This window comes from Somniosus microcephalus, chromosome 11 (genome assembly GCF_052327205.1).
Source record: "Somniosus microcephalus isolate GS21.2 chromosome 11, FLI_Smic_1.0, whole genome shotgun sequence".
Lineage (NCBI taxonomy): Eukaryota > Metazoa > Chordata > Chondrichthyes > Squaliformes > Somniosidae > Somniosus > Somniosus microcephalus.
In genome coordinates this window covers 114,685,823-114,757,911 of record NC_140997.1, presented here as the reverse complement: position 1 = coordinate 114,757,911, position 72,089 = coordinate 114,685,823, and positions in this window count along the sequence as shown.

The window sequence follows — 72,089 nt, the reverse complement described above, 5'->3', positions numbered from 1 at the left end:
GGGACTGGGTAGGCTTCTGAAGCTAGTCTGAGCTGGCACGGACTTAATGCATTCTCAAAAGGGTGGCGGGCTGCGAGGTGCTTGTTGCTGATCCAGGAGGGGACTAAACCTTGTTTTAAATCCTCCAGGTTACTGCGGCCCTCGCCCAGTAACCACGCCCCATACAGCATGCAAGCTTCGTTCTGCGCAGCCTGATCGGATGCATTCCGATCCTCCCTGATGAGAGCATTTACCATTTTCGCGTGTTTCTCCAGCTCAGCTATAATTTCTTTTAAGTGTAGTGTCATGGCCTGGTCATCATGTAACTCAGAACCTGTAGTGTATGTACCTTTAAGAGCCCCTATGTACTGTAATACCGGTAGTGACAACTCGGGCTATATAAGCCTGTACAGTGTCTTGTATCTTTTAGTTCACCTCCAGAATTTGTCCAGTAAACACCTGTTAAACCAACTCCTGCATTCCGTGTCTCCATTAACACACGGATACAACAGTGGCGATGAATTGGAAACAGACTTACCTGCAATTCGGCAGCACCTCAAGGAGATCGATTCCTCAGACGAAGGTCGAAGAAAAAAAACCGATAAAAAAAAACTGTGGTTTCACCAGCTAGCCGGGCTGGTGGCAGGTACTGCACTAATCCTTCCTGGGCGGCGGGCTGGGGCTCGATCGGGTGGCTCTGCAGCGGGGTCGAGCAGCGAGTCGGAAGGCAGAGGCAAACAGAGATGGAGGGTGGAGCTCTCGGGAGACGGCCGGCGCTGCAAAGCAGGTCAGCGTTCGGACCAAGCAGAGGGAGGGAAAAGTCCCAGAGAGACCGGCGGGAACGAGTCTCCAACTATTAAAAATATCTGTGTAAATAAAAACCGCGGAGAACAGCGTTGTCAGCAGTGGCAGCGGCGGGAAAGCGCGGGAGGCGCCATTTTTTCTCGGCAGGGAAGAAAGGAAAGCGCGGAAGGCGCCATTTTTGATTTTCAGGATGCCTAAGACTGGCAATATTACTGCTTTCAACAGTGATATAGAGGATTGGACCACATATGTGGAAAGAGTGGAGGTATATTGCACAGTGAATGAAGTAGAGGATGATAAAAAGGCATCGGTACTTCTAAATCTGATGGGCGCAAGGACATACGGGCTGTTACGAAACTTAATCACTCCAGCCAAACCGATGGACAAGAATTTTAAGGAGATTGTTGATACCCTACAGGAGCACTTAAACCCAACACCGCTGCTGATAGTGGAATGATTCAAATTCTTCAGGAGGAATCAGCACAAGAATGAAAGTAACGCTGATTACCTCACCGAATTAAGAAAGCTGTCAAAGCACTGCCAATTCGGGGCAGGACTGGCAGATTCTCTACGAGACAAATTCGTCTGCGGTCTCCTAAGTGAAGGAACACAGAAAAGGTTACTTTCTGAGAAAGATTTGACACTAGACAAGGCTTTCAGTGTGGCTGTATCATACGAAGCAGCAGCAAGAGGAGCTGCAGAGATACAGCAAAAGCCACAGGACTTCGGCACCCATGAAATGACACAGGGTTTCGAGAGATGTTATCGCTGCGGCAGATCCACCCATGACCAGAGGGACTGCTGGTTCAAGGACAAAGCATGCAGTCAAGGTGGAAAGATGGGACATATTGCACGTGTATGCCGATCTGGAAACAAAAAATCCACTGACAGAAAAAAAATCAATAAGGAAAAGTACAGAAAGGTACAAATGATGACGGACAGTAGCTCCGAGGACCAGAAGAGTGATAGCGGCTCCGAATACAAGAGACTAAGCTGTCTCAAATTACATAATGTAATTGCCAAAGAAGATTACCAGACCATTTGGGTTACCCTCACGATAGCGGGGTCCCCAGTTAAAATGGAGCTAGATACAGGATCAGCTCTGACCGTCATAAGTCAACGGGATTACGCGCGGCTATTTCCGCATATACCTTTGAAAGACACATCCATTGTCTTGAAGACATATACGGGGCAGAAAGTATACCCCAGAGGGAAAATAAGGGTGCCTGTTGTATACAACGGCAAGGAAATACAGAAGTTGTATTTATACGTTCTGCAAGATGGTGGTCCACCGTTGTTGGGACATGAATGGATCAGGAAGATACGTTTAGACTGGCACTCCATTCAGGCACTGACGGTGACCAGTAAGAAAAAAATAATGATGACGTCATACCTGAACGATTAAAAGACATCTTGGCTAACGCCAAGGAAGTGTTTCAACAGGAACTAGGAACCTTGAAAGGCGTCACCGCCTCAATAAAAGTGGAAGATGCGGCAGTTCCCAAGTTTTTTAAGGCAAGGCCGGTGCCATACGCAATTCGTCCAGCAGTCGAGGCAGAGCTGGAGAATTTGGAAAAAGCAGGCGTGTTATCCAAGGTAGATTGGAGCGAGTGGGCAACACCCATCGTCCCGGTCATGAAGAAAACGTTGAATAATGATAAATCTGAAGAACAGAGAAAAATTCGCATCTGTGGGGACTTCAAGGTGACTGTAAACCCGATCCTTCACACGATACAGTATCCTCTTCCAAGGATAGAAGATATTTTTGCCTCACTATCCGGAGGGAAACGTTTCACCAAAATTGAATTGGCACAGGCATATCTACAGATGGAGGTTGAGGAGGCCTCTAAAAAGTATCTCACGATAAAGACACACAAAGGCCTGTACCAGTACAATCGACTGGTATTCGGAGTAGCATCAGCTCCAGCTATCTGGCAAAGAGCTATGGAGCAAGTCCTGCAAGGGATTCCGGGGACTCAATGCTACCTAGACGACATCCTTGTAACAGGAGAAAACGACAATGAGCACCTTGCCAATTTGGAGCAGGTGCTCACTAGGCTGAGAGAACAGGGCCTATGAGAAAATCGCCCCAAATGCGAATTTTTCCTGAAACAAATATCATATTGTGGCCATATAATTAACGAAGAAGGGTTGCATAAGTCACCTGAAAAAATTGAAGCAGTCATAAAAGCCCCAGCACCTGAAAATGTCTCACAATTAAGGTCATTCCTGGGATTGATAAATTACTATCATACATTTTTACCGAACTTGTCAACTGTTCTGCCCCCTCTTAACGCACTGCTACAAACGGGAGTAATTTGGAAATGGAGCGAAGACTGTAAACGTGCCTTCCATAAATGCAAAGGCTTGATTATGTCCAAGGAAGTGTTGGCTCATTACAACCCATCACTGCCAATCAGACTGGCGTGCGATGCATCCCCTTACGGCATAGGAGCGGTTTTATCGCATAGATTCCCTGATGGCTCGGAGCGGCCGATAGCTTATGCGTCACGCTCATTGAACTCAGCTGAGCGTAACTATGCCCAGATCGATAGGGAAGCACTCAGCCTGGTGTGGGGAGTGAAGAAATTCAACCATTACCTACACGGACAAAAATTTACCTTGTTGACTGACCATCAACCCCTCGTCTCCATATTCAACCCTAAAAAGGGCGTTCCCATTATGACAGCGCAAAGGCTACAGAGGTGGTCCCTTTTCCTAGGGGCACACCAATATGACATAGAATACAAAGGATCAAAACAGCATGGGAATGCTGATGGTTTATCGCGCCTACCGTTGCCAACGGTAGAAGAGGCACCTACAGTGGACCCAGTGGAGATGTTCCACTCAACCATAGTGGAATGTCTACCAGTAACAAATTCTACCATTGGAAAGGAAACGCGAAATGACCCGACTCTCTCACGAGTCTACGATTTAACGGTGAAGGGATGGCCAGCACATGGCGAACCACTGTTGCCAGCATTCTTGCAAAGAAGAGAACAGCTGTCAGTGTGCCGAGGAACCTTGATGTGTGGATCCAGAGTGGTGATTCCACCCAAACTCCAGGATAAAGTGCTAAAGGAGCTTCACGAGGGGCATCTGGGTGGAGTGAAAATGAAGAACCTAGCCAGAGCGTTTGTGTGGTGGCCAGGTATCGATGGAGACATCGAAGAAATGACCAACAGCTGTCTAGGATGCCAGAAGGTCCAAAATGCTCCACCACAAGCCCCTCTACATCCATGGGAGTGGCCCTCATCTCCATGGCAAAGGGTACATATCGACTTTGCTGGTCCATTTATGGACTCAATGTTCTTAATCGCGGTTGATGCACACTCCAAGTGGCCGGAGGTAATAAAGATGTCCTCCACCACCACGGAAAAAACCATCACAGTATTAAGGACCATATTTGCCAGGAATGGGCTGCCTGAACAGATCTGTTCTGATAATGGACCACAATTTGTGTCCGAAGAATTCAGGAAGTTCTTAAAAAACAATGGGGTTAAGCACTACACGTCCGCCCCATACCATCCCACCACCAATGGATTAGCTGAAAGGTTTGTCCAGACCTTCAAGAAGGCCATAAAGGCCATGGGTAATGAAGACATAAATCTTCAGCATACGGTAGATAACTTCTTGTTTGCGTACAGGAATGCAACACGTGGTTACAAACCAAACTCCCGCCATGATGTTTTTCAATAGAAGACTAAGATGCCGGCTGGATTTGATCAAGCCAAACATCAGAAGGGACGTAGAGAACCGGCAATTTCAAGGCATGAATGAAAGGCCAACTAGAACCTTCCAGATAGGTCAAAAAGTTTTGGCCCGGGACTACCGTACCGAGAAATGGCAGCCTGGAACTATTTGCACACGACTAGGACCGCTGATGTATACCGTGGACATTGGTGAAAGCATAATAAGGCACCATGCTGACCAGATCATAGAGTCATCCAAAAAGGGACAACCTACACCACAACTCTATACGCCTAATGATGAAGCAGAGATACCCATAGTATCTACCTCCGATCCGGTGACACTGGAACCAGATGAACCCGACACTGGCATTCAAGCCGAATCGAACTTGCCAAAAGAACCTACTACACCACCGAAAACTATTACACCACCGAGGCGTTATCCGGACCGAGTCAGGAAGCCTCCAAAGAGACTGACTTATAATTGATTAACTGCAGCAAATGTGTAGATTATTGTTCTTGTAAACATGTTAATTAATGATTACTTAAAATGTTATGTACTAATTATCTAAAAGGGGAGGAATTGTAGTGTATGTACCTCTAAGAGCCCCGTGTACTGTAATACCGGTAGTGACCACTCGGGCTATATAAGCCTGTATAGTGTCTTGTATCTTTTAGTTCACCTCCAGACTTTGTTCAGTAAACACCTGTTAAACCAACTCCTGCATTCCGTGTCTCCATTAACACACGGATACAACAGAACTCACTACCTTATTCTCGTCAGTCAGTATCTTTCGTAACTGTGTTTTCAAACCATTAATCTGGGTCTGCAGCTCCACGTCATCCAGCGTGTTGATGACAGAAGTCCCTGTGTTAAAAGCTGTGAAATTATCATTTACTGCACCCCTTCTTTGTCTCCCTATCCTGTCCAAGACCTCATGTGGTGTGGTGTATAATTCGGCTCTGTCTACATCAGCAAAGTTGAATTCGTAAAACTGCCTGAACATGATTGTTAACAGGACCTGGTACAATTGCTCCGTTTCCTTGGGGCATCACTCTGGCAATCGCACCTCGGTGAGGTTTAAAATCACCGAGGCCACCATGTAGTGCACCCCTTGGTACAGCACCTGACCTGTGGGTACTAATACCAATCCATTCCCGGGTCCCTTGGTGGTGGTGGGGCACCCTTCCTTGTGGGCTTTGGCTACCGGAATCGTGGGCAGGGGCTTGCGGGGGCGGGTGATGAGCTCAGTGGTGTTTACTGGGATCTGAGAGTATGGGACTCCGCACGCGTGTGTGCTGACGTCCCACCTCATTCCTTTCCCAGCATCCTGCCACTGCCTTTGGAAGATGGAGATGCCTGTGGGGCAGGCGCGTTCTGAACCCCACATACAGATGTGAATCCCCTCATCTGGTTCCCACCATTTGTCCCAACAGACACTCAACCTCCTGTAGGATTCGCAAAATTGGATTTAATATTAGTAAGTGTTAAATGGCAGAAGAGGCCGTGATTTTAAAGACAGTTTTAAAAGAAGCCCAGAAAAAGGGGCATACAAAATGGCCGCCATAGCATGTGACCAGCTTATTGCGACACTTTAAAATGGTTCCTGCGCAACCTCAGTCAGATTTGTGGATTCAATCTACAGTAAGTTCTGGAAGCCGTCCTGAGAGTACGAAACCAGACCCACAGGTATGCATATGGATTAGATTCAGATCTAGTCAAGATCGGCCTGGAGACAGAGGCTATCAAGATGTTGCCACAGACAAAAGGGGACAATTTCATATTCATGAGAACAGCACCCAGGACTAGATAACGAGATCAGCAGGACATTCAAAACAATGGAGGTAATTTCAAACCAGAGATGGGCCTGTTACCAGCCGTTTAAGACATTTTAAAATATAATGGCTACCCCACTGTGCTCGCAGCCCGCCAAAAGTAAAACAAAGACTAACCTGATTTTGGGTGGGAAGTGAAGCCTCTGGAAGAAAGGTATATCTGGGAGACTTTTTCAGCAGAAAGCACTGGGAACAAGCTGGCAGCTGGAGGACACTCAGGTTGACACACAGACGCGCCGGGTTGGAGAGCTGGAAACACGCAGCTTGAATCCGGACACCCAGAAGAAGGAGCAGTCAATCGCAGGTGTTCCGCCCTGGGGAAACACATCGGGAGATCATCGACCATCCCCGGGCCGTTGCTGGAACGAGAGGCCATCGACCCAGCTTGGGAGAAGAGACAAAAAAAATAATAAAGTTCCCAAGCGAAGAAACCTTCCAGCCACCACGGCTCGGTAGAAGAGAGGAAAGGAACCTGAAGAAGCGATGGGAGCCAGCCATGAGTTGTTGTCCATCGATGTTCCGTGTGTTTCCTTATTTCATGATGATCTTTGTAGTGTATAAGATGCCTGTATTTGCTTTAGTTAGTACTGTGTCGTTATGATTTGTTTTGTGTTGTTTTTCCCTCCCATGTATTCCCTTATCTGCTTGCATTTGATTTGATAATTTTCCTTATGCAATAAAATTCCATTTTGTTTCATCAAACTTGGTCTACACGAGTTTTCTCTACATTGTAGTTCCTGCGCCTAATTCCAGAGTACAGAATCTAAGGGGCGAGTGAGTCGAACCACTCAAGGTTTACTGTGCAAGAGAGAGAGGCCTCTAGAGAGAGAAACCTCAGGGAAACCTCTGCGATCTAAAACCCCTTATAGAAAATGGCGACCGTGGCAGGACTCTGGCAGCAGGATTGCAATGTAGTAGATCCAAGTTTGAATGGTCAAAATGCAATGGATGAGAGGATAGCGGATTACGTCTTTGGCAAGGTAAATCTCACTAAACAGTGGATGTCCGATCTTGTAACGGGTTTCATTCCTCGAGAGGCTTCCCTGAGGTTTCTCTCTCCAGAGGCCTCTCTCTCTTGCACAGTAAACCTTGAGTGGTTCGACCCACTCGCCCCTTAGATTCTTTACTCTGGACTTAGGTGCAGGAACTACAATGTAGAGAAAACTCGTGTAGACCAAGTTTGATGAAACAAAATGAAATTTTATTGCATATGGAAATATATCAAATCAAATGCAAGCAGATAAGGGAGTACATGGAAGGGAAAAACACACAAACAAATCATAACGACACAGTACTAACTAAGGCAAAATACAGGCATCTTATACTCTACAAAGATCATTATGAAATAAGGAAACACACGGAACATCGAGGGATAACAACTCATGTTAATTGTATCCTTAAATCCACCACCTTATTAAACCTATCTAGATCTGATTGTGAAGGGCCAGAAACATGCTCACCAATCCCACTAGGAAGTGCAAGGTTTTGAAATCGAGTCTGTGTTAGGTACTTTCAGGCATTTCGTCTCCACGTGGACCGTGGAGTCTCTGCAAGCTGCGCCACACCTCTCTCCTGAGGCGGGGATCAGGGGCGGCTGGACACCGACGGGCCTGGTCGTCGGCGGGGTCGAGGATTGTCGGCTCGACCCTGGTTAGAGGAGCCTTGGGCTGGTATGGCCCCTTTGCTTTCGGCTGCAGCCCGGGGATGGTCGATGATCTCCCGATGTGCTTCCCCGGGGCGGAACGCCTGCGATTGACTGCTCCTTCTTCTGGGTGTCCGGATTCAAGCTGCGTGTTTCCAGCTCTCCAACCCGGCGTGTCTGTCCAAGCTTGCCAGCTTGTTCGTGGTGCTTGCTCCTGACTCTGTCCAAGCTTTCCTGTCGTGTCGAGAGAGAGTCCAACTGCTGAAAAAGTCTTCCAGATATACCTTTCTTCCAGACGCTTCACTTCCCGCCCAAAATCAGGTTAGTCTTTGTTTTAATTTTGGCGGGCTGTGAGCACAGTGGGGTAGCCATTATATTTAAAATGTCTTAAACGACTGGTAACGGGCCCATCTCTGGTTTGAAATTACCTCCATTGTTTTGAATGCCCTGTTGATCTCATTACCTAGTCCTGGGTGCTGATCTGTCTGAGGTTGCGCAGGAACCATTTTAAAGTGTCCCAATAAGCTGATCACATGGTATGGTGGCCATTTTGTATGCCCCTTTTTCTGGGCTTCTTTTTAAAACAGTCTTTAGAATCACGGCCTCTTCTGCCATTTAGCCCTTATTAATATTAAATCCAATTTTGCGAATCCTATACTCTCTTGCTGGATGGGCATCCTGTGGACGCAGCCATCAGGTGGGCAGAGAGCAAAGAGCATAGGAAGTCAGTGGAAAAGGCAGTGTGGCTGATGTGTTACAAGAAGCAGGTCCAGATCTTGAACCGAGTCGTTGCAGCACAGGCAGCCAAGATCACAGCCAAGGCAGCAGAGATAGAGGAAAAGGCCATGGGTGGGGAAAAACTCATCACAGCGCTTCACGCGCTGAATCAGGAACGCCAAGTGGTAGCCAGTCAACATCAAGCTAGGATAGAGTACCTGGAGTGCCAGGTTACTGAGGCAAAGATTAATGAAATGAGGATACGGGAGAAAAGCGCCCGCCTCGCACAACAGCTAAGAGCGCAGGAGGAGAGAGTAGTGGAGGTTAAGGCAGCTTACAAGCTGGCCCTCGAGCACGGGTTTGAGAGCACAGGCCACGGACCCTGCCAAAAGACCATAGAGGACCTAAGAACGGCCCTGGTTAAGGCAAGAGGCATGGTGTGTCTCGTCAGCCTGAAAGCCAGTCACATGGACTTTTTAAAGGAATCTAAACAGCCGATTCCAGCTGAGGTAATTGTGGTACCAGCCACCGAGCCCTCAGCCCCGCCGAGCTATAGTGAGACTTGGTCAGAAAAGGAGGGGGTAGCGAAAGAGGAGGTAGCCGAGGTGGAGTGTGTGGAAGAACCACTGGTGGAAAAGCTGGGACCGGCACCGATGTGTCCCGCTCGGCACCAGAGGTTCGGTCCCAATGCTGTCGATGGCAGTATCAGACCCCACCAGAACCAGCTCGTGGTGCCCTACGCTGGCCCGCAATTAAGGTCCATGGTGAGCCACCTCACACGCCTCACAGTAAAGGGAGATCCCTCGATTCACTTCAGGGAGATAGAGGAAACAGCAGCCATTAATGACTGCGATGAACAGGAACAGGTCAAACTGTTGCTTTTCTCCCTGGATCCCACGATCCTTCAGTGCCTCTCAGAGGATGGCAAGAGGGGACGGAAAGGGTATACGGGTCTCAGGGATGAAGTTTTAGAGGTAATGGGAGTGGACGATGGTAGTCCGTTCGACCGTGTAAAAGGGACCGTGCAGCTATCTGGAGAACCCCCACGGGTTTTCGCAGAAAGGCTCTGGCCAGTATATCGACGCAGCTGTCCGGGTATGCCTGAATGGGCTCTAATGAGCAACGAACAGCGGGTTCATTGGCTCCGTTGCTTGGTCACCAACAGTTTGCCAGAGATACGGGCCCTAGCCAGATCTTGGTTTGATCCCCAAGGTCCCGGTTTAACAGAAGAGACGGTACTCCGTCAGTTAAATGTAGCGTATAAGAATTGCAAAGGTCAGGAAACACCACCCCAGAAGGGAAAGGTGCATGAGGCAAAACCCGCAGCCCCAAGCCAGAAGGAGTGGTGTCAGGAGGGGAATCGCCCTGTCCAAGCCAAGCTCAATTGCTACGGGTGTGGGAAGGATGGATATTGGTGCAAGGACTGTAGAAATCCGTGGAAGGATAATAAAGGGAGATTTCCCACAGCCCAAGCCCAAGCCCAGACCACCATCCCAGCACCAGCCCAAACCCAAGCCGTAGCTCCTGCCCCAGCGCAAGGAGCTGGTGCAGTTATGAATCCCGCTGCGATTGAATCAATTTTAGAGACAATGCGGTCTCTGATGATTTCGCTGGGGAAAGTAGCCGTCACCACCGGTCTTGTCGCTCCCGACACCCCAACCGCTGTGCCCAAATGACTAGAGCCGGCGCAGCCCGTTTACTTGTGTGCGCTGCGATATGATATATGGAGGCGACCCCTCGTGGAGATGGCAGGAGGTAAAAGGGACCTATTTGTTAGATACGGGGGCATCGTGCACCGTGGTCCACATAGATAACCCCGCCACCTTGCCTCTGTCCACCGGGGTTCCATATATTCTGTCAGGTTTCACAGGCAAGGAACAGGCTGGCGCACATTCCATTCCCCTCTCCATTCATTTAGGACCACTCCGCACCAAGTGGAGGTGTACACTGATGAAGTGGGAGGTGGAGAATGGAAAAGGGATCCTCGGGTCCAATTTCTTGGTCGAAAACGGGATCCTCGTGGACCTAAGAAACCATTGTCTTTGGGGAGCGGGTAAGGGTGAGCTGGGCCAGGTAGTCGCCATCCCAGGGGAAGGAGAAAGAGGGACCCTGTGGACCGTGAAGCCAAAAGAGGGCTAATTCCTCGAGCTCATGGTCACGGGCGTCCCACAAGATTTGCAGGCATTCGTGTGTGCCCACCTGGCGATGTTTGCCATTCACAAGCACAATTGCTGGAGGGTCACCGGGTTTGAGGTTAGCGTAGCCGGGGACCCCATGGCCTGACCCCAAAAACAGTATAACTTCCCCCGGGAAGCGGAACCCGACCATGGAGATAGCAATATCTTCACTGGTGCAGCAGGGCGTGTTGAGACCGATAGCCACCCATGTGAACTCTCCGTTATGGCCGGTGAGGAAACCGGATGATTCCTGGAGAGCCACGGTGGACTACAGAGTCCTCAATAGCAACATCCCAGCCTGCGCGCCAACAGTAGCAGCAGTTGCCGACCTGATTGGAAGTATTCCAGCCTCCGCGACCATGTTCACGGTACTGGATATTTCTAATGGGTTTTGGTCCATCCCTTTACGGAGGGAGGATCAGTACAAGTTTGCCTTTACGTTTAAAGGGCAACAGTACACCTGGAACTGCTTGCCACAGGGTTTCCACAACAGCCCCAGCATTTTCCATCAATGCATGGCAGGGAGTTTAAAAGAGTTCAGCCAGCCCAATCAGCTAGTGCAGGATGTGGACGACCTGCTCCTGTTCACAGACTCGAGAGAGGAGCATGGCCCACTATTGGCCGAGTTATTAGAGCTGTCAGGAAGAAAGGGTTTCAAAGTAAACCCAAAAAAGGCACGGATCGGCCAGCAGGAAGTGAAATTCCTGGGTCTGACCATCCGTGCCGGTGAGAGAGCCGTAGATAAGGCCAGGCGGGAATCGGTACAAGATCTATCGATCCCCGCCACCGGAGCCCAGGAGTGGGAAGTTGGAGATAAGGTCATGGTAGGAGACTCTGCCCGAGTGGGGAGTTCAGTACCACTGTACAGGGTGTTATGTTCATTAATAAATAGACATTCTTATTAGGAACACAGCTAGCTTTTGCTAGACCTTTTATTGAGCACATGTGGACTAGGTACAGTATCTGTAGAGGCTTCCATCTTGACTGCTGCCTTGTGGGTAGCCTAGTGTCTCATGGGTAATGTAGTCTTAATATCTATACAGCTGGGTAGTGTAGTCTTATACATACAGCTCTACACAGCTCTACGGCTCCACCCAGTGTCCACTATAGAATGACATGTTATTGATCGTTACATCCCCCTTTCTTTGAGGCTTAACAAAATCAATATCAATCAACTTTCAAGAAAACAATAAAGATAATATCAGTAACACTTTTGTTAGTGCTCTATAAACATAAACATTTTCAAAACAGTCAACACATTTTCATAGCTTTACATTGTACTCAAAGATTAAGTCTTTCAGGCTTTTTTACTTCACGTGTGGATCTTCTCAACATGGGTAAGTCTGATGTGTCTTCATGAGATTGTTCTGGCGGTGAATGACATGATGCAGTTGCGGCATTGTCATCAATCTGCTCTTGTATAGATCGAGGTCTCCTTGCGATCTTTGCTTGGAGAGGGTTTCAGTGTTTCCTTCACTCTTTATGCCATAACTCTCAATGTAGTCAATGCACTCTCGAAAAACTGCTGGCAGCTGGATCCCATCATACAGCATGGTCCTCGCAGCAGCCTCGGCTAATGGAACACCAAAGATTGGCCTGAGGGAAGAAGGAGTATCCACCGGAACTGCTTCCTGCTCTGGTGCAGGCTTCTTCTTTTTCTTTTTCTCTTTCCACTGCTTAACAACATCTGCTGCAGTTATATCTTTGGACTTTTTCTCCTTGTGTTTTTCCTCTTTGTGCCTTTCTTCCTTTGGCTTCTCTTTGACCTTAAAGTCTTTTTCTTTCTTCTTGGAGAAACTAGGCTTTTTGAAGACATGGATACCCTTTGGCCTTTTCATCCTTGATGGGCTCTCTCCTTCATCACCTGAGTCATCTGGTCTGCTTATGGCACAGTTTATACGGTAGACTCTTTTGACCAGTTCTAAGTCCTCACAAGCTTTGTCACCTAGTATCGAATCAAGTCTTTCAGCCACAACAGAAAACATGAGATGATGCACTTTGTCTTTGACTGTCACTTTAAGTCTGCATACACCTAAGCTATCTATTTTCTGTCCATTATAGTCCTTCAGTAGTATTGACTTTTTCTGTATTTTGGGCTTTTGTTTCATATTTTTAATGTCACTCATACTGATTAAGTTTGCTTTTGCCCCAGTGTCCAGTTTCAATGTAACTAATGCTCCATTTACCTGCAGTGGGATCATCCATTTGTCCTCTTTTACTGCATTGATGTTATGTTCAGCATTGTCCATTTCTGAGGGCTGCACATTTTCTGTATCCTTTTTTATATCGTCACATGACACCATTCGTACAAAAAATGTCTCACTTAAATCAGTGTCCTCAATTACTTTAACTCGTTGACCTTTCTTAGTTTTTACTTTTGAAAAGCATTGTTTGGCAAAGTGATTCTTTCCATTACACTTTTTGCACATTTTTCCAAACGCTGGGCATTGTCTTAACTGGTGTTTGTAACCATAGCATTTACAATTAAAAATGTCATCCTCCGATTGCTTTTCATTTCTGTTCTGCCCACGTTTCTTCCCGTTACAGGACACAGCACCGACAGCAGCATTTTCACTCATTACAATTGCATCATTATTGATTTCACTGAAAGTCTTCGCGTGCTTTCGAGCTAGCTCGCTGGCTTGGCATATTTTCACCGCATTTTCCAAATTTAGTTCGGTTTCTCTCAACAGACGTTCCCTGACTTTTTTATCATGAATACCAAACACAATCTGGTCACGAATCATGGATGATTTCAGCTCAGAGAAATTACATGTCTGTGCTTTCAGTTTCAGATCAGTTATAAAGCTATCAAAAGTCTCATTTTGTTGCTGTGTCTGAGAACGGAAGATGTATCTTTCATACGTCTCATTCTTTTTGGGAGAGCAATGTGCATCAAATTTTTTTAGCACATCTTCTAATTTTTCTCTGTTCTCCACTGGATTAAATACAAATGTATTAAATACCTCTATCGCCTGTGGGCCTGCAACCGTAAGCAGCAACGCTATCTTCCTTGCATCTGGCTTCGTACCGAATCCGATGGCTGCAATGTAGAGTTCGAATTGCTGTTTAAAAGTCTGCCAATTGTAGTCGATTTTTTCTGTGAGATTCAAACGCTCTGGTGGCTTCAAATTCTCCATGTCACTTTTCACAATTTTCAGCAGATCTTCACCACCCTCGTACCATGCTATGTTCATTACTAAATAGACATTCTTATTATGAACACAGCTAGTTTTTGCTGGACCTTTTATTGAGCACATGTGGGCTAGGTACAGTATCTGTAGAGGCTTCCATCTTGACAGCTGCCTTGTGGGTAGCCTAGTGTCTCATGGGTAATGTAGTCTTAATATCTATACAGCTGGGTAGTGTAGTCTTATACATACAGCTCTACGGCTCCTCCCAGTGTCCACTATAGAATGACATGTTATTGATCGTTACACAGGGGACCCTACAAGATTGTAGGCAAAACCAGCCCCATGGTATATGCAGTGAAGTTGCCCCGGCGCACTAAATGGTTTCACATCAATCAGTGCCAACTGTTTAAACCGGGCGCAAAAACATCAGCAACCGAAGCCAGGTCTGAGGATAAAGATCCTCAGCCTGAGGCACGTGATGAGTCACAGACCACCCAAGCTGGTGTTGTGGCCTGCTTGGAAGGAGAAGAGGTCCCGCCCACCTGGGGGGAGCTTTCTCCGATGGCCTGGGACTCGGACGAGGAGGGGCCCGAACAACAAGGTCCCGCCCTCGGTACGATTCTGGAAGAGGTGGAGTCGGACGACGGAGGTCCCACCCTTGACTTGAGCGAGGGGGAGGTAGAAATTGGGGGCAGAGATTCTCCACCTGTAGGGACAGGTGAGGAGGAGCCTTCTGCCACAGGCCCAATTCCCGAAGGGGCGGCGCCTGAGGGGTGGGAGCCAAAGCCCACAGTCGTGGAAGAGCCACGGGCTGTGAGAGCTGAAGTCCCACCCGAAGGTCCACTCGCCAAGGGAGCCTGCCCAAATCCCAAAGGGGCGGAGCCTGAGGGAAGGGAGCTGAAGCCTACAGTCGTAGAAGAGCCACGGGCTGTGAGAGCTAAGGTCCCACCTGAAGGTCCACTCGCTAAGGGAGCCACGCCCAAAGTACCTTTTCGCAGGTCGACTCGAACGCCTCAGCCTGTAAAACCTTGGCCCGAGTCCCCCACTCCCAGTAAACGCCGACTTCATAAATCCATGAAAAAACACAGTCCCCATTTAGCAGCAAAAGGCTGCGGGGAACCAGAACCACAGGTCACTGCAGCCCCGCCACAGGGAGCGGCGAGCTGCAGTCCAGAACCACAGGTCACTGCAGCCCCGCCACAGGGAGCGGCAAGCTGCAGTCCAATCAGGGATTAGGCAAGCCGCCCAGGGACGGGCGGCGCTGTACATAAGTTTAGTTTAAGTTTAAGTTTAAGGTGTGTAAATATTAAAGATGATTAGAGTTTTAAGTAGTTTTAAATCTGCCCAGTATGTGTGTTGTTTTGGATTGAGGTCGAAAGACCTGAACATGCCGTCACCTAAGCCAGAATCTCTCGGGAGCCTGGCTATATTGTTTGATTTGTTGCAAAAGCCAGTAAAGATGAGAGGGATCCTCGTCGCGTTCGTGGTAATCGGATGGGGCTGGGCCTATCGGGGCCGCACCAAGGACTCCACGATCTACGGGTGCTCTGGAAATAGAGGCCCCATCGCGACTGACGGAACCGGCTCACGGGACGCTGAAGAGACTGCTACCTACTTCCATGAAGGGAGATGGCCAGGCTGGCTGGGGTCGAACTCTTCTGAATACTCCAGCCAGACGGGGTTTGCATACAGGGAAACATCTCTGATGTGCCCCAGGGTGCGGATCATTGCGCCCAGGATCAGCGTCACCGTGGGCAAGAAGATTTGCCTTGTTTGCCATGGACATGTACCTTTGGACCGTTGGTGGTGGCTGCGCAAGTTGAGCAGCACCATGAAGAACTCCACTGTGGAGTGGGAGAGATTGGGTAATAACACCCATCGGACAATAACGGGAACTCACGGGGGGTTGAGTGTCTGTTGGGACAAATGGTGGGAACCAGATGAGGGGATCTACATCTGAATGTGGGGTTCAGAACGCGCTTGCCCCACAGGCGTCTCCATCTTTTTCCAAAGACAGTGGCAGGATGCTGGACAAGGAATGAGGTGGGACGTCAGCTCACAGGCGTGCGGAGTCCCATACTCTCAGATCCCAGTACACGCCACGGAGCTCATCACCCGACCCCGTAAGCCCCTGCCCACAGCTCCAGTAGCTAAAGCCCTCAAGGAAGGGTGCCCCACCACGACAAAGGGACCCGGGAATGGATTGGTATTGGTACCCACAGATCAGGTGCTGTACCAAGGGGTCCACTACGTGGTGGCTTTGGTGATTTTAAATCTCACCGAGGTACGATTGCCAGCGTGGTGCCCTAAGGAAACGGAGCAATTATACCAGGTCCTGTTAACAAAAATGTTTAAACAGTTTGACGAATTCGACTTTGCCGATGTCGACAGAGCCGAATTATACACCACACCACATGAGGACTGATGAGAATAAGGTAGTGGGTTCTGAGTTACACGAGGACCAGGCCATGACACTACACTTAAAAGAGGTAATAGCTGAGCTGGAGAAACACGCCAGAACGGTAAATGCTCTCATCAGCGAGGATCGGAATGCGTCCAATCGGGCTGCGCAGATCGAAGCTTGTGTGCTATACGGGGCATGGTTACTGGGCGAGGGCTGCAGTAATCTGGAGGATTTAAAGCAAGGCTTAGTCCCCTCCTGGATCAGCAACAAGCACCTCGCAGCCCTCCAGCCTTTTGAGAATACATTGAGTCCGTGCCAGCTCAGACTAGCTTCAGAGGCCTACCCAGTCCCAGTGGACTGTGGACGGTCTAATCACACCATTATGGGTATAGTGGTAAGAATGCCGGTGATGGGAAAGACAGCAAAACCCGCCCTGGTATACAGGGTGGAGAACATTGGAGTCATTCAGGGGGGTGCGCACATTCGCTACATGGGGGTCCCACCTTACGTCATTCGATGGGAGCATGCAATGACGGGTACCGACCTCTCGGGGTGCCGGAGCCGGGGAGCACACATCATCCTGTGTCCCCAGCACTTGAATGCCCATTCAAAACCACAGTGCAGGTTCAGAACTGCTGGCACGAAGCCTATAAATTGCACCATGGAGGCAATGGCACAAGGCCATGTGCCCCCGCAGGTGGCATACATAGGAGGTGGGACATACTGTGTCACCACTGCAGCGCCCCATTACCAGCATGGACTTCACGGTTGGTGTCCGGTGAGTGACAGCAGTCTCTGTTTCAAGCCCAGGGCAGAAGTTCAAGTGGCCCAAGAGCGAATTGTCCCCATTCCTGAACCTTCCACTGTTCACATCACTGAGAGAGAATTTCACCGATTTGCAGCGATTCATTGCACATTTTGGATATATCATTCCCCCTCTCCCTGAACACCTCACCAAGATATTAAAAGCCGTTGTTGTTTCACAATAACACTTCTACACACTGGAGCAGAAGACTTTAAAGATAGGGGCAGACATATTGGATATAGTGACCCCACCGTGGTGGGACCTGTTCACTAATATAGACGTCCCTTCCTGGATTAGGATAGCCTCCCACATTCTTGTAGTGTGCCAGGTTGTCATTGTAGTTTATTTGTTGTTTGTACACTGTAAAAAGGTCAAACATTCGCAAAAGTATGAGAATAGAGGGGAATGGAGGGAGCATTATGCGCGGGTAGAAGAAGAAACACCCGTTTAGATTTTGCTGCTTTGTATAAAGTTAAAGTTTTCCCTCCCTCCTCTGTATTATTTTTTGATATGTATTCACGTGTATCTTGAATTTTTTGTGTATGTACTTTATTTTTAGATTGAAGTTTTAATAGATGTGATGTTATTATTCGAAAGTAATGTGTATGCACTAGGTGATGTAGGGGTATAAGGACCCTATCAACGCCTGGAAGTAAGTTTGTTGGATTTTTAACTCCAAGGTATTGCCGTCTATAGATGCTTGATGTACACTAGATTTTTTTCTGAAATGGGAAATGCATGTGTCGTGGGGTCATAGATAGGTAAATACTGGGGATGGTTAGATTGTGGAAAGTCAGAAAATTTTGCTCACCCAGAATTATGATTCTTCAAGCAAGTTACAGTATCATCAGGGGGGAGTGTAGGATTCACAAAATTGGATTTAATATTAGTAAGGGTTAAATGGCAGAAGAGACCGTGATTTTAAAGACTGTTTTAAAAGAAGCCCAGAAAAAGGGGCATGCAAAATGGCCACCATACCATGTGATCAGCTTATTGGGACATTTTAAAATGGTTCCTGCGCAACCTCAGACAGATTTGTGGATTCAATCCACAGTAAGTTCTGGAAGCTGTTCCTGAGAGAATGATACCAGACCCACAGGTATGCATATGGATTAGATTCAGATCTAGTCAGGATCGGCCCGGAGACAGAGGCCATCAAGATGTTGCCCCAGACAAAGGGGACAATTTCATATTCATGAGAACAGCACCCAGGACTAGATAACGAGATCAGCAGGACATTCAAAACGATGGAGGAAATTTCAAACCAGAGATGGGCCTCTTACCAGCCGTTTAAGACATTTTAATATATAATGGCTACCCCACTGTGCTCGCAGCCCGCCAAAAGTAAAACAAAGACTAACCTGATTTTGGGCGGGAAGTGAAGCCTCTGGAAGAAAGGTATATCTGGGAGACTTTTTCAGCAGAAAGCACTGGGGACAAGCTGGCAGCTGGAGGACACGCAGGTTGACACACAGACGCGCCGGGTTGGAGAGCTGGAAACACACAGCTTGAATCCGGACACCCAGAAGAAGGAGCAGTCAATCGCAGGCACCCCGTCCCGGGGAAACACATCGTGAGATCATCGACTGTCCCTGGGCCATTGCCGGAATGAGAGGCCATCGACCCAGCTTGGGAGAAGAGACAAAAAATAAAATAAAGGTCCCAAGCGAAGAAACCTTCCAGCCACCACGGCTCGGTAGAAGAGAGGAAAGGAACCTGAAGAAGCGATGGGAGCCAGCGCAAGGCTCCTCTAACCAGGGTCGAGCCAACGATCCTCGACCCCACCGACATCCACGCCCGCCGGTGTCCAGCCGCCCCCGATCCCCACCTCAGGAGAGAGGTGTGGCGCAGCTCGCAGGGGCTCCACGATCCACGTGGAGACAAGACGCCTGAAAGGACCAAACACAGACTCGATTTCAAAATCTTGCACTTCCTAGTGGGATTGGTGAGCATGTTTCTGGCCTTTCACAATCAGATCTAGATAGGTTTAATAAGGGGGTGGATTTAAGGGTACAATTAACATGAGTTGTTGTCCCTCGATGTTCCATGTGTTTCCTTATTTCCTGATGATCTTTGTAGAGTATAAGATGCCTGTGTTTGCTTTAGTTAGTACTGTGTCGTTATGATTTGTTTTGTGTTGTTTTTCCCTCCCATGTATTCCCTTATCTGCTTGAATTTGATTTGATAATTTTCCTTATGCAATAAAATTCCATTTTGTTTCATCAAACTTGGTCTACACGAGTTTTCTCTGCATTTTAGTTCCTGCGCCTAAGTCCAGAGTAAAGAATCTAAGGGGCGAGTGGGTCGAACCACTCAAGGTTAATGTGCAAGAGAGAGAGGCCTCTAGAGAGAGAAACCTCAGGGAAACCTCTGCGATCTTAAACCCCTTACGCCCCTTGAGTCCCCGTAATAGTTTGATGGGTATTGTTACCCGGTCTCTCCCACTCGACCGTGGAGTACTTCATGGTCTTACTCAGTTTCCGAAGCCACCACCAGCGGTCCAAAGGAACATGTCCATTACAAACCAGGCAAATCTTCTTCCCGACGGTGACGCTGACTCTGGGTGCGATGAATCTCACTTGGGGGCACATCAAGGAAGTCTCCCGGTAGGCAAACCCGGACTGGCTGGAGTATTCCGTAGAGTTCGACCCCAGCCATCCTAGCCACCTCCCTTCGTGGAAATAGGTGGCTGTCTCCTCAATGCCCCGCGAGCCCAACCCATCAGTCGCGATGGGGTCTGTGCTCCCCGAGCACCCGTAGATCGTGGAGTCCTTGGTGCGGCCCCAATAGGCCCAGCTCCACCCGATCACCGCGAACGCGACGAGAATCCCTCTCATCTTTCTGGTTCCTGCAACAAAATTAAACGATATAGCCAGGCTCCCGAGAGATTCTGGCTTAGGTGAAGGCATGATCGTGTAAGAATTCGCAATAATTTACAGTTCTGAAGATCAATTTTTTTGATTAAAGAATCCCTGGGCGTTGTGCTTTTAAATTTCCAGGGATAAAAATGGCTGTCACCACATGGCCGAAGACAAAGGACAATGCTTTGTTTACAAAGCAATTGACTGCTATTAGCATTTGTTTGTATAGCGAGTGGATACATCTAAACTGCAGAAGAGACTTTTGTACCTTGAATGGGAAACGTTTAACAATTAAATGGGTTTTAAATCACCCAGCACTGGACAATAGGGCTGTAGCATTCTTTTGTTTCAGCCCAGGGAGCTCCGGAAGACACATTAACCCAGTCTAACCACTTTGAGTTAGCCAATCACAGCTTTCTCTTGTGTATTGGACCCTTTGGGTGGGGAATTTTGCACACAGCCCTTGCAAGGCAGAACGGCAGGACCTCACCAGGTATAAAGATAGCGACTGAGAAGCTATCTCTCTCTCTTACTTCGCTGGACCAAAGGTGAGCAGAGTGTTCTGACTCCTCAACAAGGCAACCTAGCAGGAGTTTGGGGGATGGTAATTTAAGGGGATATTACTAAGATTGTTTAATCAACATTGTAGTCACTTACCCTTCGTTCTTGCCATCTGCCTTACCCCATTTTAAGCAATTTTACTGTGTTCGTGTGGGATAGATTGATATTTTGATTATAGTTTCTTTTAGTTAATAAAATTGGTTTTTTTTCTCTCATCCAAACTACGTGTCTGTTTTAATATCAATAATTATAAGCCCTACAGTCAGAACTGGAAGGTGGGGTGGCGATTCAAAACCGCTGTTTTAAAATTGGTTTTATTGGAATTGGTCTGAGTGCAGGCATAGGCTGCAAGACCAGGAAAATTACTTTAAACCAGTTTAAAGAAGCCCCGAACCCTTACAATCGGGCCTTTCGACCTCGATCCAAAACAACACACATACTGGGCAGATTCCATAACTACTTATAACACTAATCACTTTAATATACACACACCTTAAACTTAATTAAACTTAAACATAACTTATGTACAGCGCCGCCCGTCCCCGGGCGGCTTACCGAATCCCTGATTGGAATGCAGCTTGCCGTTCCTTGTGGCGGGGCTGCACTGACCTGTGGCTTGGGTCCTGTTAAGTATGTGTATTGTATTGAACAATTAACACAAAGACTTAAACGTATAACTCAAACAGGTCTTTACTGGTTGGAGGTAGGGACTATACGTAGGTCTTTACTTCATGCCCACAGGCGGGAACTGAGGGGAGATCAGTACCCACAGTACTATTTATACCCCTATGGCCAGGAGTGGTACTGTGTATCACTACGCCCTACAAGTAGTGCAGTCCTGTCCATAGGTTCAAAGTAGCACACATATTACATACACAACATTCCTCCCTTCCTAGCTTTACAGTCATCTCCCCATTTAACATAACGTAATAACATATATACATATATAACTTCAGGTTTACATAACAGAATAACATAGATACATAGATAACTTCATGTCAAAACAGATCACAGATTCAGTCTCTGCGGAAAACAGTTCACAGATTCAATCTCTGTGGTGTAGTCGGTTCACGTTGCTGGAGTGACTCATTCAATAGTCCTTCCATGGATTTAACAGTTTGAACTTCCGAACTGAATTGGCTCCGTTCGGAGGGACCACGTGTGTGATCTGGTAGAGGTAATAATGGTTCAGATGGGTCATCTTCTGTTTCGACTTTTCCTTTTTTGCTTCTTGGAGACTCTCTGGGCTCCACTGTCAGCTGCCAGCTGCATGCGCAGTTCCTCCTTCTCTTCCTCCTTTTTCCGTAGTAGAGCCACCTTCTCCCGATGTTCCGTAGACTTTCGGTGCTCCTCCATGATTTCTGTATGGTGGGAGTCGAAGTTACAAGTTGGGCAGGACAGGACATAGTAATATTCGGTGTCGTCCTGATCTAGGCCAGCGAGAGGGTCTTCTATTTCCTCCATACCCAGCTGGGCGTTAGCCAGCTTTTGTTCCAAGTCCAGACATCTTTCCTGAAGAGACTTCTTCATGCGGACCTCTTCATCCAGCTTTTTCTGGGCTTTCAGCAAGTCGTTTACTAATGACCTCATTTGAGATTTTACTACTTCAACTTCTTTTGGAGATTGATTGATCGGACTATTCAATCCCTCTACTGGAGCAGCTGTTTCAGCGGTCTGTTGTTCTACGTTGACGTGAGTCAGCGTACTTTTGGCATCCAAGGGCTGCTCTGTTGCAGTCATCTCAGTCTGTGTTGCCACCTCAGCTCTTCCAATAACCTTTGAGAGCTCCGAACCCCTTTCGTTTGAATATTGAAGTTCGTGTTCAAGTTTTTCCCATTTCAGAGTCCTGTCCTTCAGCATATGCAGGAGTTGGCTGACCGTTAACTCCTCTGACATCAGACGCTTTGTGTGCTCCTGCTCCATTTTCTCCATCAGCTGCTTCTGTTGTCTTTCCAGATTCTCCAACTCTATATCAAAGAACTCTTTCGTTGCATTCAACTCTTGCTCAAAACGGCGAAGCATTTGTTCTAATTGCTGTTGTAGTTTGAAATGGAGTTGAGTTCGAGCCCGGTGTCCCTCAGAAATGGGCACATCAGTAGACTTGCCAGACTCAGAATCCACAGTTAAACTATGTTGTTGTTGCTCAGTGGAATTCTGTGCTGAAACTTTGTCTTTTGCACCTGAGTTGGGCTTACCATCATCCGTTCCAGAGTCTGGGCCGACTATCTTCACCGAGTTCTCACTCGTTATTGTTTGTAGGAAATGCCAGTCCATATTCATTTTCCTAATCCACTCCCGTCCTAGTAGTGGAGGACCTCCTTCAGATATCACATATAAGTCCATTATTTGACTGTCTTCGCCCTTGTGGACCACTGCAACCTCTATTTTCCCGATGGGGTACACTCTTTGCCCCGTGTATGTTTTCAATATAATCCCCGTATCCTGTAGGGGAACATGTTGGAATAACTTTCCGTAATCTTTCTTATTTATGACCGTCAATGCCGATCCAGTGTCCAATTCCAGTTTTACTTGGACTCCTTCTATCTGAAGAGTGACCCAAATTGTCTGGAGGTCTGCACCCTTACCAGCGTTGAGTACTCTTAAGCTAGCCAGTTCATTACAGCTTAAGCTAGCCAGTTCATTACTGCTAGCGTCTGAATCGGACTCCTGTTCGGTCACCTTGTGTACCTTTGCGTATTTTCCTTGCGGTGACTTCTTGTTGCTGGTCTTCTTCCCTGACCTGCATACTCTAGCTATATGTCCAAGCCTACCACAAGTTCTACATTCTTGGTTTTTAAACCAACACTGGTTCTGATCATGCGTTGTCTTTCCACAACGATAACATTTGCCAGAACTCACACCCAATTTGTGTGCACTGAGCTCCGGTGACCGTAGCTGCATTACTGCCGTGCCTCTCGCTGCGACTTTGTGTGCTGCTGCCATAGTGACCACCTTCTCAAGCATCAGCTCATTCTCCTCGAGCAGTCGCTTTTGTGTATCCTGTTTAAATAAACCACACACAAATTTGTCTCGTAGTGCATCTGTCAGTCCCGTTCCAAACTGGCAATATTTCGCTAATTTACGCAATTCCAGCAAATATTCAGCATTGCTTTCATGCTGTAGCTGCCTTCTGTCGTAAAATTTAAATCGTTCCGCTAGCATCAGCGGCGTGGGGTTTAGATGATCTTTCAGGACAGTAACAATCTCATCGAACGTCTTATCCGCCGGTTCATCTGGCGATAACAGGTGTTTCAATTGCCCGTATGTCTTCGCACCCATTAAATTTAATAATGTTAGAGCTTTATCTTGGTCACGAATTTTATTGGCCTTACAATAATTTTTTACTCTTTCAACATATATGGCCCAATCTTCGAGGTCACTATCAAAGGTACTAATATTCCCGTGTTTAGGCATTGTAGATTTGCAATTTCTCAGATTTTCTTTTCTTTACTTGTTATCAAAGATGGCAGCTTCCCGCTCTTGCCGTCGTCCTCCGCCCACAAAATGGCGGTTTTCCCGCGCTTGGCGGTCTTCACCCGTCCCCCGACGCCGTCTCCCTTCAGCCCCCGAGTGCGGCCCTTATCTTCGCCGCGATCGCCCGAGTGCGGCCCTTATCAGCGGATGCGATCGTAGGATCGCGAAGTGGCTCCCGACCGAAGCGGCTCTTGCTCGCTCCCTCCCGGGCTCTGGCTTACCCGCTCGCGCATTTCACCGCGGCTCTTATCAGGGATTGCGATCGCCCTTATCTTCTCCAACTTCCCCAGCCCTGTCTTTGCAGCCGACGCTGCACGGCTTACCCCACCACCTAGGTTGAACAAGGAAACTGCAGAAAGACTTCTGTCAGTCGCTGGAAGCTGTCAGGATGGCTGCTGCACTCCAGTGCTCAGTCGCTGATGGAGGCTTCAGAGTCCTAAAGCCTGTCGCTTCTAGTGGGGTGGTGATGTTTGAAACCTCTCTTCAACTGCCGCAGGGTAAGAACCTGACTCGTCGCCAGTGTTAAGTATGTGTATTGTATTGAACAATTAACACAAAGACTTAAACGTATAACTCAAACAGGTCTTTACTGGTTGGAGGTAGGGACTATACGTAGGTCTTTACTTCATGCCCACAGGCGGGAACTGAGGGGAGATCAGTACCCACAGTACTATTTATACCCCTATGGCCAGGAGTGGTACTGCGTATCACTACGCCCTACAAGTAGTGCAGTCCTGTCCATAGGTTCAAAGTAGCACGCATATTACATACACAACAGGTCCCCCGCAGCCTTTTGCTGTCAATTGGGGACTGCGTTTTGCCAGGGATTTCCCAAGTCTGCGTTTACTGAAGGTGGGGGAATTGGGCCAAGGTTTTACCGGCTGAGGCATTCGAGCCGACCTGCGAAGAGGTGCTTTGGGCATGGCTCCCTTAGCGAGCGGACCTTCGGTTGGGACTTTAGCCCTCACAGCCCGTGGCACTTCCACGGCTGCTGGCTTTGGCTCCCTTCCCTCAGGCTCTGCTCCTTTGGGATTTGGGTCTGTGGCAGATGACTCCTCCTCACCTGTCCCTACAGGTGGAGGATATCCGCCCCCAATTTCTACATCCCCTAAGCTTGAGTCGAGGGCGGGACCTCCGTCCTCCGACTCCACCTCCTCCAGAATTGTGTCGAGGGCGGGGCCTTGCTGTTCGGGCTCCCCCCCGATGGTGTTCGGATCAGGAGGAGGGCCTTGGTCTTCGGGCTCCTCCTCGTCCGAGTCCCAGGCCAGTGGGGAAACCTCCCAGGTGGGCGGGACAGTTTCTCCCTCCAGGCAGGCTGCGGTTCCAGCCTGTGTGGTCTGTGACTTATTGCCTCAGGCTAAGGATTTTCACCTTCAGACCTGGCCTCAGTTGTTGGCCCCTTTGCACCCGGCTTAAACAGTTTGCACTGATTGATGTGAAACCATTTACAAGCCCTTAGCTGACCCTCTAAATTGCCAGCCCTCGCTGTTAACCTAGCGTTCTCCTCCCTTAAAGCCTGTTCAACTGACTTAGCCTCCGCCACCTGGCACCGCCGGTATTCCTCCATTTTACAGGAGGTCTCTTCCTGTGCATGTCTTTCTAGAGGATACAGGTCGACAGGCTGCGCTGGCTTTAGTCATTGGGGCTCAGCAGTCGGGGTTTCGGGAACGACAAGACCAGTGGTGAAGGCTATCTTCCCCTGCGCGATCATAAGAGACCGCATTGTCTCTATAATTGATTCTATCGCAGCGGGATCCATAGCTGCAACGGCGCCCTTTCCTGGAACAGGAGTTGCGGCTTGGGTTTGGGCTGGTGCTGGGGCGGCGGTCTGGGCTTGGGCTTGGGCTGCGGGAGATTTTCCCTTATTCTCCTTCCACGGATTTTTACAGTCCTTGCGCCAATGTCCATCTTTCCCACACCCGTAGCAATTGAGCTTGGCTTGGGCAGGGCGAATCCCCTCCTGACATCACTCCTTCTTACTTAGGGCTGCGGGTTTTGCCTCATGCACTTTTCCCTTAGAGGGAGGCGTCTCCTGACCTCTACAATTCTTGTATGCCACGGTGAGCTGGCGGAGCACCGTTTCCTCCGTGACACCGGGACCTTGGGGGTCAAACCAAGATTTGGCTAGGGCCTCTATCTGTGGCAAGCTGTTAGCAACCAAACAACGGAGCCAATGAACCCGCTGTTCGGCGCTCATTCCAACCTGTTCAGGCATGCCCGGACAACTGCATCGATACACTGGCCACAGCCTTTCTGCGAAAACCCATGGGGGTTCTCCAGCTAGCTGCACAGTCCCTTCCACCCGTTGGAACGGATTATCGTCGTCCACTCCCATAACTTCCAAGACCTCATCCCTGAGATCCGTATACCCTTTCCGTCCCCTCTTACTCTCGTCTGAGAGGCACTGAAGGATTGTGCTATCCAAGGAGAAGAGCAGCATCTTTGCCTGTTCAAGATCATCACAATCATTGATGGCGACTGTCTCCTCTATCTCCCTGAAATGAACTGAGGGATCTCCCTTTACTGTGAGGCTTGGGAGGTGGCTCACCATGGATCTTAGTTGTGGGGCAGCGTAGGGCACCACGAGCTGGTTCAGGTGGGGTCCGGCATCGCCATTTGCGGCATTGGGACCATACCTCTGGTGCCGAGTCGGACACATTGGTACCGGCTGCGGCTGTGCTACCAGGGGTTGTTCCTCCTCCTGTACCATCTCGGCTACCCTTTCTTCCACCACCCCCTTTTTGGGCCAAGCCTCGTTAAACCTTGGCGGGGCTGAGGGTTCAGTGGCTGGTGCCACAACTACTTCGCAAGGAACCGGATGTTTGGAATCCTGCAGAAAGTCAATCTGACTTGCTTTTGGGCTTACGAGGCATACCATGCCTTTTGCCTTAACCAGGGCCGTTCTCAGGTCCTCTATGGTCTTTTGGCAGGGGCCATGGTCTGCGCTCTCAAACCCATGTTCAAGGGATAGCTTGTAAGCAGCCTTGACTTCCACTACTCTCTCCTGCTGCGCTCTTAGCTGCTGTGCGAGGCGGGCGTTTTTCTCCCGTATTCTCGCCTCATGGATCTTTGCCTCAGTAACCTGGCATTCCAGATACTCTATTCTAGCCTGATGTTGGCTGGCTACAACTTGGTGTTCCGGATTCAGCGCGTGAAGCGCTGTGATGAGTTTTTCCCCACCCATGGCCTTTTCCTCTATCTCTGCTGCCTGGGCAGTGATCTTGGCTGCCTGTGCTGCAACGACTCTGTCCAAAATCTGGACCTGTTTCTTGTAGCACATCAGCCACTCTGCCTTTTCCACTGACTTCTTAAGCACTTTGCTCTCTGCCCACCTGATGGCTGCGTCTACCGGACGCCCATCCAGTAAGAGATCGGAAATCCACTACTTAGTGAAATTTAGCTTACCAAAGACATAATCTGCTATCATCTCATTCATTGCATTTCGACCATTCAAACCTGGGTCTACTACATTGCAATCCTGCTGCCAGTGTCCTGCCGCACTCGCCATTTTCTGTAAGGGGTTTCTCTCTCTGAGGTCGCAGAGGTTTCTCTCGCCAGAGGCCTCTCTCTCTCTTTTGTACAGTAAAACTTGGTTCGACCCACTTGCCCCTTAGATTCTAGACACTGGAATTAGGTGCAGGAACTACAATGCAGAGAAGACTCTTATAGACCAAGTTTAATGAGTCAAAATGGAATTTTATTGCAAATGGAAAAACAAATCAAATGCAAGCAAATAGGAGGGTACATGGGAGGGAAAAACAAATCATAACAAAACAGTGCTAGCTAAAATAGATACAGGCATATTATACTTTACAAAAGTCATCATGAAATGGGGAAACACACGGAACATTGAGGGACAACAACTCATGTTAATTATACCCAAAATGACCACTCCCTTCAACCTATCTAGATCCGATTATGAAGGGCCAGAAACATGCTCACCAATCCAGTTGGAAAAGTATAGAGTTTTGAAACAGGTCTGCGTTTTGATCCCCTCAGGCGTCCTGTTTCCTCATGGTCAGTGGAACCACAGCGGGCTGCGCCACACCTCACTCTCTCTCTCTCTCTCTCGAGGTGAAGGTCACGGACAGGCTGGACACTGACGGGCCTGGATGTCGGCGGAGATCATCTGCTTGACCACGGTTGGAAGCCACTAGCCGGCTTTCATATAGGATTCTTCTGTAGTTTTACTACCTCCCGTTTCGTCAACGGCCCGGGGTTGGTCGATGATCTCCCGATGTTTTACCCAGGGGCGGGACGCCAGTTTGAACCGTCTTCTTCTCCGAACTCCAGCTGCTACCGAAGGTAACGGCTATTACCGAAGATCCCACGAAGATGATGAAGAAAGGAACCTCTCTCTTCCCAATGTCTAAGATGAAGCTTTTTCACTACCCCCGGTGTCTCCAATTATACTTCTCAGAAGAAGCCTCTATCTCCCGCCAAATCAAGGTTAGTCCTTGTTTAACTTTTGGCGGGCTTATGGCACAGCGTGGTAGTTATTATATTTAAACTGCTTTCGGGATGGAAGGTGATGGCCATCTCTGGTCTGGAATGACCTGGTAAAGTTTTAATGTCTTTTTGATGTCTTTAACGGGTCCTTGATGCGTTCTTTATGAATATGGAACTGTTCCCCTTTGTCTGGGTAAGCATTTAGATGGCCTTTATCTATAGGCCGATCTGACTGGATCTGCATACAATCTTTATGTATCTGTGGGTGTCTGGTTTCGTTCACTCAGAAACGGCTTCCAGAACTTACTGTGGGTTGAATCCACAGCGGCTGCCTGGGGACTGCAGGAACCATTTTAAAGTGTCCCAATAAGTCAGTCACATGGTCTGGTGGCCATTTTGTGTGTCCCTTTTCTGGGCTTCTTTTAAAACAGTCTTTTTAAAATCAAGGCCTCTTCTGCCAGAGGAACCTTATAATACAATATTAATTTTGTGAATTCTACAACCCAAACACATTCCACCACACTCACAGACACACTTCACCCAAACACATTGCACCACACTCACTGACACACATCACCCAATCACATTGCACCACAGTCACTGAAACACATCACCCAAACACATTGCACCATACTCACAGACACACACCAACCAAACACATTGCACCACAGTCACTGAAACACATCACCCAAATACATTGCACCACACTCACAGACACACACCACGCAAATACATTGCAACACACTCACTGACACATATATCACTCAAATACATTGCACCACACTCACTGACACACTTCAGTCCAACACATTGCATCACACACACTGACACACAATTCACAATTCAAATCGCTTTATTGGCATGATAAGGTACATCTTATGTTGCCAAAGCATCAAAATACATTTATGGTTGAACACATAAACGCGGTTCTATTCATACAGTTTATAAATATACATTCGCCTTGTTTGTACATATTCTTGTCTTAGTTTACTGGTTGTCCCTCTGTTCATGGCAAGCTGTAACATAGTGTGCCACCAGTGTTACACAGCTTCTCTCCTCCCCCAGTAGGAATGGGAGTTTTTGGTTGTCATTCAGATTTCTGAATTCAGGGCATATTTGGGAGAATTTTTGGTAGAAATTCTCCCTGATGCCCTGATATTTTCCACAGGCTGTGAGGAAGTGCATCTCTGTCTCAACTACTCCCAGACTGCAGTGAGAGCATATCCTGTCTTCTCTTGGCAGCCTGGTTTGCCTGTGTCTGCCTTTTTCGATCGCTAGGCTATGTTCACTAAGTCTGTACCTTGTCAAGGTTCTTCTCAGTTTGTTATCCTTTACCATGGTCAGGTAATCAGCTATGTTGTATTGTCTGTTTAGGGCCAAGTAGCAATTGAGTTTGCTTTGGGTTTTTGTTGTTTCTGCCCAATATGTCAGATATTTTTCCTTTTGCTTAGCGACGATTGTGTTGGGTCGAATTCTTTGTGTTACCCTGTCACTGTCCTGGGACTGGTTATTGTTAGTATTGTTAGTAGTTACTTCACTGAGTCCCAGGACTAGTTGACTGAGGGTATTTTTCTTTCTGGTCAGCTCTTGGCATTTCAGGGCGTCGTAGTGATAGCATTGGGGGTTGCTCATTTGTAGGTGATTCCAAAATTTGGTGGCTCTTTTTTGGATAGTGATTATTAATGGATATTGGCCTAGTTCCGCCCTGCATGCATTGTTTACTGTTTTCCTTTGAGTCCGGAGGATACTTTTACAGAATTCTGCATGTAGGATCTCAATTGGGTGTTTGTCCCATTTTGCAAATTCTTGTTGTGTTAGCGGTCCCCATACCTCACTGCCATAGAGTGCAATTGGTTCAATTGCTGATTCGAAAATTTTGAGCCAAATGCTAATTGGGATTTCTATTTGGATTGATTTTTTGATGGCATAGAAAGCCCTTCTTGCTTTCTCTTTCAGTTCATTCACAGCCAGTTTGAAGTTTCCCGTAGAACTGATTTTTAAGCCCAAGTATGTGTAGTGAGTGGTTTGTTCAATTTTGGTTGTTCCTACTGTGAAATTTATTTTGGGTCCCTGATGTTTGGATCTTTGCTGAAACACAAGGACTTTGGTTTTTTGGGGATTTATTGTCAGGGCCCAAGTCTGGCAGTACGACTCCAGCAGGTCCAGGTTCTGCTGTAGACCCTCCTTAGTTGGTGACAGCAGAACCAGGTCGTCTGCATAGAGGAGGAATTTAACCTTGGATTCATATAGGGTGAGGCCAGGTGCTGTAGATTGTTCAAGTAGTTTTGCCAATCCATTAATGTAAATATTAAAGAGTGTCGGTGAGATTGGCGAGCCCTGCGTCACCCCCCACCCCTGTGGGAAGTATTTTGTTTGTTTGTCTCCAATTTTAACTGCACATTTATTGTTTGTATACATTGATTTAATTACATCATATGTTTTCCCTCCTACCCCGCTTTCGATAAGTTTCAGGAATAAACCGTCATGCCAGGTGGAGTCGAAAGCCTTCTGGAAATCTACAAAGCATGCGTAGATTTTGCTTTTGTTATGGTGAACGTGTTTGTCAATTAGGGTCTGTAGGGTAAAGATATGATCGGATGTTCTATAGTTTGGCAGGAATCCAATTTGGCTTTTACTCAAGACATTGTGCTCCTCAAGGAAGTTTATAAGTCTTTTATTTATGATGCTACAGAATACCTTCCCCAGGTTACTGTTTACACAGATGCCTCGATAGTTGTTTGGATCGATTTTGTCCCCACTTTTGTACATGGGTGTTATGAGTCCTTTGTTCCAGATGTCAGGGAAATAACCGACACTCAGAACCAAGTTGAAGAGTTTTAGGATAGCTAGTTTCATTTTGTCGTCTGCGTGTTTAATCATCTCGTTTAGTATGCCGTCTGTCCCGTAAGCTTTTCCTGGTCGCAGGTCCTTGAGTTTTTCAAGAAGTTCTTTTTCTGTTATTATGGCGTCTAGCGGGTTTTGGTTATCTTTTATGGCCAATTCAAGCTTTTCCAGTTTTTTGCGTATTTGGTGTTGCTCTGGTCTTAGTGTGTTTTTCTGGTATAATTTTTCAAAGTGGTTTACCCATGTGTCCCCATTTTGAATGGACAAATCGTCGTGTTGTTTTTTGTGTAGTGTTTTCAAGTTGTCCCAGAAACAATTGGAATCAATGGATTCCTCCATGGAGCTGAGTGTATTCTTAATAAATGGCTCTTTTTTGGTTCTGAGTGTGTTTCTGTATTGTGTTAGTGTCTGACAATAAGTAAGGCGTAATTCCTCGTTTTCTGGATGTCTGTGTTTTTGGTTTGATATTTTTCTAAGTTTTTTCCTCATGTTATGGCAATCATGGTCAAACCATTTTTCATAGTTTTTTGTTTTGGGTTTGTTCTTGCGAGCTTTCAAGTTTGCATTTGTTGCCAAATTATCAAAAATATTGTTTAGTTTACTAACTGCCCGGTTTACGCCTTCTTTATTGTGAGTGTATATGTTATCCAGAAAGGTGTCTAAGAGAGCTTGAGTTGATGCATTGCTAATTGTTTTCTGGTATTTTTCCGTGTCGTTTTTGGCCCATCTGTACGATTTTTTGGTGTTGTACAGTTTACTGGGTTGTGTTTCTATGTTGTTTGTTTCTGTCTTTTTGAGAAACATAGTAATTTGACTGTGATCTGACAGTGTTGTTTGTGGTTTGACTGTGAATGCTCTGAAAGAGGATGGGTCTAAGTCTGTAATCATATAGTCTACTGTGCTGCAGCCAAGAGGTGAGCAATAGGTCGATCTTCCTAGGAGGTCTCCTATGAACCTACCATTGACAATGTACAGACCCAGGTTTCGACAGAGCTGTAGTAGCTGTTTTCCGTTGGTATTTGACTGCTTGTCGCAGTTATGCCTGTATGGAAGGGAAGGGATGTCAAAGTGGTTATTCCCGAATACGTAATTGTTTCCCTGATTATTGGTGAAGTCTGGTTCTTCGCCCGTTCTTGAATTGAGGTCCCCACAGATCAACACGTTCCCCTGGGCCTGGTATTGGATAATTTCCCCCTCCATGTTGGAGAAGGTGTCCTCTTTAAAGTACGGGGAATCGATTGGAGGGATATAAAGTGCGCAAATGTAAACATCTTGGGTGTTTGAGATAATCTCCCTCTCAAGTTTGAGTCACATATGGTTTTCGCCTTTTTTTATAAATTTGATGTAATTCTTAAGTTCTGTTTTAAACCAGATCAGTATGCCTCCGGAGTCTCTGCCTTGGGTTACACTTGGTAATTTATTGGAGGGGACCACCAGCTCAGTGTACCCTTGGGGACAGCCAGTGTGTCCTTTTCCTTTATACCAAGTTTCCTGTAAAATGATAATATCTAGATCTTTAGTTTCTTCTATGAACTCTGTGGTCCTACTCTTCACTTCTAGCACTGAAGAGCGTAGACCTTGGATATTCCAGGTCGAAATATATAAGGATTTCATGTTAAGTTTGATCTTTTACTATGATAGGTTAAAGAGTGGTACGTGTTTGTCGTGTCTAAGTTTGGGGAAAAAAAAGATCACCTCAGTTGTCTATAAAAGTTAATACAATTTGGTTACAGTTCTTTCTATTAATTAGTCCTTGATCCATAAGGCGGAAGTAGATGCTGCTGCACATCTGCTTATAGTCTCTTAATGGATTGTTTCTGTCTGAGGTATTGCGTACGTCCTGTGCATCTCTCCCTCTGTCTGGCTGGGGGCGGTCCTATTCCCCTGTGGGACAGGAGTGGTGCAGGTCTGATATTGTTGATCCTCTCTGGTCTCGGTTGGTGTGGTGGTGGTCTTTGTAGTGTTCCTGATATGTACCCCGCTGATCTCTGGTGGTCAGGGGGGGGTCCTCTTGGAGCCTGGGTATGGACCCGGTTAAAAGCGACGTCCTTCAGGGCGTTAGCAAAGATCGATATTCTTTGCCTTTGGATGTGGACGTGGTCGTAAAGACATTCCTCATCGAGGGTGGGGTGTTGGGCCAGGTGTACGTTGTGGTTTGATTCGCAGTCTCTTGCTATGCTGGCATTTATCTCATGAATTGTGTTGTTGTTGAAGTCTGTTCTCGGCAATATTGTGGAAACAGTGATTCTAGTGTTTGGAAATGTACTGCTTGCCTTCCTAATCATTGCTCTGAGCGATGTTGCTACCTCTTTCTGTTTGGCCTTTAGGTCATTTGTGTCCGTGTGTATTATTATGTGTTGGGGGGAGCCTAATCTGGCTTTGGTCAGCCATCCCATGGCTCTGTCTGTTGTTGGGCACCAAATCTTTTCTACTTTACTTCTAGGGAAGAGCTTTTTCTCCCATAGAAATTTCCCATTTGAGTCTATGAGTATTACGACGTCAGCCTTGTTTGTGTTTACTGTCTGGTGGCTTTCGCCTGGACTCATAGTGTGTGTGCTGGGCTGGGGTGTCTGGTGTGTGCGTACCTCTTGTGAGCGGCTCGCTTGTGGTTCCACGGTGGTGGGGGAAGAATGCGAATCAGTATGCTGGTCGGTCTGTGTGGCACCCCTTGTATTGTGTGTCTGTTGCTTTTGTTCCGTGTGGGAGTGCAGCCGTTCCGTCCGGCTCTGTCTTGTCTTATCTCTAGCCTCTGGTTGCTGGTCTAATGGTGTTATCTCTACTCTATGGCTCTCTTCTTTTTCCTGCAGCTCTTTCACCTGATTCCTAAGTAGATTCACCTGTTTCTCAAGTAGATTCAGCTCTCTCTTGTGTCTCTCCCTCTCCTGCTTTTGTTCGTCATTCAATTTGAGGAACTCCTCTCTAAGTTTCACCATCTCTATCTCTAATTGATTAAATTTATCTTTTGGTTGTATCTGGCTGTGTGATCCCTGGGTATGTGTCTGGTCGGCCCTGGAAGGCTCACTCACTTCCTGGCTAAGCTGGTCGGCCCTGGAAGGCTCACTCACTTCCTGGCTATGCTGCTCTTCTCTTGGTGAGCTGGGAATGGCAGGGGGACTATGTGTGGCTTCCTCCCTGGTAGTTATGCTGGGGTTTGTCAGTTGTATCGTGTGGCTGTGGTTCCCCGGGGTTAGTGTCTGGTTTGAACTGTGTGGCTCGTTCACCTCCTGACCAGGCAGATTTTCTCCTGGTAAGTTGTCAATGTTGGGGGGAGTGCGGGCCACTCTGAGGTTGTTCTTTCCCCTCGTAGTTAATCTTTTCAGTGTCCTGAAGGCCGTTGCAAATTTGTCGAGGTTGCCTTGCACTAATATTGTTCCGGTATTGTACGCGTTGACAGTCGTGGTTGAACTGTCTCCTGGTGTGTTAATTTTCATTATGGACCCATTTGCGGTATTTTCTAGCTTAACACTGGTATAGTGTGATTTTATTGCTGTGATCCAAGCCGTTGGCTGATCTGAGTAGAAAATGAGGTTACTTTTTGTCCCATTGTTGTAACAGTCAGCAAAAAGAGTTTCTGGTTTTTCTCTCATCTGCTCATGCTTGATCGCTTTTATAGCTTTTTTTGCGGTGTTGGGGGGAATCTGGAAGCGGGGCTGTTGTGGATCTTCTGATTCGCTCATTTTTGGTAAAGTATTGTTGATCTTAGAATAAGCTTTTCTGGGGCCCCGGGTTTGGTGTTTCCCTCTCCCTGTTCGCGAACTTTCCCGGTCCCCCTCTCCGACCCCGTGGTCCCTGGGCCTCGGCTTCTGGGTTCACCCTTCTCAGGTCTGAGTCTGTGAGCCGCTGTTTCCCGGTGCCTTCGGGCTGTTCCCCTCCCTGCTGTTTCCCGGTGCCTTCGGGCTGTTCCCCTCCCCCTCAGAGGTCTCTGGGCCTCTGTCTCGGCCTGGCTCCTCGGGCCTTTCCCTGGCTTCAGTCTCCCTCCCTGGGCCCTGTACTTACAGTCTTGGTTTGCTTCTGGGAGCCTTCTGGTTGCTCCCCTTCTCCTCAGAGGTCTCTGGGCCTGGCTCCTCGGGCCTTTCCCGGGCTTTCTATCCCAGCCGCCGCTCGGGCTGTGCCTCGTTCGCCGTTCGGCTGCTGGACTGCGGCCGTCGCTCGGATGCTGGATTGCGGCCGCCGATCGGGCCGTGTCTCGTTCGCCGCTCGGGCTCCCCGAGTCACCTCGCTCCGGCTGCCGCTGCGTCTCCGTGCAGCCTCCCCGATTCGCCTCGCCTCGTTTCCCGAAGCGGCCTCCCCGAGTCACCTCGCTCCGGCTGCCGCTGCGTCTCCGTGCGGCCTCCCCGATTCGCCTCGCCTCGTTTCCCGAAGCGGCCTCCCCGAGTCTCCTCGCTCCGGCTGCCGCTGCGTCTCCGTGCGGCCTTCGCCGAGTCACCTCGCCTCGGTTCCCGATGCGGCCGAGTCACCTCGCTTCTGCTGCTGCTGTGGCCCCGTGCAGCCGCTGTTCTTTGGTTTGTATATTTCTTCCCTTATTTCTTTTTTGCTTTGGCTTTTTTTTTTCTAATTTCCTCTGGGTTTTTTTTTCCTTTGGTGGTCTCTTTGGCGGTCTTTTCCTTCCTTACTTAATCTAGACTAAACTAAACTTAAACTTAACTAAACAAAACTAAACTAACCTAACTAGAACTAAATTTAACTTTAAAACCTTTTTAAACTTAAAATGAACCTTTTTTTCCCCACTTTATACACTAAAAACACTAAAATTTCAGCAGCCCATCTTCAGCGTGTGTATTCACTCTGTCTGGCTCGTCACACTCCTTCACACACTTCACCCAAACACATTGCCCCACACTCACAAACACACTTCACCCAAACACATTGCAACACACTCACTGACACACACTTCACCCAAACACATTGCACCACATTCACTGACACACTTCACCCAATCATATTGCACCACACTCACTGACACACACATCACCCAAGCACATTACACCACACTCACAGCCACACATCACCCAAACACATTGCACCACACTCACTGATACACTTCCCCCAAACACATTGCCACACACTCACTAACACACACATCACCCAAACACATTGCACCACACTCACTGACACCCAAATCCCCCAAACACATTGCACGACCCTCACTGACACATTTCACACAAACACATTGCACCACACACACTGACACACAACATGCAAACACATTGCACCACACTCACTGACACACAAATCCCCCAAACACATTGCACCACATTCACTGACACACTTCACACAAACACATTACACCACACACTGACACACAACACGCAAACAAATTGCACCACACTCACTGACACACTCTTCACCCAAACACATTGCACCACACTCACTAACACACTTCACCCAAACACATTGCACCACACTCACTAACACACTTCACCCAAACACATTGCAACACACTAACTAACACACTTCACCCAAACACATTGCACCACACTCACTGACACACACTTCATCCAAACATATTCCACCACACTCACTGACACACAACACAAAAAGACATTGCACCACACTCACTGACACCCTTCAGCAAAACATACTGCACCACACTCACTGACTCATACATCACCCAAACACATAGCACCACACTCACTGACACACACTTCATCCAAACATATTGCATTACACTCACTGGCACACTTCACCCAAACACATTTCACCACACTCACTGACACACACGTCGACCAAACAGATTGCACCACATTTACTGACACACACTTCACCCAAACACATTGCACCATACTCAGTGACGCACATCAACCAAACACACTGCACCACACTCACTGACACACTTCCACCAAAAACGTTGCACCACCCTCACTGGCACACACTTCACCCAAACATTTTGCACCAATCTCACTGACACACATCACCCAAACACATTTCACCACACTCATTGACACACACTAACACAAACGCATTGCACCACATTCACTGACACACACTTCACCTAAACACATTGCACCACACTCACTGGCACACGTCACCAAAACACAGTGCACCACAATCACTTTCACATGCATCACTCAAACATATGACACCACACTCACTGACACACAAATCACCCAAACACTTTGCACCACACTAACTGACACGTACATCAGACAAACACTTAGCACCACTCACACTGACACACTTCACTCAAACACATGGCACCACACTCAATGACACACACTACACCCAAACACATTCCAGCACACTCACTAATACACATCACTCAAATACATTGCAACACACTCACTGACACAGTTCACCCAAGCATATTGTAGCACACTTACTGACACACATATCACCCGAACACATTGCACCACACTCATACGCACGTCACCCAAACACATTGCACCACACTCACTGACATCCAAATTACTGAAACACATTGCAGCACACTCACTGACACAAACTTCAACCAAACATATTGCACCACACTCACTGACACACACTTCACACAAACACATTGCACCACACTCACTAACACACTTCACCCAAACACATTGCACCACCCTTACTGACACACATCACCCAAACAAATTGCAGCGCACTCACTGACACACGCTTCAACCAAACAAATTGCACGACACTCACTTACACACACATCACCGAAAAAAAGTGCACAACACTCACTGACACACGCTTCACACAAACACATTGCACCACACTTACTGACATTCACTTCACCGAAAAACATTGCACCACACTCACTGACACATACATCACCCAAACACATTGCACCACACTCACTGACACACACATCACCCAAAAACATTGCACCACAGTCACATGCACACATCACCCAAACACATTGCACCACACTCACTGACATTCATCATTCAAACACATTGCACCACACTCACTGTTACACACTTCACCCAAACGTTTTGCATCAATCTCACTGACACACATATCACCCAAACACATTGCATCACACTCACTGTCACACACTTCACCCAAATATTTTGCATCAATCTCACTGACACACATATCACCCAAACACATTGCACCACACTCATTGACACACATCACCCAAACACATTTCACCACACTCATTGACACACACATCACCCAAACACATTGCACCACACTCACCGAAAAACTTCATCCAAACACATTGCACCACTCTCACTGACACACACTTCACCTAAACACATTGCACCACACTCACTGACACACAAATAACCCAAACACATTGCACCACACTCACTGACACACTTCGCCCAAACACATTGCACCACACTCACTGACACATACATCACTCAAACACAGAGCACCAAACTCACTGATACACACTTCATCCAAACACAGAGCACCACACTCACTTGTAAGGGGTTTTCCTCGAGAGGTTTCCCTGAGGTTTCTCTCTCTAGAGGCCTCTCTCTCTTGCACAGTAAAACCTTGAGTGGTTCGACCCACTCGCCCCTTAGATTCTGTACTCTGGACTAAGGCGCAGGAACTACAATGTAGAGAAAACTCTTGTAGACCAAGTTTGATGAAACAAAATGAAATTTTATTGCATAAGGAAAAATATCAAATCAAATACAAGCAGATAAGGGAGTACATGGGAGGGAAAAACATACAAACAAATCATAACGACACATAAGGCAAATACAGGCATCTTATACTCTACAAAGATCTTCATGAAATAAGGAAACACACGGAACATCGAGGGACAACAACTCATGTTAATTTTACCCTTAAATCCACCCCCTTATTAAACCTATCTAGATCTGATTGTGAAGGGCCAGTAACATGCTCACCAATCCCACTAGGAAGTTCAAGGTTTTGAAATCGAGTCTGTGTTTGGTCCTTTCAGGTGTTTCGTCTCCACGTGGATCATGGAGCCCCTGCGAGCTGCGCCACACCTCTCTCCTGAGGTGGGGGTCGGGGGCGGCTGGACACCGGCGGGCTTGGATGTCGGCGGGGTCGAGGATCATCGGCTCGACTCTGGTTAGAGGAGCCTTGGGCTGGCTCCCATCGCTTCTTCAGTTTTCTTTTCTCTCTTCTCCCGAGCCCGGGTGGCTGGAAGGTTTCTTCTCTCGGGACCTTTATTTTTTTGTCTCTTCTCCCAAGTTGGGTCGATGGCCTTTCGTTGCGGCAACTGCCCGGGGACAGTCGATGATCTCCCGATGTGCTTCCCCGGGGTGGAACGTCGGTTTCGAAACGGCCTTCTCGATGTTGGCTTTCTTCTTCTTCCTGCGATTGCCTGCTCCTTCTTCTGGCAGTCCAGATTCAAGCTGTATGCTTCCAGCTCTCCAAGCCTGCTTGTCCTGTCTGTGTGTGCCTCCAACTGCCGAAAAAGTCTTCCAGATATTCTTTCTTCCAGAAAGCTTCGTCTCCCGCCCAAAATCAGGTTAGTCTTTGTTTTATTTTTGGCGGGCTGCGAGCACAGTCGGGTAGCCATTATATTTTAAAATGTCTTAAACGGCTGGTAACAGGTCCATCTCTGGTCTGGAATTACCTTCATTGTTTTTAATGGCCTGCTGATCTCGTTATCGAGTCCTGGGTGCTGTTCTCATGAATATGAAATTGTCCCCTTTTGTCTTGGGCAACATTTTGATGGCCTCTGTCTCCAGGCCGATCTTGACTAGATCTGCATCTAATCCATATGCATACCTGTGGGTCTGGTTTCGTTCTCTCAGAAACGGCTTCCAGAACTTACTGTGGGTTGAATCCACGAATCTGTCTGAGGTTGCGCAGGAACCATTTTAAAGTGTCCCAATAAGCTGGTCACATGGTATGGCGGCCATATTGTATGCCCCTTTTTCTGGGCTACTTTTAAAACAGTCTTTAAAATCACAGCCTCTTCTGCCATTTGACCCTTATTAATATAAAGTCCAATTTTGTGAATCCTACACTCCCCCCTGATGATACTGTAACTTGCTTGAAGTATCATAATTCTGGGTGAGCAAAATTTTCTGACTTTCCACAATCTAACCATCCCCAGTATTTACCTATCTATGATCTCACGACACATGCATTTCCCATTTCAGAAAAATCTAGTGTACATCAAGTATCTATAGACGGCAATACCTTGGAGTTAAAAAAATCTAACAACTTACTTCCAGGCGTGGAGGGAGTCCTAATACCCCTACATCACCTAGTGCATACACATTACTTTCTAATAATAACATCACATCTAATAAAACTTCAATAATAAAAATAAAGTACATACATGAAAAATTCAAGAATGCATGAATACATATCAAAAATAATACAGAGGAGGGAAGGAAAACTTTAACTTTATACTAGCAGCAAAATCTAAACGGGTGTCTCTTCTTCTACCCGCACATAATGCTCCCTCCATTCCCCTCTATTCTCATACTTTTCCGAGTGTTTGACCTTTTTACAGTGTACAAACAGTAAATACACTACAATGACAACCTGGCACAGTACAAGAATGTGGGAGGCTTCCTAATCCATGAAGGGACTTCTATATTAGTGAACAGGTCCCACCATGGTGGGGTCACTATATCAAATATGTCTGCCCCTATTTCTAAAGTCTTCTGCTCCAGTGTGTAGAAGCGTTTCTGTGAAACAACAACGGCTTTCAATATCTTGGTGAGGTGTTCAGGGAGAGGGGGAATGATATATCCAAAATTTGCAACGAATCACTGCAAATCGGTAAAATTCACTTTCACATTGATGTGAACAGTCGAAGGTTCAGGAATGGGGACAATTCGCTCTTGGGCCACTTGAACTTCTGCCCTAGGTTTGAAACAGCAGCTGCTGTCACTGAACGGACACCAACTGTGCTGTCCATGCTGGTAGTGGGGCGCTGCAGTGGTGACACAGTATGTCCCACCTCCAATATATGCCACCTGCGGGGGCACATGGCCTTGTGCCATTTCCTCCATGGTGCAATTTATAGGCTTCGCGCCAGCAGTTCTGAACCCGCACTGTGGTTTTGAATGGGCATTCAAGTGCTGGGGACATAGGATTATGTGTGCTCCCCGGCTCCGGCACCCCGAGAGGTCGGTACCCAACATTGCATGCTCCCATCGAATGACTTAAGGTGGGACCCCCATGTAGCGAATGTGCACACCCCCCTGAATGACTCCAATGTTCTCCACCCTGTATACCGGGGCGGGTTTTGCTGTGTTTCCCATCACCGGCATTCTTACTACTATACCCATAATGGTGTGATTAGACTGTCCACAGTCAACTGGGACTAGGTAGGCCTCTGAAGCTAGTCTGAGCTGGCACGGACTCAATGTATTCTCAAAAGGGTGGAGGGCTGCGAGGAGCTTGTTGCTGATCCAGGAGGGGACTAAGCCTTGCTTTAAATCCTCCAGATTACTGCGGCCCTCGCCCAGTAACCACGCCCCGTATAGCACACAAGCTTCGTTCTGCGCAGCCTGATCGGACGCATTCCGATCCTCCCTGATGAGAGCATTTACTGTTCTGGTGTGTTTCTCCAGCTCAGCTATAATCTCTTTTAAGTGTAGTGTCATGGCCTGGTCCTCGTGTAACTCAGAACCCACTGACTTATTCTCATCAGTCAGTATCTTTCTTAGCTGTGTTTTTAAACCATTAATCTGGGTTTGCAGCTCCACGTCATCCAGTGTGTTGATGACGGAAGTTTCTGTATTGAAAGCTGTGAAAATATCATTTACTGCACCCCTTCTTTGCCACCCTACTCTGTCCAAGACCTCATGTGGTGTGGTGTACAATTCGGCTCTGTCGACATCGGCAAAGTCGAATTCGTAAAACTGCTTAAACATATTTGTTAACAGGACCTGGTATAATTGCTCCGTTTCCTTGGGGCACCACGCTGGCAATCTTACCTCGGTGAGGTTTAAAATCACCGAAGCCACCGCGTAGTGGACTGCTTGGTACAGTACCTGATCTGTGGGTACCAATACCAATCCGTTCCCGGGTCCCTTTGTCATGGTGGGGCTCCCTACCTTGAGGGCTTTAGCTACTGGAACTGTGGGCAGGGGCTTGCGGGGTCGGGTGATGAGCTCAGCGGCGTTCACTGGGATCTGTGAGTATGGGACTCCGCACGCCCATGAGCTGACGTCCCACCTCATTCCTTGTCCAGCATCCTGCCACTGTCTTTGGAAAAAGATGGAGACGCCTGTGGGGCAAGCGCGTTCTGAACCCCACATACAGATGTAGATCCCCTCATCTGGTTCCGACCATTTGTCCCAACAGACACTCAACCCCCCGTGTGTTCCTGTTATTGTCCGATGGGTCTTATTACCCAGTCTTTCCCATTCCACGGTCGAGTTCTTCATGGTGCTGCTCAACTTGCGCAGCCACCACCAGCGGCCAAAGGTACATTTCCCACACAGTTCAAGCAAATCTTCTTGCCCACGGTGACGCTGATCCTGGGCGCAATGATCCGCACCCTGGGGCACATCAGAGATGTTTCTCTGTATGCAAATCCCGTCTGGCTGGAGTATTCAGTGGAGTTCGATCCCAGCCAGCCTGGCCATCTCCCGTCATGGAAGTAGGCAGCAGTCTCTTCAGCGTTACGTGAGCCGGTTCCGTCAGTCGCGATGGGGCCTCTATTTCCAGAGCACCCGTAGATGGTGGAGTCCTTGGTGCGGCCCCGATAGGCCCAGCTCCATCCGACCATCACGAACGCGACGAGGATCCCTCTCATCGTTCTCCTGGTTCCTGCAATAAATCAAACAATACAGCCAGGCTCCCGAGAGATTCTGGCTCAGGTGACGACATGATCGGGTCTTTCGACCTCGATCCAAAACAACACACATACTGGGTAGATTTAAAACTACTTAAACTCTAATCATTTTAATATTTACATACCTTAAACTTAAACTTAAACTAAACTTATGTACAGCGCCGCCCGTCCCCAGGCGGCTTGCCTAATTCCTGATCGGACTGCAGCTTGCCGCTCCCTGTGGCGGGGCTGCAGTGACCTGTGGCTCTGGACTGCAGCTCGCCGCTCCCTGTGGCAGGTCTGCAGTGACCTGTGGTTCTGGTTCCCCGCAGCCTTTTGCTGTTAATCGGGGACTGTGTTTATTCATGGATTTCTGAAATCGGCGTCTACTGGGAGTGGGGGGCTCGGGCCAAGGTTTTACAGGCTGAGGCGTAAGAGTCGACCTGCGAAAAGGTACTTTGGGCGTGGCTCCCATAGTGAGTGGACCTTCGGGTGGGACCTTAGCTCTCACAGCCCGTGGCTCTTCCACGACTGTAGGCTTCGGCTCCCTTCCCTCAGGTTCCGCCCCTTTGGGATTCGGGCAGGCTCCCTTGGCGAGTGGACCTTCGGGTGGGACTTCAGCTCTCACAGCCCGTGGCTCTTCCACGACTGTAGGCTTCGGCTCCCTTCCCTCAGGTTCCGCCCCTTTGGGATTCGGGCAGGCTCCCTTGGCGAGTGGACCTTTGGGTGGGACTTCAGCTCTCACAGCCCGTGGCTCTTCCATAACTGTGGGCTTCGGCTCCCTCCCCTCAGGCTCCGCCCCTTCGGGAATTGGGTCTGTGGCAGACGGCTCCTCCTCACCTGTCCCTACAGCTGGAGAATCTCTGCCCCCAATTTCTACCTCCCCCACGCTCGAGTCGAGGGCGGGATCTCCGTCCTCCGACTCCACCTCTTCCAGAATCGTGTCGAGGGCGGGACATTGTTGTTTGGGTCCCTCCTCGTCCGAGTCCCAGGCCATCGGAGAAACCTCCTCCCAGGTGGGCGGGACCTCTTCCCCTTCCAAGCAGGCTACAACGCCAGCTTGTGTGGTCTGTGACTCATCGCGCGCCTCAGGCTCAGGATCTTTATCCTCAGACCTGGCTTCGGTTGCTGATGCGCTTGCACCCAGTTTAAACAGTTTGCACTGGTTGATGTGAAACCATTTAGTGCACCAGGGCAACTTCACTGCGTATACCATGGGGCTGGCTTTGTCTACAATGCTGTAGGACCCCATGTACAGTGGTTCTAGACTCCCCACTCGGGCATAGTTTCTCACCATGGCCTGATCTCCAACTTCCCACTCGATTGTCTTTCGGGGTTCAAGCAGCAATCAGTTGCCCTGATGCTGCCTCCCCATGTTCCCAGCCGCTTGCCCATAGATCTGTTTCAGGCGCTCAAAAAGGTTCCGGGCAAACTTGTCCCGATTCACCTCTTGGAGCTGCCCCTCAGTGAGCACCGGGGCTAGTACATGGGTGGGGGTTCGCATGACTCTTCCAGTCATTAATTCGTGCGGGGAGTACCCCGTACTTTTAGACTGGCTAGCCCGGATCCCCATGAGGACTAGAGGCAAGGCCTCCGCCCATTTCTGGGGCGAGTCCCTCGTCTCCTTCCTTAGCTTTTCCTTTAAGGTGCGGTTCATGCGTTCCACAATCCCAGATGACTGTGGGTTGTGGGCCACGTGCCACTTCCCTTCAATGCCTAAGAGCATGAGGGTGTCCTGTATCACTTGGCCAGTGAAATGAGCCCCTTGGTCAGACTCCACAAATCGTGGTAGTCCCCATCGCGAGAACACCTCCCGGACCAAGATCCTGGCAGTACTAAGTGCCGTGGCTGTTCGGCATGGGAAGGCTTCCACCCACTTGGTGAACACATCCACCAGGACAAGGCAGTACTTATAGCCTTCCTGGGCGGTGGGCAGGGGCCCGATGTAGTCGACCTGTATCGACTGCCATGGTCCCTCTACCCTCCTGATATGCCCCATGGGTACCTTCCTTTTCTGGGGGTCTGGGTTGTTTGCAGCGCACACTAGGCAATTGGCGCAGAACTCGCAGACATCGTCCCGAAGTCCCGGCCACCACCCTGCCTGTTCCACCCGATGCCAGGTAACCTCAGGCCCAGGGTGTCCTGCTCCTGGACCCTCGTGGGCCAGTTGAAGGAATTCCCTCCGGTGCTGCTGCGGCACAACCCACTGTTCCTCTCGGAACAGCATGCCTTCCTTGATGGAGAGGGCTGCTGTACTGTATGGACCCTCTACTTCCTTGCCCTCAGTGATGGCCTTGAGGACTGTTTTTAGGGCGGGATCTAGGGTTTGGACGGTCTTGAGGTCTGGGGGCAGAGTTACCCCTGTGGTACCCTGGGTCCCATCCCTGCCTCGGATCACTGCCACGGGTTTGCACCCATAGGGATCCCAAAAGGTACCGGTGCGGGCACCCTCCCTGGCTAGCGTATCCGCTTGCTGATTACCCTCGCCGCGGGGTTCTGTGGAGGAGTGGGCCTTTACCTTGTGGATAAAGACTTTGTTGAGATACCGCGGCAAACGTGGGAGTCGAGACCAGAGTTAGTGAAACACAACTGCTTTTATTCTACCTCATGGCAAAGAGGAACTGGAAAAGCCCGCACAACCACTTAAATACTCCCCAAACAGGAAGTGCTCCCGGCAGCCTGTCCCTGCGGGAAACAAGTTGCTGGAGGAGAGGGCCCCCGGCTGGGGGCGTCTGCTTAAACTGTCCATGCCGCCGTGAGCGGATTATGTCCAGTGGTGGCGTGTCGCCACAGAGTTCCCCCCAGAATCCGCTTAGGAGGAGTGGACAAGTCGTGACGGTGGTCTAATGGTTCTGCCGGAGCGGCTCTGAGTGGTCGCCGGTCTAGTTGGTGGGGCCGGGCGGTTCGCCGCCGGCTGTGCTGGCTTGCTGGCGGGACGGCCTCTAGTTGGAGGTCGGGCCACGGGGACCTGTTCCCCTGGTTCTGTGTGTGCTGGTTTGAGCCGGTCGATGGAGACTGTGTCGACCCTGTCGCCGAGTCGCAGCTTGAAGACCTTGTCCCCAGTTTGTAGTACCTCGTACGGTCCATCGTACGGGGCTCGCAGGGGTCCGCGGTGCGCGTCGTGTCGCACGAAGACGAAGCGTGCCTGCTGTAAGTTTGGCGGGACGTGAGGTGCGAGTTCGCCGTGTCGGTTGACCGGAAGTGGGTCGAACTGTTGAGCGGAAGAGAAAGAGTTGAGCCGCTGCTGTTCGGCCGACCAAGGTGTGGTAGCCTCCGGAAGGAATTCACCTCGGACGTGCAGCGGTTGTCCATAGACTAACTCCGCTGCCGAGGACTGGAGGTCTTCCTTGACCGCGGTGCATAGGCCTAGTAGCACCCACGGTAGGCGGTCAGTCCAGGTACTGTCCTGCAGGCCGGCGCGGAGTGAGGCCTTGAGTGACCTGTGGAAGCGTTCACACAGCCCATTGGCCTGCGGGTGGTACGCCGTGGTTCGGTGGAGCGTCACCCCGAGGTTGCGTGCTGTGGCCGTCCAGAGTTCGGAGGTGAACTGGGCACCTCTGTCGGAGGTTATGTCGGCTGGTACGCCGAACCTTGCGACCCAGGTGTTAACGAACGCCCTGGCAATGTCGGTTGTGGTGGTGGAGGGCAGCGGCACTGCCTCAGGCCAGCGTGTGTAGCGGTCGACCATCGTGAGGAGATAAGTTTGGCCTTGCGATGCCGGCAGAGGACCGACGATGTCGACGTGTACGTGGTCGAAGCGGCAGCTGGGTACCTCGAAGTCTCCCGGGGTGCTTTTGTGTGTAGCTGCACCTTAGCCCGTTGGCAGGCGAGCCAGGAGGTGGCCCAAATCCGAACATCTTTGCTGAGGCCGCGCCAGACGAAACGCTGGGAGAGGAGTTTGACGGATGCGCGGGCACCCGGATGGGAGAGCGCGTGTAGCGCGTCGAAGATGCGGCGGCGCCAGGTTGCAGGGACGACCGGCCTGGGTTGGCCGAGTGAGATGTCGCAAGTGACTGCCGTGGCTTCGGGCCCGTGTGCGACCTTGGCTAGGCGTAGCCCTGGCAGGCTGGTAGCCGCCGAGAGGAGGTCTGGTTCCGTGAGCTGGGCCGCTGCTAGTTGCGCGTAGTCGACCGCGAGGTGATTCGCGCAGATGGCGGGATGGGAAGGGCAGTCGGCGACAACGTTGTCTCTACCGGAGACGTGCTGGATGTCCGTAGTAAACTCGGACACGGCCGCGAGCTGGCGTTGCTGCCTAGCGGACCAGGGTTCGGTGTGCTTGGCCATCGCGTATGTGAGCGGCTTGTTGTCCACGTACGCGGTGAAGGGGCGGCCCTCCAGGAGGAACCTGAAATGACGGACCGACAGGTGGAGCGCGAGAAGCTCGCGGTCGAAAGTAGAGTATTTGACCTCCGGGGGGCGCAGTTGGCGGCTGTAGAAGGCAAGTGGCTGCCACGCGCCATTGACCCACTGCTCGAACACGGCTGCGACCGCGTGGTCGGAGGAGTCGGTGGTGAGCGCGACCCGGGCATCGGCCCTCGGGTGCGCGAGCAGGGTGGCGTCGGCGAGCGCGTTTTTGGTGGCGTCGAAGGCGGCTGACATGTCAGTGGTCCAGGCTACGGCCATCTTGCCGGATTTACCTCGGAGGGAGTCGTATAGGGGCTTCATGAGGGCTGCAGCGCTGGGGATGAACCTGTTGTAGAAGTTCACCATCCCGAGGAACTCCTGGAGGCCCTTGATGGTTTTGGGGCGGGGGAATTGCTGGACGGCCTGCACCTTGTTGGGCAGGGGGACGGCCCCAGCAGGGGTGATGTGGTGACCGAGAAAATCGATCTCGGTTAGGCCGAATTGGCACTTCGCCGGGCTGAGGATGAGCCCATGTTAGGCTAGGCACCCGAACAGGATGCGAATGTGTTCGAGGTGTTCCTGTTGGGAGGAACTGGCCACGAGAATGTCGTCTAGATAGACGAATAGGAAGTTCAGGTCCCGGAGGACTGAGTCCGTAAGGCGCTGGAAAGCCTGGGCTGCATTCTTGAGGCCGAAGGGCATCCTCAGGAACTCGAACAGGCCGAATGGGGCGATGACGGCCGTTTTGGGGATGTCCGCGGGGTGTACGGGGACTTGGTGGTAACCGCGCACCAGGTCGACCTTGGAAAAGACGGTTCGTCCGGCCAGTCGGGCCGAGAAGTCCTGGATGTGCGGCACCGGGTATCGGTCGGGGCTGGTGGCGTCGTTGAGGCGGCGGTAGTCCCCGCAAGGGCGCCAGCCTCCGCTCGGCTTGGGGGCGATGTGGAGGGGCGAGGCCCAATGGCTGCTGGAGCGGCGGATGATGCCGAGTTGTTCCATGGTGGTGAACTCGGCCCGCGCGATTTCCAGCTTGGCCGGGTTGAGTCTGCGGGTGTGGGCAGAAACCGGGGGGCCGGTGGTGGGGATATAGTGCTCCACACCGTGTTTCGCGGCTTTGGCCGAAAAGGTCGGGTTAGTGAGGGCGGGAAACTCGGCTAGAAGTGCCGAGTGTCGTCCGTGGCTCTGGCGAGGCAGTAGGTCGTCAGGCCGGCCGAACAGGCCGGGGTAAATGCACCAGGGATGGGGGCCATAGTGTTGATGTCGACGAGACGGTGCCTCGGAATGTCGACAAGGAGGCCGTGGGCACGTAGGAAGTTGGCGCCGATGAGTGGGCAGAGGACCCTGGCTGTGAGGAACTCCCAGCGGTAGCGGCGGCCTGCGAGGTCGAGCGTAACCATGCGGGTACCATATGTGCGGATGTCAGAGCCATTGGCTGCGGCCAGCGTGATACCCCGTGCGCCGCGTTGGATTTCGAGTGCGGAGGCGGGGTTGATGCTGTGCTGGGCCCCTGTGTCGCACAGAAATCGACGGTTGGTGCTGTCGTCGGTGACGTACAGTAGAGGCCCCTTTTGCCCTGCGGCCATCGTGGGGGCCGGTGCGGGGGGGGGTTTGAAAGTGCATGGTGGCATGCAGCATTGGGCCCGAGTGCCAAAACGGGTGTGGTAGTAGCAGTGACCCGGAGTGGTAGGGCGGTCGGGCCTAGTGGGCTGGGAAGACCGCGTGGTCATTGCCATGAGGTCGGGTGTGACGTCGCGGGCGGACTGCGCAGAGAGCAGCCGGTCGGCCTTTTCGGCTATCTCATTCAGGTCCGTAGAGCCAGATTCCACAATGAGTGGGCGGATGCTGGCGGGGAGCTGCCGAATGAAAAGCGTGCGAAAGAGGGCGCCGGTGTTTTTGTCGTCCGAGAGGGACAGCATGTGGGAAAGCAGATCCGACGGTGAAGCGTCACCAAGGCCGGGGAGGTCGAGGAGTTGGCAGTTGCGCTGGTAAGAGGACGTTTGAAATTTTTTAAGGCGCGCAGCCTTCAGATGTTCGTACTTGCCTTCCGCTGGTGGCTCCTGCAGCGCTGCCCAAACCTTGGGGACTGTGGCGTAGGTGAGAGAGGCGATGAGGTAGTCGTACTTCGTGGCGTCGACTGTAATGTGTTTCAGCCGGAATCTGGACTCGGCTTGAACAAACCAGGCTTCGGCCAGGTTCTCCCAAAAGTCCGGTAGTTTAACCGTGACTGCGTTTGTATCCGCCATGCTAGCTTAGGATTCGTCCTGAGCGTCGGGGTCACCAGTGTTGAGATACCGCGGCAAACGTGGGAGTCGAGACCAGAGTTAGTGAAACACAACTGCTTTAATCAACCTCATGGCAAAGAGGAACTGGAAAAGCCCGCGCAACCACTTAAATACTCCCCAGACAGGAAGTGCTCCCGGCAGCCTGTCCCTGCAGGAAACAAGCTGCTGGAGGAGAGGGCCCCCGGCTGGGGGTGTCTGCTTAAACTGTCCATGCCGCCGTGAGCGGATTATGTCCAGTGGTGGCGTGTCGCCACAACTTCCCCTTTCTCTCCCACCACAGCTAAGATCTTTTCCAACAGGGGCTTCACGGTTAAGGGTCGCCCGACCGCAGAGGTATATCCGCGGCGGGACCAGATGGCTAGGTACTCCGTACACGAGATGCATGTGAACATGCTGTCTGAGCAAATCGTGTATGGGGTGGGGAAGATCTCGGGGTATGTATCGACGTACACTATCGCAGCCAGTTCAGCCTGCTGGGCGCTCATGGTGCTGGGGAGTTTAATCGCCAGGGCAATGTTTGCCGCGGGGTCATAAACTCCACACCCTGTGAGTCGTTCGCCAGCTGATACCGTGCTGGAACCGTCCACGTAGATCTCGCGGCACGTGGGATGTATCCCGGCCCGTAAACCTACGTTCACCTCCCATACCCCTTCCACGGAACACCGATGGGCTGTTCCGGGATATACCATGTTGGCCGCGAGCTTGGGCTCGCAGAGACCCTTCACCTTCAGCTCCATCTGTGAAAGGAGGAGGGTCCAGCGCGCAATGCGTGCACTGCTTACTGTCCCATCCTTAATCCTTCCATCTAGAAGCATTCGGGTAGGGGTGTGATGGGTGAGGAGAGTGATGGGCGAGGTGCCTGTGAAGATCAGAGATCTTTTCACAGCCCAATGCATGGCCAGGAGATGCCGCTCACAATTGGAAAAGTCCCTTTCCACATCAGTGAGCACCCTGGAGGAATAGACCACTGGCCTCAGCTTGCCATGTCGCTCTTGAAGCAGTACAGCGCTCAAGCTATTCCCGCTAGCCGCTACCTCCAGGAAAACTCCTCTCCACCATATATGGCCCCTAGGGCTGGCGCGGTCTGCAAGTCTCTTTTGAGTTTCTCAAATGCTGCCTGGCAACCCTCATCCCAGGACCACTCCACTCCCTTGTGTAGGAGTCGGAGCAGCGGGGCTGCTGTGGCTGCATAGTCCTCGATAAAGTCTCTGCAGTACCCGGTCAATCCCAGAAAGGACCTCACACCCGTTACGGTGTTGGGGATTGGTAGATTTTGCACCGACTCCCGCCTGGCCTTATCTATGGTTCTCTCACCGGTGTGGATGGTCAGACCCAGGAATTTCACTTCCTGCTGGCCGATCCGTGCCTTCTTTGGGTTTATTTTGAAACCCTTTCTTCCTAACAGCTCCAATAACTCGGCCAATAGTGGGCCATGCTCCTCTCTCGAGTCTGTGAACAGGAGCAGGTCGTCCACATACTGCACTAGCTGATTGGGCTGGCTGAACTCTTTTAAACTCCCTGCCATACATTGGTGGAAAATGCTGGGGCTGTTGTGGAAACCCTGTGGCAAGCAGTTCCAGGTGTACTGTTGCCCTTTAAACGTAAAGGCAAACTTGTCCTGATCCTCCCTCCATAAAGGGATGGACAAAAACCCATTAGAAATATCCAGCACCGTGAACATGGTCGCGGAGGCTGGAATACTTCCTATCAGGTCGGCAACTGCTGCTGTTGGCGCGCAGGCTGGGATGTTGCTATTGAGGACTCTGTAGTCCATCGTGGCTCTCCAGGAATCGTCCGGCTTCCTCACCAGCCATAACGGAGAGTTTACATGGGTGGCTATCGGTCTCAACATGCCCTGCTGCACCAGTGAAGATATTGCTGTCTCCATGTCGGGCTCCGCTTCCCGGGGGAAGTTGTACTGTTTTTGGGGTCGGGCCATGGGGTCCCCGGCTACGCTAACCTCAAACCCGGTGACCCTCCCGCAATCGTGCTTGTGAGTGGCAAACGTCGCCAGGTGGTCGCACACGAATGCCTGCAAATCTTGTGGGACGCCCGTGACCATGAGCTCGAGGAATTAGCCCTCTTTTGGCTTCACGGTCCACAGGGTCCCTCTTTCTCCTTCCCCTGGGATGACGACTACCTTGCCCAGCTCACCCTTACCCGCTCCCCAAAGACAATGGTTTCTTAGGTCCACGAGGATCCTGCGTTCGACCAAGAAATCGGACCCGAGGATCCCTTTTCCATTCTCCACCTCCCACTTCATCAGTGTACACCTCCACTTGGTGCGGAGTGGTCCTAAATGAATGGAGAGGGGAATGGAATGTGCGCCAGCCTGTTCCTTGCCTTTGAAACCCGACAGAATATATGGAACCCCGGTGGACAGAGGCGAGGTGGCGGGGTTATCTATGTGGACCACGGTGCACGATGCCCCCGTATCTAACAAATAGGTCCCTTTTACCTCCTGCACTTCCATCTCCACGAGGGGTCGCCTCCATATATCATATCGCAGCGCACACAAGTAAACAGGCTGCGCCAGCTCCAGTCATTTGGGCACAGCGGTTGGGGTTTCGGGAGCAACAAGACCGGTGGTGACGGCTACTTTCCCCAGCGAAATCATCAGAGACCACATTGTCTCTAAAATCGACTCAATCGCAGCGGGATTCATAACCGCACCAGCTCCTTGCGCTGGGGCAGGAGCTACGGCTTGGGTTTGGGCTGGTGCTGGGGCGGCGGTCTGGGCTTGGGCTTGGACTGCGGGAAATCTCCCTTTACTATCCTTCCACGGATTTCTACAGTCCTTGCGCCAATATCCATCCTTCCCACACCCGTAGCAATTGAGTTTGGCTTGGACAGGGTGATTCCCCTCCTGACGCTTGCTTGGGGCTGTGGGATTTGCCTCATGCAGCTTTCCCTTCTGGTGAGGTGTTTCCTGACCTCTGCAATTCTTATACGCTATATTTAACTGATGGAGTACCGTCACCTCCGTGACACCGGGACCTTGGGGATCAAACCATGACCTGGCTAGGGCCCGTATCCCTGGCAAGCTGTTGGTAACCAAACAACGGAGCCAATGAACCCGCTGTTCGTTGCTTATTAAATCCTGTTCAGGCATACCCGGACAGCTGCGTCGATATACTGGCCACAGCCTTTCTGCGAAAACCCGTAGGGGTTTTCCAGATAGCTGCACGGTCCCTTCTACGTGGTCGAACGGACTACAGTCGTCCACTCCCATTACTTCTAATACTTCCTCCCTGAGATCCGCATACCCTTTCCGTCGGCTTTCTCCATCCTCTGAGAGGCACTGAAGGATTGTGGGATCCAGGGAGAAAAGCAACAGTTTGACCTGTTCCTGTTCATCGCAGTCATTAATGGCTGCTGTTTCCTCTATCTCCCTGAAGTGAATCGAGGGATCTCCCTTTACTGTGACTCGTGTGAGGTGGCTCACCATGGACCTTAATTGCGGGCCAGCGTAGGGCACCACGAGCTGGTTCTGGTGGGGTCCGACACTGCCATCGACAGCGTTGGGACCGAACCTCTGGTGCCGAGCGGCACACATCGGTGCCGGTCCCGGCTTCGCTACCAGTGGCTCCTCCTCACACTCCACCTTGGCTACCTCCTCTTTCGCTACCCCCTCCTTTTTCGACCAAGTCTCACTATAGCTCGGCGGGGCTGAGGGCTCGGTGGCTGGTACCACAATTACCTCAGCTGGAATCGGCTGTTTTGATTCCTTCAAAAACTCCATGTGACTGGCTTTCGGGCTGACGAGACACACCATGCCTCTTGCCTTAACCAGGGCCGTTCTTAGGTCCTCTATGGTCTTTTGGCAGGGGCCGTGGTCTGTGCTCTCAAACCCGTGCTCGAGGGCCAGCTTGTAAGCTGCCTTAACCTCCACTACTCTCTCCTCCTGCGCTCTTAGCTGTTCTGCGAGGCGGGCGCTTTTCTCCCGTATCCTCATTTCATTAATCTTTGCCTAAGTAACCTGGCACTCCAGGTACTCTATTATAGCTTGATGTTGACTAGCTACCACTTGGCATTCCTGATTCAGCATGTGAAGCGCTGTGATGAGTTTTTCCCCACCCATGGCCTTTTCCTCTATCTCTGCTGCCTTGGTTGTGATCTTGGCTGCCTGTGCTGCAACGACCCGGTCCAAGATCTGGACCTGCTTCTTGTAACACATCAGCCACACTGCCTTTTCCACTAACTTCTTATGCTCTTTGCTCTCTGTCCACCTGATGGCTGCGTCCACCGGACGCCCATCCAGCAAGAGATCGGAAATCCACTGTTTAGTAAGATTTACCTTGCCAATGACATCTCCTCTCAACCACAGTGGGGCAGCCATTATATTTTAAAATGTCTTAAACGGCTGGTAACAGGCTCATCTCTGGTCTGGAATTACCTTCATTGTTTTTAATGGCCTGCTGATCTCGTTATCTAGTCCTGGGTGCTGTTCTCATGAATATGAAATTGTCCCCTTTTGTCTGGGGCAACATTTTGATGGCCTCTGTCTCCAGGCCGATCTTGACTAGATCTGCATCTAATCCATATGCATACGTGTGGGTCTGGTTTCGTTCCCTCAGAAATGGCTTCCAGAACTTACTGTGGGTTGAATCCACAAATCTGTCTGAGGTTGCGCAGGAACCATTTCGAAGTGTCCCAATAAGCTGGTCACATGGTATGGCGGCCATATTGTATGCCCCTTTTTCTGGGCTACTTTTAAAACAGTCTTTAAAATCACGGCCTCTTCTGCCATTTGACCCTTATTAATATAAAGTCCAATTTTGCGAATCCTACACTCCCCCCTGATTATACTGTAACTTGCTTGAAGTATCATAATTCTGGGTGAGCAAAATTTTCTGACTTTCCACAATCTAACCATCCCCAGTATTTACCTATCTATGACCCCACGACACATGCATTTCCCATTTCAGAAAAATCTAGTGTACGTTAAGCATCTTTAAATGGCAATACCTTGGAGTTAAAATCTAACAACTTACTTCCAGGCATGGAGGGGGTCCTTATACCCCTACATCACCTAGTGCATACACATTACTTTCTAATAATAACATCACATCTAATAAAACTTCAATAATAAAAAATAAAGTACATACACGAAAATTCAAGAATATATGAATACATATCAAAAATAATGCAGAGGAGGGAGAGAAAACTTTAACTTTATAAACAGCAGCAAAATCTCAACGGGTGTCTCTTCTTCTACCCACACATAATGCTCCCTCGATTCCCCTCTATTCTCATACTTCTGCGAGTGTTTGACCTTTCTACATTGTACAAACAGTAAATACACTACAATGGCAACCTGGCACACTACAAGAATGTGGGAGGCTATCCTAATCCAGGAAGGGACTTCTATATTAGTGAACAGGTCCCACCACGGTGGGGTCACTATATCCAATATGTCTGCCCCTATCTCTAGAGTCTTCTGCTCCAGTGTGTATAAGTGTTTCTGTGAAACAACAACGGCTTTCAATATCTTGGTGAGGTGTTCAGGGAGAGGGGGAATGATATATCCAAAATGTGCAACGAAACGCTGCAAATCAGTGAAATTCTCTTTCACAGTGATGTGAACAGTGGAAGGTTCAGGAATGGGGACAATTCGCTCTTGGGCCACTTGAACTTCTGCCTGGGCTTGAAACAGCAGCTGCTGTCACTCACTGGACACCAACCGTGCTGTCCATGCTGGTAGTGCGGTGCTGCAGTTGTGACACAGTATGTCCCATCTCCTATATATGCCACCTGCGGGGGCACATGGCCTTGTGCCATTGCCTCCCTGGTGCAATTTATAGGCTTCGCGCCAGCAGTTCTGACCCCGCACTGTGGTTTTGAATGGGCATTCAAGTGCTGGGGACACAGAATGATGTGTGCTCCCCTGCTCCGGCACCCAGAGAGGTCGGTACCCATCATTGCATGCTGCCATCGAATGACGTAAGGTGGGACCCCTGTGTAGCGAATGTGCGCACCCCCCTGAATGACTCCAATGTTCTCCACCCTGTATACCGGGGCGGGTTTTGCTGTCTTTCCCATCACCGGCATTCTTACCACTATACCCATAATGGTGTGATTAGACCGTCCACAGTCCACTGGGACTGGGTAGGCCTCTGAAGCTAGTCTGAGCTGGCACGGACTCAATGTATTCTCAAAAGGGTGGAGGGCTGCGAGGTGCTTGTTGCTAATCCAGGACGGGACTAAGCCTTGCTTTAAATCCTCCAGATTACTGCGGCCCTCGCCCAGTAACCACGCCCCGTATAGCACACAAGCTTCGTTCTGCGCAGCCTGATCGGACGCATTCCGATCCTCCCTAATGAGAGCATTTACCGTTCTGGCATGCTTTTCCAGCTCAGCTATTATCTCTTTTAAGTGTAGTGTCATGGCCTGGTCCTCATGTAACTCAGAACCCACTACCTTATTCTCATCAGTCAGTATCTTCCTTAGCTGTGTTTTTAAACCATTAATCTGGGTTTGCAGCTCCACGTCATCCAGTGTGTTAATGACGGAAGTTCCTGTATTAAAAACTGTGAAAATATCATTTACTGCACCCCTTCTTTGCCTCCCTACTCTGTCCAAGACCTCATGTGGTGTGGTGTACAATTCGGCTCTGTCGACATCGGCAAAGTCGAATTCGTAAAACTGTTTAAACATGTTTGTTAACAGGACCTCGTATAATTGCTCCGTTTCCTTAGGGCACCACGCTGGCAATCTTACCTCGGTGAGGTTTTATTATGTCCGTGTGTAATTGAGACACGGAGTGCAGGAGTAGGTTACAACAGGTGTTTACTGAGTGGAGACAAAACTGGAACTACTATGCAAAGTTATTACACAGGCTTATATACAGGGGTGGTCACTACTGGTACTGCAGTATACAGGGGCTGCAGAATATAGTTCCTTCTGCAAAGTACATACACTACAATTCCTCCCCTTTTAGCTAAACAGTACATAACATTCGATTAATAATTAAATAACATATTTACAATTACAGTTGCTAGATACATTAGCTGAAGTTAAGCAATTATAAGTTCAGTCTTTGAGGAGGCTTCCTGATTCTGTCTGGATAACGCCTCTTTGGGGTATCAGGTTCTTCTGGCAAAGTTGATTCGGGATCAACGTCGTTGTTTGGTTCGTCTGCTTCCAATATCACCGATTCTGGGGTAGATGCAATTGGTACTTCGGTTGCATCACCAGGTGTATCGGATCGTGGTGTGGAATTGACGTTTTCCAGTGACTCTAGAATCTGGTCAGCATGGCGTCTTACAATGCTCTCTCCAACGTCCACGGTATACATTAGAGGTCCTTGCCGTGTGCAGATCGTTCCTGGCTGCCATTTCTCTGTGCGGTAGTCCCGGGCCAAAACTGGTTGACCTATCTTAAAACTCCTGGTCGGCCTTTCATTCATCTTCTGAAACTGCCTGTTCTCCACATCTCTTCTGATGTTTGGCTTAACCAAATCCAAGCGGCATCGTAGTCTTCGATTGAAGAACAGCATGGCTGGAGTTTGGTTGGTAACCGCATGTGTTGCATTCTGGTATGCAAACAAGAAGTTATCCACCTTGTGTTGTAGGGGTATGTCTTCATTACACATTGCCTTGATAGCTTTCTTGAATGTTTGAACGAACCTCTCAGCCAATCCATTGGTGGCTGGCTGATATGAGGCGGATGTGTAATGCTTAACACCATTGTTATTTAAGAACCTCCGGAACTCTTCAGACACAAACTGTGGTCCATTGTCGGAGCAAATCTGTTCAGGCAGCCCATTTCTGGCGAATATGGTTCATAAGACTGTGATAGTTTTTTCTGTGGTGGTTGAGGACATTTTTATTACCTCTGGCCACTTTGAATGTGCATCCACCGCAATTAGAAACATCGAGTCCATAAATGGACCAGCAAAATCAATGTGTACCCTTTGCCATGGAGATGAGGGCCACTCCCATGGATGTAGAGGGGCTTGTGGTGGGGCGTTTTGGACCTTCTGGCATCCTGTACAGCTCTTGGTCATCTCTTCGATTTCTCTATCGATTCCCGGCCACCACACAAACGCTCTGGCTAAGTTTTTCATTTTTACTCCTCCCAGATGACCCTCATGAAGCTCATTGAGCACTCTATCCTTCAATTTGGGTGGAATTACTACTCTGGATCCACACATCAAGGTTCCTCTGCACACTGACAGCTGTTCTCTTCCCGGCAAGAATGCTGGCAACAGTGGTTCGCCATGTGCTGGCCATCCCTTCACCGTTAAATCATAGACCCTGGAGAGTGTCGGGTCATTTCGTGTTTCCTTTTCTATGTTTGCACTCGTCACAGGTAGACATTCGACTATGGTCGAGTGGAATATCTCCACAGGATCCACTGCAGGTGTTTCTTCCACCGTCAGCAACGGTAGGCGCGACATCCATCAGCATTCCCATGCTGTTTAGTTCCTTTGTACTCGATGTCATATTGGTGTGCCCCTAGGAAAAGGGACCACCTCTGTAGCCGTTGTGCTGTCATTATCGGGACGCCCTTCTGAGGGTTGAAAATGGAGACAAGAGGTTGATGATCAGTTAGTAGAGTAAATTTCTGACCGTGCAGGTAGTGATTGAACTTCTTCACCCCCCACACCAGGCTGAGGGCCTCTCTGTCAATCTGGGCGTAGTTACGCTCGGCTGAAGTTAACGAGCGTGACGCAAAAGCTATTGGCCTCTCTGAACCATCAAGGAATTTATGTGACAGTACCGCTCCAATGCCGTAGGGAGACGCATCACACGCCAGTCTTATCGGTAGTGATGGGTTGTAGTGAGCCAATACTTCTCTTGAAGTGATTAGGTCTTTACTCTTCTGAAAGGCCCGCTTACATTCATCGCTCCATTTCCATGCTACTCCAGTTTGTAGTAGGGCATTCAGTGGGTGCAGAATTGTCGACAAATTCGGCAAAAACTTATGGTAGTAATTCACCAATCCGAGGAATGACCTCAGTTGCGACACATTTTCAGGCGCTGGAGCCTTAACTACCGCTTCAATTTTGTCAGGGGACTTATGTAACCCCTCTTCATCAATCACGTGGCCACAATACGATATCTGTTTCTTAAAAAACTCGCACTTGGGGCGATTGGCTCGTAGCCCATGTTCTCTCAGTCTAGTGAGCACCTGCTCTAGGTTGGCAAGGTGTTCACTGTCATCTTCACCTGTCACTAGGATGTCGTCCAAGTAACACTGAGTCCCCGGAATCCCTTGCAGGACTTTTTCCATCGCTCTTTGCCATATCGCCAGAGCTGATGCTACTCCGAATACCAGTCAATTATAATGGTAAAGACCTTTGTGAGTGTTTATCGTGAGATACTTCCTACAGGATTCTTCAACCTCCATCTGCAAATATGCTTGTGCTAGGTCCATTTTTGTAAAACGCTTCCCTCCAGATAGTGAGGCGAAAATATCTTCTATCCTCGGGAGAGGATACTGCACTGTGTGAAGGATTGGGCTCACCGTCACCTTGAAGTCCCCACAGATGCGGACCTTCCTTGGCTCCTCAGGCTTATTATTTAACATTTTCTTCATGACAGGAACGATGGGTGTCGCCCACTCGCTCCAGTCTACCTTAGATAACACGCCTGCATTCTCCAGATTCTCCAGCTCTGCCTCGACGGCTGGGCGAATTGCATACGGTACCGGCCTTGCTTTGAAAAACTTGGGAATTGCATTCTCTTCTATTTTTATCGAGGCGGTTATGCCTTTAAGAGTTCCCAGTTCTTGTTGAAATACCTCTTTGGTGTTAGCTAAGATTTTTGCCAATCGTCCAGGTGTGACGTCGTCATCCTTTTTACCAGCCACAGTCAGTGCCTGAATGGAGTGCCAGTCTAAACTTATCTTTCTGATCCATTCACATCCCAATAATGGTGGTCCACCATCTTGCAGTATGTACAGATACAATTTCTGTATTTCCTTGCCGTTGTATTCGACAAGCACCCTTATTTTTCCTCTGGGGTATACTTTCTGCCCCGTATATGTCTTCAAGACAATGGATGTCTCTTTCAAGGGTATGTGTGAGAATAGCCGCTCGTAGTCTCATCGATTCATGACGGTCAGAGCTGATCCTGTATCCAATTCCATTTTGACTTGGGACCCTGCTATCGTGAGGGTGACCCAAATGGTTCGGTGATCCTCTTTTGCGATTACGTTGTGAAGTTTGAGACAGCTTAGTCTCTTGTTCCCGGATTCACTATCGCTCTTCTGGTCTTCGGAACTACTGTCAGTCATCTTTTGTACTGTCCTGTACTGTTCCTTAGTAGCCTTTTTGTTGTCGTTAGTCTTCTTTCCAGACCTGCAAACTCGTGCAATGTGTCTCATCTTTCCACATGGCCTGCATATTTTGTCCTTGGACCAGCAGTCCTTCTGGTCATGGGTTGTTCTGCCGCAGCGATAACATTTTTCAAATCCCCGTGTCATTTCATGGGTGCCGTATTCCTATGGCTTTTGCTGTATTTCCGCAGCTCCCCTTGCTGCTGCTTCGTATGATACTGCCATGCTGAAAGCCTTATCTAGCATCAGCTCTTTCTCTGAGAGTAACCTCTTCTGGGTTCCTTCACTCAGGAGTCCACAGACAAATTTGTCCCGTAGGTTATCTGCCAGTCCTGCTCCGAACTGGCAGTGCTTTGATAGCTTGCGTAGTTCCATAAGGTAATCAGCATTGCTCTCCTCTTTATGCTGATTTCTCTTGTGGAATTTAAATCTTTCTGCTATCAGCAGCGGTGTAGGATTTAGGTGTTCCTGTAGGATATCAACAATTTTGTTAAAACTCTTCGCCATCGGTTTGGCTGGAGTGATCAGGTTCCGCAATAGGCCGTACATTCTCGCGCCCATTAAGTTTAGTAGTACCGATGCCTTTTTCTCATCGGCTACTTCATTTGCCTTGCAATATACTTCGACTCTTTCCACATACGTGGTCCAGTCTTCTATTGCATTATCGAAGGCAGTGATATTGCCAGTCTTCGGCATCTTGGAAATCTAAGATGGTGCCTCCCGCTCTTTGCCTTCTTCCCCGCTGGATTAAGATGGCACCTCCCGCGCTTTCTGTCTTCTCCGCTGCTGCTAGCGCTGTTACTGGCATTTTTATGCCTTGATGGCGACGCCCTATGGTCTTTGCGCACTTCCCCCCCCCCGCGCTGCTGCTAACGCCGCTCTCCGCGTTCCCCGTGGCAAACTGCAGCTCCTTGCGGCTTTCTGCACTTCTAATTTCTTTTATTTTCCCGTCGTCAGAGCAAACCTTCCGGGACACTTTCCTCCCTCTTCTCGGGTCTGTACGCTGCCCGGCTTCGTAGCACCGGCCGCGCCCTGCGTGCTCCACCCTCTCGCTCTCTCTCCTCTTCCCGACAACGCTGCTCGGCCCCGTTGAAAAGCCACCCGATCGAGCTCTAGCCCGCCGCAGCCCAGGAAGGATCAGTGTACTACCTGCCACCAGCCCGATTAGCTGGAACACCATCGACAGGATAACCAAGCCCCGCTCTCGACAGCCTCTCCTGCAAATCTTCAACTCCGATGAATCAGAAGCGGTTGTCCACGGTCGACGCCCGTTTCTTCTGTTTGTTTTTTTTTCTTCTTTCTGGCCTCGACCTCCAACAACTTCGCTTCAGGGATGGATCCCCATGAGGTGGTGCAGAACTGTAGGTAAGTTCGGATCTGCTCGTCGCCAGTATTATGTCCGTGTGTAATTGAGACACGGACTGCAGGAATAGGTTACAACAGGTGTTTACTGAGTGCAGACAAAACTGGAACTACTATGCAAAGTTATTTCACAGGCTTATATACATGGGTGGTCACTACTGGTACTGCAGTATACAGGGGCTGCAGAATATAGTTCCTTCTGCAAAGCACAGACACTACAGGTTTAAAATCACCGAAGCCACCGCATCGTGGACCTCTTGGTACAGTACCTGATCTGTGGGTACCAATACCAATCCGTTCCCGGGTCCCTTTGTCGTGGTGGGGCAACCATCCTTGAGGGCTTTAGCTACTGGAACTGTGGGCAGGGGCTTGCGGGGTCGGGTGATGAGCTCCGTGACGTTTACTGGGATCTGAGAGTATGGGACTCCGCACGCCCGTGAGCTGACGTCCCACCTCATTCCTTTTACAGCATCCTGCCACTGTCTTTGGAAAAAGATGGAGACGCCTGTGGGGCAAACGCGTTCTGAACCCCACATACAGATGTAGATCCCCTCATCTGGTTCCCACCATTTGTCCCAACAGACACTCAACCCCCCCGTGTGTTCCCGTTATTGTCCGATGGGACTTGTTACCCAGTCTCTCACATTCCACCGTGGAGTTCTTCATGGTGCTGCTCAACTTGCGCAGCCACCACCAGCGGTCCAAAGGTACATTTCCCAAACAGTTCAAGCAAATCTTCTTGCCCACGGTGACACTGATCCTGGGCGCAATGATCCGCACCCTGGGGTACATCAGAGACGTTTCTCTGTATGCAAACCCCGTCTGGCTGAAATATTCAGTGGAGTTCGACCCCAGCCAGCCTGGCCATCTCCCTTCATGGAAGTAGGCAGCAGTCTCTTCAGCGGCCCGTGAGCCGGTTCCGTCAGTCACGATGGGGCCTCTATTTCCACAGCACCCGTAGATGGTGGAGTCCTTGGTGCGGCCCCGATAGGCCCAGCTCCATCCGATCATCACGAACACGATGAGGATCCCTCTCATCGTTGTTGTGTATGTAATATGTGTGCTACTTTGAACCTATGGACAGGACTGCACTACTTGTTGGGCGTAGTGATACGCAGTACCACTCCTGGCCATAGGGGTATAAATAGTACTGTGGGTACTGATCTCCCCTCAGTTCCCGCCTGTGGGCATGAAGTAAAGACCTACGTATAGTCCCTACCTCCAACCAGTAAAGACCTGTTTTATTGTTACTGATTAAGTCTGAGTATTAATTACTTGAACAACTCACAGATTTAACACTGGCGACGAGTCTGATTCGGACCCTGCGGCAGTCACTCCACGGCAGCTTCGTCCACAGCCAGGACGTTGCAGAGAGGTTTCCACCCTCTCCACCCCACTGGAAGACATCCTGACCTCGGAGCCTCCATCGGCGACCGTCAGCTTCTTCTCCAGCTTGGTGGTGGGTAAGCCGTTGTCTGAGCTGGGCAGCGACGCGACAGGCAGTCGACCGCGTTGGCCGCACGAACGGGGCTGGGGGAGCTGGAGGAATAGGGCGCGAGAGCCGCTTCGAGCGGGAGGCGTTTCAACGGAGCGATCGCATCTCCTGATAAGAGCCGAGAGCCGCTTCGCGATCCAGCGATCGCATCCGCTGATAAGGGCCGCACTCAGGTGATCGCGGCGAAGATAAGGGCCGCACTCGGGGGCTGAAGGGAGACGGCGTTGGGGGACGGGTGAAGACCGCCAAGCGCGGGAAAACCGCCATTTTGTGGGCGGAGGACGATGGCAAGAGCGGGAAGCCGCCATCTTGGATAGCAGTAAAAAAAAAATCTGAGAAATTGCAAATCTACAATGCCTAAACATGGGAATATTAGCACCTTTGATAGTGACCTCGAAGATTGGGCCATATATGTTGAAAGAGTAAAAAATTATTGTAAGGCCAATAAAATTCGTGACCAAGATAAAGCTCTAACATTATTAAATTTAATGGGTGCGAAGACATACGGGCAATTGAAACACCTGTTATCACCAGATGAACCGGCGGATAAGACGTTCGATGAGATTGTTACTGTCCTGAAAGATCATCTAAACCCCACGCCGCTGATGCTAGCGGAACGATTTAAATTTTACGACAGAAGGCAGCTACAGCATGAAAGCAATGCTGATTATTTGCTGGAATTGCGTAAATTAGCGAAATATTGCCAGTTTGGAACGGGACTGACAGAGGCACTTCGAGACAAATTTGTGTGTGGTTTATTTAAACAGGATACACAAAAGCGACTGCTCGAGGAGAATGAGCTGACGCTTGAGAAGGCGGTCACTATGGCAGCAGCACACGAAGCCGCAGCGAGAGGCACGGCAGTAATGCAGCTACGGTCACCGGAGCTCAGTGCACACAAATTGGGTGTGAGTTCTGGCAAATGTTATCGTTGTGGAAAGACAACGCATGATCAGAACCAGTGTTGGTTTAAAAACCAAGAATGTAGAACTTGTGGTAGGCTTGGACATATAGCTAGAGTATGCAGGTCAGCGAAGAAGACCAGCAACAAGAAGTCACCGCAAGGAAAATACGCAAAGGTACACAAGGTGACCGAACAGGAGTCCGATTCAGACGCTAGCAGTAATGAACTGGCTAGCTTAAGAGTACTCAACGCTGGTAAGGGTGCAGACCTCCAGACAATTTGGGTCACTCTTCAGAAAGAAGGAGTCCAAGTAAAACTGGAATTGGACACTGGATCGGCATTGACGGTCATAAATAAGAAAGATTACGGAAAGTTATTCCAACATATTCCCCTACAGGATATGGGGATTATATTGGAAACATACACGGGGCAAAGAGTGTACCCCATCGGGAAAATAGAGGTTGCAGTGGTCCACAAGGGCGAAGACAGTCAAATAATGGACTTATATGTGATATCTGAAGGAGGTCCTCCACTACTAGGACGGGAGTGGATTAGGAAAATGAATATGGACTGGCATTTCCTACAAACAATAACGAGTGAGAACTCGGTGAAGATAGTCGGCCCAGACTCTGGAACGGATGATGGTAAGCCCAACTCAGGTGCAAAAGACAAAGTTTCAGCACAGAATTCCACTGAGCAACAACAACATAGTTTAACTGTGGATTCTGAGTCTGGCAAGTCTACTGATGTGCCCATTTCTGAGGGACACCGGGCTCGAACTCAACTCCATTTCAAACTACAACAGCAATTAGAACAAATGCTTCGCCGTTGTGAGCAAGAGTTGAATGCAACGAAAGAGTTCTTTGATATAGAGTTGGAGAATCTGGAAAGACAACAGAAGCAGCTGATGGAGAAAATGGAACAGGAGCACACAAAACGTCTGATGTCAGAGGAGTTAACGGTCAGCCAACTCCTGCATATGCTGAAGGACAGGACTCTGAAATGGGAAAAACTTGAACACGAACTTCAATATTCAAACGAAAGGGGTTCGGAGCTCTCAAAGGTTATTGGAAGAGCTGAGGTGGCAACACAGACTGAGATGACTGCAACAGAGCAGCCCTTGGATGCCAAAAGTACGCTGACTCACGTCAACGTAGAACAACAGACCGCTGAAACAGCTGCTCCGGTAGAGGGATTGCATAGTCCGATCAATCAATCTCCAAAGGAAGTTGAAGTATTAAAATCACAAATGAGGTCACTAGTAAACGACTTGCTGAAAGCCCAGAAAAAGCTGGATGCAGAGGTACACATGAAGAAGTCTCTTCAGGAAAGATGTCTGGATTTGGAACAAGAGCTGGCTAACGTCCAGCTGGGTATGGAGGAAATAGACGACCCTCTCACTGGTCTAGCTCAGGACGACACCGAATATTACTATGACCTGGTGGACAACACCGAATATTATGATGTCCTGTCCTGCCCAGCTTGTAACTTCGACTCCCAAAGTGCAGAAATCATGGAGGAGCACCAAAAGTCTACGGAACATCGGGAGAAGCTGGCTCTACGACGGAAACAGGAGGAAGAGAAGGAGGAACTGCGCATGCAGCTGGCAGCTGTGGCAGCTGACAATGGAGCCCAGAGAGTCTCCAAGAAGCAGAAAAGGAAAAGTAAAAACAGAAGATGACCCATCTGAACCATTATCACCTCTACCAGATCACACACGTGGTCCCTCCGAACGGAGCCAATTCAGTTCGGAAGTTCAAACTGTTAAATCCATGGAAGGACTATTGAATGAGTCACTCCAGCAACGTGAACCGACTACACCACAGAGATTGAATCTGTGAACTGTTTTCCGCAGAGACTGAATCTGTGATCTGTTTTGACATGAAGTTATCTATGTATCTATGTTATTCTGTTATGTAAACCTGAAGTTATATATGTATATATGTTATTACGTTATGTTAAATGGGGAGATGACTGTAAAGCTAGGAAGGGAGGAATGTTGTGTATGTAATATGTGTGCTACTTTGAACCTATGGACAGGACTGCACTACTTGTTGGGCGTAGTGATACGCAGTACCACTCCTGGCCATAGGGGTATAAATAGTACTGTGGGTACTGATCTCCCCTCAGTTCCCGCCTGTGGGCATGAAGTAAAGACCTACGTATAGTCCCTACCTCCAACCAGTAAAGACCTGTTTTATTGTTACTGATTAAGTCTGAGTATTAATTACTTGAACAACTCACAGATTTAACAATCGTTCTCCTGGTTCCTGCAATAAATCAAACAATACAGCCAAGCTCCCGAGAGATTCTGGCTTAGGTGACAGCATGATCGGATCTTTCGACCTCGATCCAAAACAACACACATACTGGGCAGATTTAAAACTACTTAAACTCTAATCATTTTAATATTTTCACACCTTAAACTTAAACTAAACTTATGTACAGCGCCGCCCGTCCCCGGGCGGCTTGCCTAATCCCTGATTGGACTGCGGCTTGCCACTCCCTGTGGCGGGGCTGCAGTGACCTGTGGTTCTGGACTGCAGCTCGCCACTCCCTGTGGCGGGGCTGCAGTGACCTGTGGTTCCGGTCCCCCGCAGCCTTTTGCTGCTAAACGGGGACTGTGTTTTTCATGGATTTCTGAAGTCGGCGTCTACTGGGTACGGGGGAATCGGGCCAAGGTTTTACAGGCTGAGGCGTTCGAGTCGACCTGCAAAAAGTTACTTTGGGCGTGGCTCCCTTAGCGAGTGGACCTTCGGGTGGGACCTTAGCTCTCACAGCCCGTGGCTCTTCCACGACTATAGGCTTCGGCTCCCTTCCCTCAGGCTCCGCCCCTTTGGGATTTGGGCAGGCTCCCTTGGTGAGTGGACCTTCGGGTGGGACTTCAGCTCTCACAGCCCGTGGCTCTTCCACGACTGCGGGCTTCGGCTCCCTCCCCTCAGGTTCCGCCCCTTTGGGATTCGGGCAGGCTCCCGTGGTGAGTGGACCTTCGGGTGGGACTTCAGCTCTCACAGCCCGTGGCTCTTCCACGACTGTGGGCTTCGGCTCCCTCCCCTCAGGCTCCGCCCCTTCGGGAATTGGGCCTGTGGCAGGCGGCTCCTCCTCACCTGTCCCTACAGGTGGAGAATCTCTGCCCCCAATTTCTACCTCCCCCACGCTCGAGTCGAGGGCGGGATCTCCGTCCTCCGACTCCATCTCTTCCAGAATCTTATCGAGGGCGGGACCTTGTTGTTCGGGACCCTCCTCGTCCAAGTCCCAGGCCATCGGAGAAGGCTCCCCCCAGGTGGGTGGGACCTCCTCTCCTTCCAAGCAGGCCACAACGCCAGCTTGTGTGGTCTGTGACTCATCGCACATCTCAGGCTGAGGATCTTTATCCTCAGACCTGGCTTCGGTTGCTGATGCTCTTGCACCCGGTTTAAACAGTTTGCACTGGTTGATTTGAAACCATTTAGTGCACCGGGGCAGCTTCACTGCCTATACCATGGGGCTGGCTTTGTCTACAATGCTGTAGGGCCCCATGTACAGTGGTTCTAGACTCCCCACTCGGGCATAGTTTCTCACCATGACCTGATCTCCAACTTCCCACTCGATTGCTTTTCGGGATTCAAGCAGCAATCGGTTGCCCTGATGCTGCCTCCCCATGTTCCCAGCCGCTTGCCCGTAGATCTGTTTCAGGCGCTCAAAAAGGTTCCGGGCAAACTTGTCCCGATTCACCTCTTGGAGCTGCCCCTCAGTGAGCACCGGGGCTAGTACATGGGTGGGGGTTCGCATGACTCTTCCAGTCATTAATTCGTGCGGGGAGTACCCCGTACTTTTAGACTGGCTAGCCCGGATCCCCATGAGGACTAGAGGCAAGGCCGCCGCCCATTTCTGGGGCGAGTCTCTCGTCTCCTTCCTTAGCTTTTCCTTTATCTCTGCTGCCTGGGTTGTGATCTTGGCTGCCTGTGCTGCAACGACCCAGTCCAAGATCTGGACCTGCTTCTTGTAACACATCAGCCACACTACCTTTTCCACTGACTTCTTATGCCCTTTGCTCTCTGTCCACCTGATGGCTGCGTCCACCAGATGCCCATCCAGCAAGAGATCGGAAATCCACTGTTTAGTGAGATTTACCTTGCCAAAGACATAATCCACTATCCTCTCATCCACTGCATTTCGACCAATCAAACATGGATCTACTACATTGCAATCCTGCTGCCAGAGTCTGTAAGGGGTTTTCCTCGAGAGGTTTCCCTGAGGTTTCTCTCTCCAGAGGCCTCTCTCTCTTGCACAGTAAACCTTGAGTGGTTCGACCCACTCGCCCCTTAGATTCTATACTCTGGACTTAGGCGCAGGAACTACAATGTAGAGAAAACTCTTGTAGACCAAGTTTGATGAAACAAAATGAAATTTTATTGCATAAGGAAAATTAACAAATCAAATGCAAGCAGATAAGGGAGTACATGGGAGGGAAAAACACACAAACAAATCATAACGACACAGTACTAACTAAAGCAAATACAGGCATCTTATACTCTACAAAGATCATAATGAAATAAGGAAACACACGGAACATCGAGGGACAACAACTCATGTTAATTGTACCATTAAATCCACCCCCTTATTAAACCTATCTAGATCTGATTGTGAAGGGCCAGAAACATGCTCACCAATCCCACTAGGAAGTGCAAGGTTTTGAAATCGAGTCTGTGTTTGGTCCTTTCAGGCATTTCATCTCCACGTGGATCATGGAGACCCTGCGAGCTGCGCCACACCTCTCTCCTGAGGTGGGGGTTGGGGGCGGCTGAACACCAGCGGGCATGGATGTCGGCGGGGTCGAGGATCGTCGGCTCGACTCTGGTTAGAGGTGCCTTGGGCTGGCTCCCATCGCTTCTTCAGGTTCCTTTTCTCTCTTCTCCCGAGCCGGGGTGGCTGGAAGGTTTCTTCCAGTGCGGCATCGGCAGCAGGTGGAGGCGGAGCAGCGTGGCAGAGCGACTACAAGAGGCCCCAGAGGCTCAGGTAGGCCTCAGTGCGGCATCGGCAGCAGGTGGAGGCGGAGCAGCGTGGCAGAGCGACTACAAGAGGCCCCAGAGGCTCAGGTAGGCCTCACCAATCTCCAATCTCAGGCAAGGAGAGAGGTAAAAAGTATTCAAGGTGTGACGTCACCACAAAACAGGTAGGTGATTGGTTGGAGTATTTCTCTCGTTTTAAAACTTTAAGTCTGTGGTTTATAGTTTTTAAGGTTGCTGTGGTATATCAAGGCCTTTCTGGTGCAGAGTGACTGTTGGTAAGCCATTTAACTGGTGTAACTAGAGGGATTGATTTAATTTAAATCCAATTAATTAAAGGGGATACTAGCATCTAAAATCGGGCAGAGGGTGTCCATAACTAACAATAAAAAATTTAATTAATTGCATAGAATGGAGCAGGTGATGTGATACTGTTGCGAGATGTGGGAGCCGGTGAACCCCATTGAGGCTCATGGTGATTACATCTTGTGACAAGTGTCTGCTGCTACAGGAACTCCAGCTCCGTGTTGATGAGCTGGAGTCTGAGCTTCAGACACTGCGACACATCAGGGAGGGGGAGAAGTACCTGGACTCTGTGTATCAGGAGGTGGTCACACCTATGAAGTTAAGTGATTAAGATGTAGCCCATGGTCAGGGACAGGACGGTGTGACTACGAGTGAGGCAGGTGCGGGGATCCAGGAGGTAGAGCTGGAGGAGCCGCAGCCCTTGCTCTTGACCAACAGGTTCGAGGTTCTTACTCCCTGTGGGGACAGGAGCAGGGACTGCAGGGAGGATGAGCAACCTGGCCACAGCACCGTGGAACAGGGGGCCATTCAAGAGGGGGGAGTAAATAGAAATGTTGTAGTGGTAGGGGATAGTATTATTAGGGGGATAGATAGAGTTCTCTGCAGCCGAGAGCGAGAGTCCCGAAGGCTGTGTTGCCTACCCAGTGCCAGGGTTAAGGACATCTCCTCTGGGCTGGAAAGAAACTTGCAGTGGGAGGGGGTGGATCCAGTTGTCGTGGTCCATGTTGGTACAAACGACGTAGATAGGACTAGGAAGCCGGTTCTGTTAAAGGAGTATGAGCAGCTAGGGGTCAAATTAAAAAACAGAACCTCAACGGTAATAATCTCTGGATTATTACCTGAGCCACGAGCGAATTTGGCTAGGACAAATAAAATTAGAGAGTTAAATGCGTGGCTCAAAGACTGGTGTGGGAGAAATGGGTTTTGCTTCCTGGGACACTGGCACCAGTACTAGGGCAGGAGGGAGCTGTTCCGTTGGGACGGGCTTCACTTGGCCAGTGCTGGGACTAGAGTCCTGGCGAATCATATAACTAGGGCTGTAGAGAGGGCTTTAAACTAACTAGTGGGGGGGAGGTTCCTAGAGTGCAAATAATAAAAATGACAACAGAGAAGGTCATAGACTTAGGTAGCAGTGTGGAAATTAAAAACCAGAGCGTGTCAGGAAGGGGCAGAAGGTATGGAGTAAAAGGTAAAGTAATAAAAAGGGCAAAAGCAGGAACTAAGTGTCACAAAACATATTTGAAAGTTCTCTATCTGAATGCACGTAGCATTCGTAACAAAATAGACGAGTTAATGGCACAAATAATTACATATGGTTATGATCTTGTGGCCATTACAGAAACATGGCTGCAGGGTGACAATGCCTGGGAATTAAACATACCAGGTTGTTTAACGAACAGGAAGGACAGGCAGGAAGGAAGGGGAGGTGGGGTGGCTATGTTAAGAAAGGAAGGAATCACTGCAATACAGAGAAATGATATTGGGTCAAAAGATCAGGATAATGAAACAGTTTGGGTGGAGGTAAGGAATAATAAGGGGAAAAAAACACTAGCGGGCGTAGTCTATAGGCCTCCGAACAGTTGCAACTCTGTTGGACGGAGTGTCAATCAGGAAATAGTTGAGGCTTGTAATAAGGGAGCATCTATAATTATGGGGGATTTTAACTATCATATTGATTGGACAAATCAAATTGGGCAGGGCTGCCTTGAGGATGCGTTCATTGAGTGTATTAGGGATGGGTTTCTTGAGCAGTATGTAACTGAACCGACCAGGGGGCAAGCAACCTTAGATCTGGTCTTGTGTAACGAGCCAGGATTAATTAAAAATGTCCTAGTAAAGGATCCCCTTGGAATGAGTGACCATAATATGGTTGAATTCCATATTCAATTCGAGGGTGAGAAGGTTGGATCTCAAACAAGCATGCTAAGCTTGAATAAAGGAGACTATGAAGGTATGAGAGCGGAATTGAGTAGAGTGGATTGGGAAAATAGATTAAAGGGTAAGATGATACATGATCAGTGGTGTACATTTAAGGAGTTATTTTACAACTTCCAAAAAAAAATATTCCACTGAGAAGAAAAGGGTGTAAAAGAAAAGACAGCCATCCGTGGCTACGTAAAGAAATTAAGGATAGTATTCGACTAAAAACAAGGGCATATAAGGTAGCCAAATCTAGTGGGAGGATCGAGGATTGGGGAAACTTTAAAAGACAGCAAAAAATAACAAAAAGATTGATTAAGAAAGGGAAGATAGATTATGAAAGTAAATTAGCAAAAAATATAAAAACAGATAGTAAGAGTTTTTATAGTTATATAAAAAGAAAAAGGGTGGCTAAAGTAAATGTTGGTCCCTTAGAGGATGAGACCGGGAAAATAATGGTGGGAAATATGGAGATGGCAAAAACACTGATTGAATATTTTGTATCAGTCTTTACAGTAGAAGACACTAAGAATATCCCAACACTGGACCTGTAAGATTCGAAAATTTTCAGCAAAAACCACGCAAGAAAACTGGATAAAATAAGACTGTTTATTGACCAAAGTAAGCTTGCACAGAAAAACCTTTGATAAAAGGGCATACAAAATGGCCACCAGGCCCCGTGATCAGTTTCTGAACCAGTTTATTTCTGTTACTGCAAGCTAGACAGGCTTGTGGATTGAAGACAGTAAACCCGAGAAAGCCAGTATCTGGGAACCGAAACTCAGAGCAACAGCATACATATTCAATGGATTATAAGTACAGGATGGGGCCCATCAAGATATGGGCGGACAATGTAAAAACACTGATACCCATTTATTGTACAAAGGAAAAACCGTTTAGCAGCCATCAAGGAAAATGTCCGGACCGATCAATATGCGAACCGAGCCGCGGTGACAATGCAAAGGATATTAACAGACATTATCGGCCAGGAAGGCCAGTTCAAGTTATCACCGGCTCCGTTACAAGACAAAGCGCCCCTGCAGAGATCTCTGCCCGCCAAAATTAATACAAAGACAGGACTATGATTTGGCGGGAGATAAGACTGTCCCAAAAGAGTATAACTATGGATTGAAAGTCCATCTAAGTTACTTCTTCACTGCTACGGC